The sequence below is a fragment of the Chionomys nivalis genome, chromosome 21, assembly GCF_950005125.1.
Source record: "Chionomys nivalis chromosome 21, mChiNiv1.1, whole genome shotgun sequence".
In the NCBI taxonomy this organism is placed as follows: Eukaryota; Metazoa; Chordata; class Mammalia; order Rodentia; family Cricetidae; genus Chionomys; species Chionomys nivalis.
Window position 1 is genome coordinate 50,347,980 of NC_080106.1, and position 72,089 is coordinate 50,420,068.

General features: G+C 37.9%; 1 pseudogene; it reads right to left on the reverse strand.

Annotated features, from left to right (window-relative positions):
- Nucleotides 1–2,338: 2,338 nt before the first annotated feature.
- LOC130863394 (intelectin-1a-like) lies at nucleotides 2,339–34,622 on the reverse strand (annotated as a pseudogene).
- Between the last annotated feature and the right edge of the window lie 37,467 nt (nucleotides 34,623–72,089).

Below are 72,089 nucleotides of genomic sequence, written 5' to 3' on the forward strand. Positions count from 1 at the left end.
TCTCATCTTCTTTGAAAACAAAAGAAGAACCTCTTTTCTGAAGCAACATATCCTTAAATTCAAAAACAATATATCAAAATTTACATTTGTAGAATGAGGGGCTGCTTGTTTGTCCTTGCTGCCCAGAACCAAAATAACCACATAGAAACTGTATTAATTAAAACCCAGCTTGGTCCATTAGCTCTAACTTCCCATTGGCTAACTCATATTAATTTGACCCATTTCTATTCATCTGTGCATCACCACGACGTCATGGCTTACCAGCAGTTTTAGCACATCTATCTCCAGTGGTGGATCATGGCTTCTCTCTCTGACTCTAACCTTCTTCCTCCCAGCATTCAGCCTAGCTTTCCCTGCCTACTTAAGTTCTGCCTTGTTATAGGTCCGAAGCAGTTTTTTATTCATTAATGGTAATCACAGCACACAGAGGGAACTCCCACATCAGGCCATTCATACCACTGCCATGATTCTACCTTAATTCCTTAGTGTTAGGCTATGAAATAATGTAAGATGACTAACGGTGCCTTTAGTCTTCCTCTATTTCCAAGGAAAGAGAAAATACAAGGTCATGACCTCTAGCTAAGGAATGGAGTTACCCCACAATTGCAAACACAAAGGCTCATGAAAATAATTCATAGATACTCTTTGCAGCGGGTTCTTACTGGAAGAAAGACTCTGGCTTTACCCATGCTGTCATTGGCATATAGCTCAAGCATTACAGTGGCTTAATGAATATTCTTTGAGTAAATGAAGATTATTGCCAGTATTAAACTTTTAACTCATCACAATAAACATGAATGAACTGAAACATTTAATTCTGCTTATTTGCTATTACTTACAAGATTATGAAGGCAAAGACTGGGCTTCATTTAAATGACAACTAGTCCTTTGTCCAGTATGGGATATCAACCATGAATGACTTAAAATTCACTATTAAGCTTTTTCATTCATGGATGTGTTGAAAACCCTTTCCTGTTCCTTATGAGTTTTTCTAAGGAAGCTTGTGTGAAGGAAAGGCATTATAATGTGAATTTTAAGATCCTAGGAAATGCAGGCTTCAGCTTAGCAACAAGTCCTGTGACATTAGGAACTAAGACCAAGAGGAGACCCTGGCTTTCTCCTTCTAGGGTGGTTCCAGATACTCTGAACCCATCCTGGGTTAAGGACTGAGAGTGTGTGTCCTGAGGATCTCAACTCGGCATGTGTCCATCAAGGCTCTCTATACAAGCTAGTGTGCATTTGACCAAGGGATTGGTGTTCATTGCAAAGCAAAAGCCAACTGATCCTCATAAGGCCATTTAAATCATTGAACTCAGCAAGTTCAGTTTTTAAGAATCATTGGATTTCTAAGAAGCCAATTCTAATGAATTTTTACCAATAAAACAAGTTTAAACACACAAAGCTGCATCTTTTCAGTTTGAAAATATAGATCCCATGAGGCAAAGTAGCTTCTAAATTTGGCAAAGCTCCATGTCCTGGTTCTCTATAAGTATCAATCATCCCAAACCAGGAGCCACATGAAAGAGTCTGTGTGAAAATACTTTAGTTTTTGTTTCAAGACAGGAAAAGCTTGGGGGGAAACATTCCCCTTTAGATTAAGTATCACAAATGAGAATTTTATTTAGCCAAATGCTTTCTGTTAATAAATTTGGAGAATATAAAAAGTTCAGAAATTTTATTAAGAATATGTAAGGTAATATGTAAAAAACATGATTTTTTTGTGAATTTACAACCTGGGCATATGTAAGCATCAATCACAGCAACAAATAGCAGTTAATATTTACAAACACATGTCCATCCTTGAAGAGAAAAAGGGAAATGCATAATTTGATAAACTCAAAACCCATCAATATGATCCACTTAATGTCTCTGATCAATGGCCCATGAATTGTGGTGCACTCTCACAAACAGAAAGAATAAGAATGCATGTTCAAGGGCAGCCCACACCACATAGCCAGAGACAATCTAAACCAAGTATCATATTGCTTCTTGGATAGAGGCCACTCTATCTATCTCAATATATTAGTAGCTAGATTAAAGTGGATTTGGAATTTATGTAGAAAATTCATGTTTACTTTTAGTAATTATTCTATAACTGAAATCTGCATGTTTTCTTTGAGTTTGAATGGAGAGAAGCAACCACATTAGCTTATAGGTGTGTTTATCACTTTTTTTCCAGTAGAAACCACAGTGATTAAAGCTTTTTTTTTTTTTTTTGCAATGAACATGATTTATTCTTTTTTCCCATGTCATTAGCATTTTAGTTAGTAGGTAATATTTTTTTCTGTGCATGTGAGTCCACAGACTGGAGAAGTCTGGGTCCCACACCCCAAAGTTCTCAACAGTAGAACAGAAACACGGCTGCTTCAGTTATCTCCCTGCTACTGCTGTACCCACTGTGAGTTCCATATCCATTCCAATCAAATGCAGAGAAGTCACCACACTGCATGGGGTCACCTTCTGGGAAGTATCCTCCTCCACCAATGCAGTGAAACTCAGTGTTACATCCAGTGACCTTCATCCCAGCACACAAAGCATTGGCTGCTCCCTCATTATTAAACACTCTGAATTGGATGTATCTTGCAGTGAATTCATTCTGGCCATAGGGGGAGTAATAAGAGGCTGTCTTCTGAGCATCACCAAAGTCATAGAGCACTGGTGTTGCTGGGCCATTGTCAGTCTAACACCTCCCTCTTCCATATTTCACAGGGTAAATCTGGTACAGGCCAAACAGATTATGGCCCATATGCTTCAGGAAGCCACTGTAGGTGTGGTATCTCAGCAGGGAGCTGTTCCTCCAATCTTCCAGGGGCCTATTGTTGGGCACATGCCAGATCCCCAGGTTCTCAGCCTGGATGTCAAAGTAGCCAGGGTTCTTGTAGTCATCACTTGTGGCCCCTCTGCACTCCCAAAGGTGTTGTAGTTGGCCCAGTTGCCATGCCCCTCTGGGTAGTCTGCTCTGTTGCCTTGCTGACTGGACCAGCGATCGCCCACGGTGCACTTCCCAGCCATGTTGTTCTCGTGCACACTGGCCACCAGGGTCCAGCCACCACCAACAGTGGTCATGTCACAGAAGGTCTGGTAGATGGCACCGTTCTCTGTGTAGAGGAAGTAGAGGCCATCTCGTGCCCCAGTGACCTCCTGCTTGATTTCCTTGCAGCTTCTGAACAGAGAGGAAGACACAGGATTGGCCCGGCTGTTGGTGTCCAGGTTTCCTTTAACTCAGTGATTAAAGCTTTTATTGGTAATGTCTGGAATAGCTTTTGGACCAAAAGTTAGATATTGTTTATTTCCAATATGTAACTTTCAGAAATTATTTACTTTCACAAATATTTTCTTAACTTTATGAAAGTCATTATAATTTGTTTTTTAACCATAAAATACTGTGTTAAAACATTATTTCAAGTCATCATCATTTGATTCTTACACTCTGTAAAAGGTCAGAATTTCCATGTTAAACTAACCCCTGGAGTCTGAGTAGAGCTATCAGTTTATTTCATACAAATTAATGATGAGTGTTTCCTTGGCAGGCAGTTTTGAGCATTTGCTCCTATTATTATGAAATTGCCATACTGTGAATTTGGTGGCCATGCATTGTTAAGGCTAGTGACCTGTTAACTAATTTTTTTCATTACCATTAACCAGATGTACAGTTTAAGCAATATGTACATTGCAGGTTTCATAATGAAGGAATAGATGTTTTATGTGCATTGCAGATTTTATAATAAAGGAATAGATGTTTTATGTGCATTTCAGGTTTTATAATAAAGAAATAGATCTTTCTGTGTGTATGTGTGTGTTTGTGTGTGTGTGTGAGAGAGAGGCATATATATATATATATATATATATATATATAGAGAGAGAGAGAGAGAGAGAGAGAAAGATTCAATATGCATCTGTGCACTCATGTATTTACAGCACATTATCCTAAAAAGCATCATTTCAAGACACTTTTGATATCTTGTGGTTTATTCTTCTTCCCCTCCTGTCTTTCACTGGCTATTTTCAGACCTGGTAGTAAAAGTGAAATCAAGAAACACAAGAGAAATGTGGTGAAATGATCTAAAAGTTATATGAATAGTCGCAGAGAGGAAAAAATACCACCAAAATTAGTTATTTTCCATTAGGTCACTTCTAAATCACAAAAGAAAACAATGTTCTTTTCTTTCTCCTTCCTTTCCTACTACCTTTTATCTTTCATTCCCTTCTTCCTTCCTTCCTTCCTTCTTCATTTTTCCCTGACTACTTTATTCTGCCTTTCATTTTTACTTTCATTACACTTTTCTTTTTTATGTTACTGCCAACTATTTTAGATTCTAGTGACAAAAAAAGTAGCAGAAAGCAAGAAGGAGAAGAAGACAGGGAAGAGGAGTAGAAAAGACGACAGACACACACACACACAGAGAGAGAGAGAGAGAGAGAGAGAGAGAGAGAGAGAGAGAGAGAGAGAGAGAGAATCTTCATTGTCAAGCTGACTTTTATTTCCTCTATTCTCACAGGGAGGCAGTAACCAAAGTATCTTGAAATTAGTAAATAAAGTTAAGAACAAAATAAATTAGACCATACAGAGCACTGAAAAGAAAATATGAAGGAAAGGCTGTGTGCAGTTCAGAGGATAACATCTGCTCACTATGCACAAAGCACTCAGATCATTCCTCAGCAGAGAAAATAAAAATCAGTAGGGTAAGAAACCATGGGTGAGTAGAAGAAATTAAAAATCTTTATAAGGGAAGGCCTCACTTATAATTTTATAACTTTTGCAATAATGCCTTGAAGAAAGGTGGGACTGGCTCCCAGCCTGTAGTCAGTAAGATATTACTTTCTAGGACAAGAAATATATTGCTAGTCCTTTAATCCAGTCATATTATAGAGGCACAATTTACATACAAAATTATACATGTTTAATGTATACAGCTTGATGAGTTCTGAGATGAGTGATGGCTGTCACCACAGCCAATGCCATAAACATAGCCAAAATTTCAGTGATAGTGATGAGAGGACTATGATGTCATGCATTTGTATATATGATACAGTCACCAATCAGGGAGGTCAACATGGCCAGAAGAATCAGAGAGAAGGAAAGCACAATCACATGAGTTTCTAAGAGTCTCAACTTGGCTTTGACAAAAGGAAAGACTACACAAGAGTGGCCTGCCTTTACTTCCATCTAAAACAATAACTAATTACTATGACGAGACAAGATAGGTTAGCTGTACTGGGGAAAGAAAATCGAAAAATCAGTTGGCTTTTGCTGATGCTGGTGAGAGAAGGTGGAACCTTAGATTTAGGGGGTAGCATATGTTAGTGGTTTCAGCCAAGTCCTGGATACAACTTTAGGTGAGCCAATGGAGTTAGTTGGTAGTTTGGTACAGGCTATAATAAAAAGAAAATATGTGCATATTAGCGGAAGACTTGGGGGTAAATGAAATTGTTATAATGAAGTCCGTAAGTTGTCATGAATTTGAGAGTGTTTGGGAGTTAATAATTTCAAATACTTGAGTTATTAAATGAGAGCTATGTCTTAACACATCAAGAAGAGTTGTCAGATAAGAAACTTGATATGTGACTACAAATTTTTATTTTGAGCCTTATAGAGAGAGCCTCACAAGGGATCTGACCCTAGGGGTCAACAGTATCTAAATGACAGCTGATAACACAGGTGTTTAGGGGCTGATCTAGGAAGTAGAGAACAATATAAAAGCTCATAATATATAATGACACAAGGTGTGGTCTTTGAGGGAGGTGGGAAAGGCAGCAGAAAACTGAGGGAAGCAGAAAGAGCACTCAGGCAAGGAGGGAAAACATGACAAGGATTCTTCCCAGTGCTTCCTACCCTTTGCAATGAGGCTGTAAGTGCTAGAATGGGTTACTTAGTCCTCAGAAAGTCTTTAGGGATGACATTACTTACTTCAAATATGTTCAAAGATGCTGAGAAGTGCACCATATGCAGCCCATTGATATTTTTCTCTTGAGTCTGGATTCAGACTCGCCGGATGCAGAAAGCTAAAAATACATCGTGCTGAGAAATGGACACACAGAACACTTTGTGTGTGTTTTTCACAGTTTTCTGTGACATTAAAGTAAGTGTGGAGGATACTGTTCTCCTTCTCCTTGCACTTGGTATGGCTAAAGCTGAATGTGTGGGGACCACAGCCATACCATGTGACAGACTGTGGTGTCACACACACAGAACTCTGCTTCCACTGCAGAGATGAACAGAAGGGAAGTATAGCTAGGATAAAAGCTATTTATTCAGCTGCAAGTAAGAAGGGTCATGGAGAGACACTGACATAAAGAGTTATCTATGGGGACAAAGCCTCCCTTAGGCTCCTCATTTCTATACCATGATCTCCACGGATACAATGTTTTGTTTTATATTTCAACTTGTCTCCACCAGAATGGCAATAGTCATCTGTATTTGCAAAAGAAACCTGTTTATTGTATTTTTAAAAAACATTCAACAAAGGTTAATGGTGTGGGACAATCATCTATATTCTGTCAATTATATTTTAAATAAAGGCTGATTGGCCAGTAGCCAGGCAGGAAGTATAGGTGGGACAACCAGACAGGATGTAGAGGCGAGTCTATGAGAACAGGAGAATTCTGGGAAGAAGGAAGCCCATTCCTCTACCATTCTGGCCCAACCACAGAAGAAGCAAGATGGGACTGTCTTGCTGAAAAAGGTAGTGAGCCATGTGGCTAACATAGACAAGAATAATGGGCTAATATAAGTTCTAAGAGTTAATAAGAAGCCTGAGCTAATGGGCCAATCAGTTTACAACTAATGTAGAGGTCTGTGTGATTTCTTTGGTACTTAACAATTGTGGGAACCAGGCAGGACAGAAACCCCACCAATAGGTTAACATTTAGATTCAGAATGTTTTGGGAGAAATTTCACGATGAGTTTTAAAATAACTGTGATGTAATAGGAATGGCGGGCTGCTTCCCGCCACCCATCTCCTGCACGGCTAGCTTTACCCGAAATAACAACACACAAATTGTATTCTTTTAAACACTGCTTGGCCCATTAGCTCTAGTCTCTTACTGGCTAGCTCTCACACCTAGATTAACCCATTTCTAATAATCTGTGTACCACCACGAGGTGGTAGCTTACCAGGGAGATCTTAACCTGCGTCTGTGTCGGGTGGGAGAATCATGGCAACTGCCTGAATCTGCTTCTTTCTCCCAGCATTCTGTTCTGTTTACTCCACCTATCTAAGGGTTGGCCTATAAAATGGGCCTAGGCAGTTTCTTTATTAATTAACCAATGAAAGCAACATATTAGAAAGAAATCACTCCCACATCATAACTGCAGTCAAGATAAGAAACAGAGTGTGCCTGTGTTAGCTGCCAAACCTGACGACCTGAGTTTAATCCCTAGAACTCATATCAAAGTGAAGGCGTCAGTCAACTCCAAAAGGCTGTCCTATAACTGTACATACATGCCATGGCACACATACGTACTTAAATACATATGAACACACATCCAAGGCATACATGCATACATACATACAAACATGCATGCATCCACATAGATACATCATTGATACATGCAAGTAAATAATACATACATGCATAAATGTGCAAATGCATAAAAATAGAGAAGATAGGGTCCTCATGTAAAACTGTGTTCAAAATCTGGAAGGCAGAAATATTTGGAGGGAAAGATCCAGCTTCACCATGAACTTCCATTATCTTTGAACGCAGGTTTTCAATTCCTTTCATGGTTTTAGTTCGGGTTCATTTGAAGCATTCCAGGTAGAACACACACAAGTCCTCTACCATAAGCTGCATCCCCAGACTTTTTATTTTCTGAGACAGTCTTGCTTTGTAGTCTGCCAGTTCTTGAACTTCCAGACAATTCCTTTCACCTCTCACCTGGCACAGAATCTGCAGCTGTTCTGCTGTGTCTCTTGGGGCACTGAGCCTCCTCTTCTGGGGACAAATGGAAGAGAGCAAGAGAGGCAGATATAATCATGTTACTTCTTCAAAGAATGCCATTTATTAGTCTTAAGGGAAAAAAAGCTTTGACAGAAGGTGTGCAAATTTTTCTCTAAAATGGGTTTTTGGCTGTTGTGAGAAGGTGTTCTCTCCACCTCCAACACTGTAGGTGTGTCCTGGGGAAACGTAGGAATGACAACCTGCTTGGATAGGCGTGTGCTTTTCACAACTCTCTTCCTGCCTCCTCACTGGCCCTGTGGCTGCCTGGCTCAGGCTCTTTCTGATTTTGCTGCATATTCCCCTCACCCTTTTCCTCGTGACACTTTTCGATATTTGAAATTGTTAGGTTCTCCTTTGATATCATTTTCATAAAACTTCACCACATTGAGAAAGCTGTCTTCTTCCTCAAGCTGAGTGAAGACATGGTTCTCAGGCCTTGTTTCATACTGATGCAAAGTCTAAAAATTTATATTCTTACTTATTTATGTTTGCTGTGGTGAACACTTGTTGTAAGTGGTTTGTGTGCTATGGCATTTGAATTCTAAGGTTTGGGTAACATCTGTGAGGTACAAGCTAATGACAAACATTTAAAAGTATATTTTCAAAGTGAATTTGTAAAGAACATCTCTCATTCTATTTTTGGAAATTACTCTTAATGAATATTAAATAAAATTCCCAGAAAATTGAGCTTTACTCCTTTTATGAAAACAATGACAATAAATAAAAGTTGAAACCTGTTCAATTTTTCAAGCTTTTTTTTCTGAGTTAAAAGTTGCTGTGCATGTATACACATACAAGTAACACTGTATGGATTGAGCAGGTTGTGTTTAGGAATATATATGTGTGTACATATATGCATACCATAGCAATTAGTGATGAAAGAAGTCAAGAATCTGAAAGAAAGGAGGGTATTTGGGAGGGTTTAGAGGGAGGAAATATAATGTATTTATATTATCATCTCAAAAGACAGATGCTGTGGGTAGCACCTGCTGAGAGAGGCAAAGGCAGTTTCTTCACCGGTGGATTGACCACCCTCCAGCAAAGCCCACAATCCAAGAAAAGTCTACTATATTTAATGCTGCTGCCATGATTGCTTCTCAACATTATAGTACAAGTATTAGCAAAGGTAATGATAGAAGAAAAGGAAACACAACATAAATTAAACAGACTAAGTATTAACCAATAAATAAATGTATAAAATCATACATTAATAGGAATACTATATACTAATAAATGAGTGTCCTAGGTAACATTCATTGAGATGGCATTTTCTAAGCATTTGCTTTATATATGCCAATTTTTTGTTTCAGAGCCATATTGGAGTGGGATATTTAAATTGTCAGAAATTCTGTTGTATTTTATTTGTATGACAGTGGCAAAAATGTGAAGCCCTAGTCAGAATTAGTGTACTTGTACACATATGTACTTACTGAACACAAACATGAATAAGTTTGAAATAGACCCAGAAGAGGCCCCGATAATGCATCACTGTGGGGATGGAACAAAGGTTCGTGTCTCTGATAGTAATTAGGGGATATTTGTGCAGATTCGTACCTAACAATGTCAAATTGCTGAGACCAGTGAAAACGCATAGCAATCAGTGGATCACTCAAGAACTTGACAATGCAGATGTAGAGATAGCCCTGTGTCAGGACCTGGAGAGATAAATCCCAGGGCCACTCTTGAGACACATCCTCAGCCCATCAGTGCTTTGAAATGCCAGCAGGAAGTGAGTTGGATGTGATGTGAAATGCAGTGTACTTCACAGAAGGCTTTGGTTGCTGATGAGAAAGCAACAATACAAATTTTAGGCGGAGAGAATGGAGTGTGTTCTATGGAAAAGTCGTCATCAGAGTTTTAGATTTGTGAAAATGTCCAGGAGATGAGAGATTTAATGCACTGGAAAAATGAGAAATAGGTTCAACATCTGGGAGGAGGCTGGAAAGCAGTGGTTCGGGAGCACAGGTGGAGAATTGTGCCTTGAACAGGAGAAGCGATACAAAGTTGAACAAGCCATCTCCCAGAAGGCATAGGAGACAGATGGAACAAAGAAAGAAAAGCAATGAGTTCTATCCTGCTGTGTTTCCAATAAGCCTTTCCCAGAAGTAATGCTTGGCCAGGAAGTCAGGGAGCAGACAGGTGGTCCAAGGTCTACTGGGTGAAGTGAATACATGGTTGTTTGATTATTCAGGTCTGAGTTTCAGGACAAATAAAAAATGAAGGAGTGTAGATTAAAAGCAATTATTGCAAATTTATGAGTTGCATCCAGTTGCCCAGACACCAGTCTTCTGACACATATTTCTCTGTCCCTTAGTGAGCAGAGTTGGAACACTGCCTCTATGGAGGTCATTCTAGCACCAACAAGCTGAAGCAAGAGCAGAGCTTCAGAGAAGTCCCCTGGGTGTTGTACTGAAGCTGAACTTGTGGTCATGTGCACAGCCTCTTGCACAGAGGAGTCCAACTCTCAGACACCCCTAAAACGGTCATAATTACTGATTTGTGTGATTCAACTCTCCACTTTCCTCTCCAAGATGTTATATGGTCTCCTTTGTAAATTATTGCACATTTCCTTCTCTTATAAAGATGTGCTCTTCTTCCAGGGACCTTGTCCCTTGATCACTGACGTCGCCTGAGTGCAGAAAGCAACTGATCTGATTCATTGGTTAGATGAATTGCAGCGAGTCCAGAAAGCTTTCGTTCTTTATTACACTTCCACAAAGAACATTTCAAGGTGAAGTTGACAGTTCTGACAATATTCTCCAAACTAGCAATGTCATAAAACCTGCTTCTTCACTGCTAGTAAAGACCCAGCGTAGCATTGAACTCTGGACAGTCTGGCCTCAGCTGTCAAATCAATGTGTTGAGTAGCTATCCATAAACAAAGTAAACAAACAAGCAGCCTAAATCGATTTTTATGACAGTAGCAAAACAATGATGGAAAAAGCAAGGCGAGCGAGCGAGAGAGAACAAACTATATAGAGTCAACAGACAGAGAACTTGGGATCTATTTTTGTGCATCGACATTCAGGTGGGTCTCTGGACCTTTGTCTATCTATATCCATTTTTATGCTACCCCAAACAAATCTTGGAAAGATTCACAAGGGTCTGCTGGGGAAATTCTGGAAACTACTTGAGACTTTTAGCTGCTCTTGGAAATCCTCTATTTTTTTGTTGTTGTTGTTTATTTGTTTGTTTTCTTTTCAGGTGAAAATAAATATAAGAATGAATGAAATACCATGGAATAGTTTGTTCTAGGGTGAGGAGAATTAAATTATCTCCAGTTTCCTCTGAAGTTAAATCCCTCTTTATTCTGAGAAACCTACACCCTGAGCATGTACACCTCAGAGGGCTCCCAGGAAAACACAGGCATAACCCCTGTGATGAAGGCTTGTTTGCCATGGGAAGATAGTGAATCAAGTCTTGTTTTGAGAGACTCAAGCAAGCATTTAAGAATGCCTATTGCCTTGGAATTACCAGTACCTCTTTTCCAAGTCAGACATCTGGTGGCAAATGTACTGATAAGAATGTTTTCAATGTATGTGCTAAGACATCAGACATCAGTTCAGTTATGCTACTTGTAGAATTTCATTCTGAGTCAAAGCCAAGTACAATTGTGCCTTGTGTTTTATATGCAGAGAACCCAGTGCCTTCTCAGCAAGAGTTAGGTGGAAGAAGCAGTCAGAAAATGTGTACCCACAGATCCCTCAGTCCTTGGTACAGTGAGTCAAGTAGAAACAGGTTGACAAGGCTTTGTCAGGGAGATGCCAAAGCATTGTTTGTGCTCTTCTAGTGAAAAACTTGACTACTGTAGGCATAGCAACAGGTTAGGCTGGGAAGCAAGATACTAGGTTTCTCTCTATGTCGTCACTTGTGCTGGGCAACCCTGAAAGTGAATTCTAGAAGGGCCCTGGCAATTTGAAATAGAGAGCCTAACCTTACCTCCATTACCCGAAACTTTTCTGGAAGTCTGGAGCTACACTTGAATCTTGAGTCCCGTCTTAAACTTACAATTGCAAAAAAACCATGCCACCAGCCATTAAAGGGACAGTACTGAGGGAGGACAGGGGTAGCTAGTTCCCTGATCCTCTTAAAGATAAAAGCAGTCTCCAATGGTTTCTCTGGTAGCATGGAAAGTGTCTGGGAAAAGAACAGAGAAAGAGAAAGGTGGGCTTTACAGCCGCCATGTGGCTGCTGGGCCAATCCCTGAAGGCTTAATTTAGAGAAAGGGTTGCCATGCCTAATCTGCTGTAAAAGGAAAGTTGCCCTATGGGGGTGTTTGTAACTACTTGGGTAAAGGCAAGTTAATAGCGTATCAGAGAAAATGTCGGGCCCCCCACATGTCACGAAGGGAAACATTCAATTTCTTTCCAAGCTCTAGTCAGCAACTAACCTAATTTTCTTGTTTTTTTTTTCTTTCATTTTGTCAATGTAAGAGAAGGAAAAGACTACATAGTGGGGAAATAAATAAAGAAATGAAGAACCCTGAAGACACAAGCAATACAGCAGAAGCTGCCTAATATACGGAAAGATAAGCAGATTTTCAAGGCCACCAAAAATAAATCAACAAATCTCAGATTATTAATAATTAATGAAAGAAATCCTGAACGACTTTGAAAAAATGAACTGCCCAAGGATCACTGTTGACTAACGTGTTGCTGTACAAGCAAAGACAGAGGATTTGCATAAATAGTGATGAGGATGCAGACAGAGGCAGAGGCAGCCCAGAGCCAGAGGCTGTGGGGAAAGAACGGTACACAGAGCACCAAAGAGGTTGTAAGAATTCACAGAACAGGAGAACAAAAGTGGGGGCCAAATGCATGGGAGAGTCTACTCTTCAAATAGTGGACAACACATCTAGTCTGCCTTCAAGCTTCATTTGCTAGGACATCAAGTCGGATTCTGTTTCTCCCCTTGGGCCCAGGAGAATCTTTTGATTGCCTCACTCAACAGAACATATCAAACATTATGCTGTATTCCTTCCCAGGCTAAGGGATAAAAGGGCCCCAATCTTCTATGTACTTTCCAGACTCTTCCTTTATAAACCCAAATATAATACAGATCTATGGAATAAGAGAAAAAAAATCCATAAAAGCACACAAGGCTTTTTATCTAAGCAGAAAGCAACTAGTTGTTATGCCCCAATCTGCAAAGTCCCCACTGAAGCCAACAAGGAAACCAAGCCCTGTATGTAAAAGCAAAGAACCTTCATTTTAATCAAGTTTGCTAACTCGGTCTCTCCACATGTCCAATGTATTGGAATAATTGGAGAGTGGAAAGACCGAGTTTGCTGAGATCTGGCTGCCAACCTTGACAGAAAGCTTCTTTCACGTGCAGAGCTATCTTACTTAAGTCTTAGTCTTAGTTCACTCTTTATAACAAACAACTTCAAGTAACATTGGGCAAGCGCCTGTTCTGATACACTGCCAGCGATTTTGTCAAAATTCTGATTGGTCTGGGCCACTTGCATGGTTCAGGTTGTGAACTGCGGCTGAAACAATTTCCTGCGGAGCAGAGAACTTTAGCAAGATGTTCAACCCAGGTTTTTGTGGTACTACAGTTAGTATTCAGATGGCGTGAGTATGGACATGTGTATGTATGTGTATGTTTATGTGTTTGTTTGTATTTGTGACTATGTGTACATGGACACATGTAGATGCATGCATGCGTGTATGTATGTGTGTATATGTGTTTGTCAGTGTGTATACATGTATGCATGTGAACGCATGCATGTGTGTGTTTGTGTAGCATATGTAGTACATAATTTATTTTGCAACAGTCTAGAGAAGATCTCTTCAGTGCTACTGTATGCTAATACAGGTGTGAACATTAAGGAGAAGGTAGGGAAAAGAATGACAAGCAAAAGCCGGGCGGTGGTGGTGCACGCCTTTAATCCCAGCACTCGGGAGGCAGAGGCAGGCGGATCGCTGGGAGTTCGAGGCCAGCCTGGTCTACAAGAGCTAGTTCCGGGACGGGCACCAAAGCTACAGAGAAACCCTGTCTCAAAAAAACAAAAAAATAAAAATAAAAAAGAATGACAAGCAATATATACATTTCAAAGTGTTGGTAAGTACAGAGAAAAATAGAACAAACAGGTGAAAGAGACAGTATGCCATCAGATGCTCAAGAGAAATTCCTCTTGGCATAATAGTATCTGAACAGAGATCTTGAGGAAGTGAGAGTAACTCCAGTGGGTACCTAGAAGAGCATTTCAGAGAGGCACGGGACATTCAGTGTGAGATCGCTGTGACTGAAGGAGAGCATATAATCTATACTAAGGATGGGGTATTGGGAGGCTGGGACAGAGGGTGTAAAAATATATTTTAGGGGCCATTGAGAAGATTCCAACTTTTTTGAGCACAGAAATTGGAAATATAATTAGTCATCATATAATAGTGCCTTGGTAAGCGACACTCTGCATATAACATCAAGGTTCTAAAAGACTACTGAGGGGTGTTGGAGCCATCTGTGTTCTTGGAAATATATCCACAAAGCTAACACAATGAGAGTCAACCTAATGACCCATTTCTCAGACTAGCCCCATTAACTGTATAAGGTGTGACAAGTTTATATGCTGTTGAGATGAATGCTTGTGCCCCTGTCTCCTCCACTGGTATATCTGAAAAGGAAGGCTCTGGAAAGCAATTAGCATTAGATTACCAAAGTGGCCCCATCATGGTGAGGTTGGAGACCAGAGCTTGCTCTCTCCTCACAAACACTGAGAGACAACCATGAGAGGACAGCAAGAATTCAAACATCTCTAAGTTGGTAACCAGATACCAACCATGCTGACTTCTTCATAAACACCCAACACCTAAGAACAAGCATCTGCTGTCTAGGCCACTCCGTTTGTGGCATTTTGTTATAGTGGAGTGAGAGAGCCAAGGCAATACAGTGATAGCTCTGGTGGTGTCTAGGATAACCACAGGGTTAGTTAGTTAGCTGTAATACTGAAATACAACTTTTTCCCAAGCATTTCCTCTTAAATCCACTTCTGCTTCCACCTTGGGGGAGAAAGGTGCTAACTGCATAGTTCACTGCCTGAAAGAGCTTACTGGTTGGTTTCAATCACTACTACTTCTCCAGTTGTGTTTCCAATGCTCTATTTTTATGCAAATCCAAGTAACAGCTCAGACATTGAGAGGTGTGCCTACCTTTACTAATTGGAACATCTTCTCTACTGGACATATGACAAATTTTATTGGTTGCTATTCTACAAATTGCCCAGGCCTGAAGGAAACAGTAGTATTGTCTAATTCCTATGGTTCTTAACCTGTTCTGAAGAAACACTTCTATCTGTTTGTTTATTTAGTTAAAGCTTTTATAGTTTGTTTTCTTTTTTTCTCATCATTAGATATTTTCCTTCTGTATCTTCTTTTCATGGTTTAGTTATTTCATGATTTCACACATAAGCAATTATATGCACAGATTTTGCTGACTGTCAGTGAAGGCTCATATGATTCAATGGTAGTTGTCCGTGTCTTCCACACACGCCTTTCACTCATCTGGTTCTCTTAGCTCTTGGTGAGGCTCTGTCACCTTTATGATCCCTGATGGGCTCATTTTGCATCTGTGTTTTATAGGGTGATCCCCTACTGCAGAATGGTAGAAAGTTCAAAAATACTGAGTCTCCCTTTCCCTTTTACTGTGATTTGCATCTTGAGCATCCCTGAAAGGCTCATATGATGAAGGGATGGACCGCAGGCCAATACTGGGGGTGGTTGGAATCATTAAGAGCTGGAACCTAATGAGAAGTTTTTTTGGGTCATTCTGTGTGTACATTTGAAAAGGATGTGGGTCTCTGTTTCTTCTTTCTTTCTTTTGCATGCCTGATTGGTGAAAAGAGCAGCATTACTTTCCCCAACCCCTTCCATAATGGGCCTTAACAAAGACCTGAAACATTTTTGTGACTCAAATACTTCTTTAGATTCTTGAGCCCTATACCAGATTCTTGCCTAAACAAAGAGGTCACTTGCCATTTCTAGCTCAAAACTGTTTTTCAGAAGGGAAAATAATTGTCTTGTTGGCAGCATCTCCAGAAGACAGCAAGACACCATCAGATCCTTCCTCACCATCTTGCGGCTCACAGCCCCAGACTCAAACAGGGTAAAGCTAGGGAAGAAAGATTGCCAGGAAGCTTGCTTCCCTTTGACTTTGATCTATTGAACCAGCTCTCTAAGAAGTTTCTAGTATCTTCAAATAGAAAGACCAGTGAGATGATAGGTCCTCATCTGGCTCCACAGCGGGATCCTAACAATGAAATAGTTTATCATTTGGAAGATTAACACCTCCCAGAAAACAGAACTAAGAAGTGGATATCACAGGAAAATTAGGTCCATAAAACTAATGTGAATTCACAGAACTATTATTGAGGCTCCAGAAGTGGATTTTCAACTACTTTTTTCTTTTAATCATACACGAAGCTTCAATTTTATATTTATGAGCTTTAGAAAGAAAAGTCTGAAGCAAGGTTGACAGATTTATGAAAATTTCATCATTTTTTAAATAAATACTTTTGTTGAGAGAAGGAAAGCACTTGTCCCTCCCTCTTTGTCTCTGGCTCAGTTGTCTGAATCCTAAAACAGAAATGCTAGCTTCATATACAAAGAGGCAAATGATCCCAAGATGTTTATTTGAGATAATTTTGACAAAGAGTGTAATGCTGAACTTCTGAGTTATATAGATACGGTATTTCTTTATTCCTTGCATAGTCCTGAATAATTTATTTGACCTCTTTTAACCTGAGTTTTTCTATTTGAGGAATGAAAATAACAAAAGCACCTACCTCTTAGGATATTGATAAAATTAAATAAGGAAATTAAACATAAAGCATTCAGCAACAACCACGCACTAAATAGTTGTCCAGAAATGCTATATAATATTATTATAACTATTATTATTAGGATTATCACGTATTTCCATATTATCTTTGAGATTATGAATAGCAATATAATAAAACATTTTTTCCATTTGCAAGTATAAACTACAGTCAAGTTACCTAGCCTTTCTTATATTCCATATTTATCATTGATGATATTTCTTAGACACACAGTGGATTTCAGCATCTACTTCCAAAAGCTATTTCTAGATCATCTTTTGCTATTAAAATGACAACATTTTATAGAAGTGGTCTTCTGCCTTTCTGCTTCTGCAGACTAAAGTCTGAAGTAACAAAGGTCTTTGCATTCCAAGGCTCTGATTCTCTTTATCATCATGTAACCATGCTCTCCACTTAACTTCTCCATCAGAAATGGAATTAAATATCTATATTAAGAGTGTACCTAGCAACAGTAGCTCATTACAATACACAGCTTTCAAGCACCAGTCATGTAATAGCAATTTCTACGATTTCCAAGATAAACAGTTCCTCTAGATCTGCACCCCTCTCTAGCTAATGATATCCTTTATTTATGTGAACTGCAAATGAAGCACACAGGTATCCTTTTCTTTACTCCTCAGATGTTGAAACTTTGAGATAATTTAAATGGGCTTTAAAGATGCTTTAGCAAAAAGGAAACAAAGTAGTACATAGTAAATGGTGATAACAAATTAAACTTTCAGGCATAAAGGGCATGGCCCTGACCATAGAGGCAGGCCCTTGCAGTATATAGACCATTGGGAAGGCAGAGTTTTCAAGAAGCTGTTATGGTTACAGTCATTGCCTTAAATTTGCAATGCCAAACTTCAGTGTGTAGGCTGTTGCTGTCCATTTCCTATGCATAATTCAGGTGCCTGTTGACCTACAGGGGCTATGGCTCATTCCTCTCAGACAGCTTATACATCTTGCAGTTTAAATAATAGAAAAATTTGATGGAGTCTCAAGAACGTACACCCTATGAAACTTCCAGAAGCCTAGCTATAATCATTTCTGTGTTAGTTGACACAGGGTGGGTTATTTACACTACTGATTTTCTAGAGAAATATAAGAGCTGTGAAATGTTAATGGGCCATTTAAGTGATCTAATGGGCTGATCCTAGACTTAAATACTAAATGTGTTAGATGCATTCTTAAGAGATAATCTTTACAAGAACCCAACCGTACTGCTTATTATATCAAGAAGCAACAAGAAGTGGCTCATGTTTAAGTGGCCACAGGCATTTGTTAGCTTCTTTATTGTTTTTGTTTGTTTTGTTGTGTTGTGTTAGGGATAGTATATCTTTCAAATTTTATTACACAGGTGCTCAAGAGATGGTTCAATGATTAAGAGAGCATACTGCTCTTCCAGATGACCTGTTTGGTTCCCAACATCTATTTAGAGTGGCTCACAATCACAGGATCTGGCATCTCCAGGGCACTCCCACTCATGCACACCCAGATAAACACACACACACACATAATTATAAATAAATGCATAGAAAAATAATAAATAAAAATCTTCCAAAATTTATTATATAGGTCTTTGAAAATGTGGTCCATAACATGAACTGAGCTATATCATGTTTTATGTTTCAGAGTTAGAATTTAGACAGAGAAATTAGTTTGGAAAATTCACTGTACTTTCTTTAAAATAACTGTTTTGTTCAAAGAGTTCTGGGCTCACACAAAAAAAAATAGTGTCTTTCACAAATTTTCAGCTTTTTATTATCTTCAGTTTTTACTTCTCAGCCCTATTTTCAAGGGTTTGTCTAGACATAAACATGAATACATGTATTATGCTCATTGGCAAGGTTGGAGCAGGCAGTGGTTAAGAAACAGTCATGATTTATTCTCACAGCAGAGCTTCTCTAGGTACTAAGTAGCTCTTGTCAATCTCTTCATCGGTAGTATGGCTTTCTGGGCAAAAAATCCCAAGTGAGATGATGAGAATGAAATAGCCAAAGCCTGCAAATATCAATTACTGAAAATACCATCGAGGAGAGTCTGTGTCTAGGAAGATTGGAATCACCATAAAGTTGTGTGTGAAGATGAAGAGCTATGAGCAGGTGTTAGCAGCCTGGAGGGGCCATCATTCTTGCTGTAGGAGAAGTCATGTAATGAACTCCTCAGACCCACTTTTACTTGCTTAACAACTGCCTGAACATCTGGACTATCTTCACTGTTGTCTGAGTCATAGGAACAGTATGCCTCTCCAACTGTACCATGTTATAAACTGTGGCCCAATTAATTATCACGAGAAAAGAAACTTAACAGGACTACATTACAGTGACCAACAGGAGTTAAAGTCAACAACAACATTGTTTGTCAAGTGAACATCTTCAAAACAAAGTTGCTTACTAAAAAAGCCACATGATAAAAGCAATAGTGCTATCTGATCCATTATATATGCAAATCATATCACAGAAGCATAAGAAATATAAAAAATTGAAGTGATAAAACGCTTTCAGTATTCACAACTCTACAGCAACAGATTTCTAAGAAAACTAAAAGGATGAAACGACTGCTAAGAAATTTGAAATAATGTACCTGGGACCTCCAAGGGAACAGGCAGGAACCAGAGATCTTGGGGGGTCAGGCATGGGTCTGGGACCTCTGAGGGATTAAGCAGATCTTCTGCGGGTCCAGGCACATCCAAGCCTGAGACCTTCAAGGCAGTAGACTAGAGCGAGAAACCTTTCTAGGTCCAACTCCAAGCCAGGAATTTCTGCAGCAGGGAATCCAGATCAGGATTTACAGAAACAGAACAAAGCTGACAACTTAGGCCAAACTATGCCTGAGACAGCAAACTCCAAGGGAGCAGAGCAAAGCACAGGAGCACTGAGCTATCTCCAAGAACAGGAGTAACCAATGGGGTAACTAGGTCTGTAACATTGACTGTACCACAAGGAACAACCATCTGAGCTTTGGATTTACTTCCACCTAGAAAATTATTCAACAGAATTTCAGACAGCCCCAACCACACCTATTAGAGGAAAAGATGAATAGAAAAGAAAGATAAGAACACATGCAACACTGCAAAGAGCAACACAACACCAGTAAAACCTAAAGACCCTACAACAGAAAGACCTGGACAACAAAACATGGATGAAGCAGAAGAGAATGACATAAAAATAACTTCAAGAGAATGTTTGAAACTCTTAAAGAAGAAATGAGAAATTCCTTTAAAGAAAATGGAGGAAAAAAACAAACAAAAAATTAGAAGACATCAGCAAATCACTTTACAAAAAAAAAAAAAAACAAGAAAAAAAATCAAACATACGAAAGAAACTACTTGGGACTTGAAAATGGAAATAGAAACAGTAAAGAAAACACAAGCTGATGGAATTATAGAAACAGAAATTATGAGAAAATGATCAGGAACCATAAATGCAAGCATGAATAGCAGAATACAAGAGATGGAAGATACAATAGAGGAAATAGACTCATCAGTTAAAGAAAACATTACATCTAACAAAAGCTTAACCCAAAATATCCATGAAATATGGGACACCATAAAAAGGCCAAATCTAAGAAGGAGAAGAAGCTCAACTCAAAAGCACAGAAAGTATATTTAACAAAATCATAAAAGAAAACTTTTCGAACCTAAAGAAACATATGCCTATGAAGATACAAGAAGTTAACAGAATATCAAATAGACTGGATATAAATAAAAAGTCCTCTCACCACATAATAATCAAAACACTAAACATACAAAGTAAATAAAAAATATTAAGAGCTGCAAAGGAAAAAGGCAAAGTAAGATATAAAGGTAGACCTATCAGAACTAAACCTGACTTCTCATTGGAAACAATGAAAGCAAGAAGGCTGTGGTCAAGGGTTATGCAGACATTAAGCGACCATGGATGCCAGCTCAGACTACTATACCTAGCAAAACTGTCAATCATCATAGAAAGACTTAAGAAGATATTCCATGACAAATCTAGACTCACCAATACCTAACCACAAACACAGCCCTACACAAAATACTAGAAGGAAAACTCCAACCCAAAAAAGTTGGCTACATCAACAAAAACACAATTGGTGGTCTAATAGCAGCAAATCCCAAAGAAAGAAAAAAAAACGCACAAATTAACATCACCAACAATGAAAATTAAATTAACAGGAGATAGCAATCACTGGTCATTAATATCCCTTAATGTAAATGAACTCAACTCACCTATAAAAAGGCATAGGCTAACAGATTGGATACAAAAACAGAATCCATCCTTCTTCTGCATACTAGAAACATATCTCAACCTCAAAGATAGACATTGTCTCAGAATTAAGGGTTGAGAAAAAAATATACCAATCAAATGGACCTAAGAAACAAGTGGGTGTAGTGGGGAGCTGCTGGCTGTGTTCATGCCGCCCCACTCCCGGTCGCATGGCTAGCTTATGCCCCAAACTAACAACACACCAACTCTATTCATTTAAACACTGCTTGGCTCATTTCTGTTCATGTGTGTAGCACCCCAAGGTGTGCTTACCAGGAAGATTCTAGCCTACGTACATCCTGGGTCAGAGCTTCATCGCATCTGCTCTGGAGAGGAGAGCATGGCGTCTGTCTCTCAGAGGAGCTGCCCTGCATCTGAGCTCACTTCCTCTTCCTCGCAGCATTCTATTCTGTCTACTCCACCCACCTAAGGGATGGCCTATCAAATGGGCCAAGGCAGTTTGTTTATTGACAAATGACCTTCCTCCATCATTTCCTCTCCTCTCTGGGGCAGACGCCATGCCAGTGTGCTCCAGAGCAGATGCAATAAAGCTCTGACCTAGGATGGACATAGGCTAGAATCTTCCTGGTAAGTGCACTTGGGGTGCTACACACATGAACAGAAACGGGCCAAGAAGTGTTTAAAAGAATACAGTTTCTGTGTAATTATTTCGGGTATAAAGCTAGCCGGGCAGGTGGCCAGGAGCCGGGCAGGACGAAAAGCAGGCCCGCAGCTCCCCACTACAAGTGGGTGTAGCTATCCTAATATTGAACACAATAGACTTCCAAGTAAAGTCAGTCAAAAGAGACAAAGAAGATCATTTCATATTAGTCACAGGAAAAAATCCATCAAGAGGAAATTTCAATACTGAACATCCATGCCACAAATACAAGGGCACTCTCATATGTAAAAGAAACACTTTAAAAGATTGAATCATATATTAAACCCCACACTCTAATAGTGGGAGACTTCAGTACTCCCCTCTCACCACTGGACAGGTCAGTCAGACAAAAAATGAACAGAGAACTAGCAGATATTATGACTCAAATGGACTTAACTGACATCCATAAAATATCCCATCCAAACAGAAAAGAATATCCTTTTTTCTCAGCACCTCATGGAGCCTTCTCAAAAATTGACCACATACTCAGTGACAAAACAAACCTCAACAAATACAAAAAAAAAATGGAATAACCCAATGTACCTTATCAGATCACCATGGCTTAAAACTAGAAGTCAATAGCAATACTAATTCCAGAAAACCCACAAACACATGGAAATTAAGCAGTGCTCACCTGAATCATCAATGGGTCTACAATGACATAAAGAGAGAAATTAAAGACTTCCAAAATTCAACGAAAATGACCATACAACATACCCAAATTTATGGGACACAATGAAAGCAGTGTTAAGAGGAAAGTGCATAGAACTAAATGCCTACATAAAGAAGCTGGAAAAATCCCACACTACTGAATTAAGAGAACATGTGAAAACTTTAGAACAAAAAGAAGCAAACTCACCTAAGGGAACTAGATGGCAGGAAATAATCAAATTGAGAGCTGAAATCAACAAAATAGAAACAAAGAAAGCAATACAAAGAATCAATGAGACAAAGAGTTGGTTCTTTGAGAGAATCAACAAAATAGAAAAACATTTATCCAAACTAACCAAAAGGCAGAGAGAGAATATCCAACTTAACAAAATCAGAAATGAAGAGGGGGACATAACAACAGACACAGAGAAAATATTGAGAATCATCAGGTCATATTTCAAAAACCTGTACTCCAAAAATTTGGAAAACTTAAAGGAAATGAACAACTTTCTGGATAAATATCACTTACCAAAATTAAATCAAGACCAGATAAGCAAATTAAACAGATCTATAACTGCTAAAGAAATAAAAACATTCATCAAAAGTTTGCCAACCAAAAAAAAAAAAAAAAAAAGCCCAGGACCAGAAAGTTTCAGCTCAGAATTCTACAAGATTTTCAAAGAATTCCTTGCTCGTGCTCTGTCTCCTGCTCTTGATTTGGACCTTTAGATTTCAGTCCGGTGCTCCATTGTGGGTCTTTGTCTCTGTCTCCTTTCATCGCCTAAATGTTTTTCTTTGGGTTCACCTTCTTAATTAGCTTCTCTAGGATCACGCATAATAGGCTCAACATCCCCTATTCATGGCTAGAAACCAAATATGAGTGAGTAGACCCCATGTTCCTCTTTTTGGGTCTGGCTCACCTCACTCAGGATAGTGTTTTCTATTTCCGTCCATTTGTCTGCAACTTCCCACAGGGCAGGGAACCCGGATTACTCTTAGGGATGATGAGGGAGGGGGACTTGATGGGGGAGGGGGAGGGAAATGGAAGGTGGTGGCGGGGAGAAGGCAGAAATCTTTAATAAATAAATAAATAAATAAAAAAGGTTTTCAAAGAAGAACTAATAACAATACTCCTCAAATTATTCCACACAATAGAAACAGAAGGAACATTCCCAAACTCTTTTTATGAGGCTTCAATTACCCTGATACATAAACCACAGAAAGACATTACTAAGAAAGAGAATTACAGAACAATCTCACTCATGAACATTGATGCAAAAGTGCTAAATAAAATACTGGCAAATCAAATCCAAGAACACATCATCCACCATGATCAAGTCAGCTTCATCCCAGAGATGCAGGGATGGTTCAACATATGAAAATCTATCAATGTAATTTACCATATAAATAAGCTGAAAAAAAAACACATGATCATCCCATTAGATGCTGAAAAAGCTTTTGAGAAAATAGGACATCCCTTCATGATAAAGACCTTGGAGAGAGCAGGGATACAAGGAACATACCAAGACGTAATTAAGGCAATATACAGCAAGCCAACAGCCAACATCAAACTAAATGAAGAGAAACTCCCAGTGATTCCACTGAAATCAGGAATGAGACAAAGTTGTCCACTCTCTCCATATCTATTCAGTGTAGTTCTTGAGGTCCTAGCTAGAGCAATAAGACACCAAAAGGAACTCAAGGGGATATAAATTTGAAAAGAAGAAGTCAAACTTTCACTGTTTGCTGATGATATGATAGTTTACATAAGCAATCCCAAAAATTCTACTAAGGAACTTCTACAACTCATAAACACTTTCAGTAATGTACCAGGATTTAAGATTAACTCAAAAATTCAGTAACCCTCCTGTACACAGATGATAAAAGAGCTAGGCAAGCAATCAGAGAATCAACACCCTTCACAATAGCCACAAATAGCATAGACTATCTCGGAGTAACTCTAACCAAACAAATGGAAAACTTATATGACAAGAGCTTTAAATCTTTGAAGAAAGAAATTGAAGAAGATACCAGAAAGTGAAAGATCTCCCATGCTCTTGGATAGGCAGAATTAATATAGTAAATATGGCAATCTTACAAAAAACAGTCTACAAATTCAATGCAATGCCCATCAAAATCCCAGCAAACTTCTTCATAGACCTTGAAAGAACAGTACTCAACTTCATATGTAAAAGCAAAAACAAACAAACAAACAACAAAACCCCAGGGTAGCCATAACAATCCTGTACAATAAAAGAACTTTTGGAAGCATCACAATCTCTGACTTTAAACTCTACTACAGAGTTACAGTGCTGTAACAGCCTGGCATTTGCATAAGAACAGACAGGAGGACAAATGGAGCTGAATAACAGATCCAGATATCAATCCACACACCTTTGAACACCTGATTTTTGACAAAGAAGCAAAAAATATCAAATGAAAAAAAGAAAGCATTTTTAACATGTGGTGCTGGCATAACTGGATATCAACACGTAGAAGAATGAAAATAGACCCATATCTATCACCATGCACAAAACTCAAGTCCAAATGGATCAAAGACCTCAACATAAAGCCAGCCACACTGAACCTTACAGACGAGAAAGTGAGAAATACACTTGAACTCATTGGCACAGGAGAACACTTCCTAAATATAACCCCAACAACACAGACACTGAGAGAAACAATTAATAAATGGAACCTCCTGAAACTGAGGAGCTTCTGTAAAGCAAAGGATACTATCAACAATGCAAAATGACAGCCTACAGAATGTGAAAAGATCTTTACTAACCCCACATCAGACAGAGGTCTGGTCTCCAAAATATACAAAGAACTCAAGAAATCGGTCACCAAAAGAACACATAATCCAATAAAAAAAAATGGAGTACAGACCTAAACAGAGAACTCTCAACAGAGGAATCTAAAATGGCTGAAAGACACTTAAGAAAATGTTCAACATCCTTAGTCATCAGAGAAATGCAAATCAAAACAACTCTGAGATTCCATCTTACACCTGTAAGAATGGCCAAAATAAAAAACACTGATGACAACTTATGCTGGAGAGGCAGTGGAAAAAAGGGAACACTTCTGCATTGCTGGTGGGAATGCAAGTTGGTACAACCCCTTTGGATGTCAGTGTGGCAATGTCACTCAGAAAATTGGGAAATAACCTTTCTCAAGACCCAGTAATACCACTTTTGGGTATATATCTGTGGCAGCGCAAATGAATGCAGACAGATTATATAGATATATACAGCTTTAATAAGGAAATAAACTTACAGAACCACAGGTTCCCGCGGAGCACTGGAAAAGCGGAGCAAAAGAAAAGGGCTGCTGGGCTCACGCCCGGCAGATTTATCCGTAAACATTAGCCCGAGGCGAACACGCCCCCAATGGGTGGGGCTATGTCCCTACATCTCCCCCTTTTGTCTAAATAAGATAGAACCAAAGCAAATACAACTATATACAATAATAACAAATAATAAATATAACAAACAATATTGAGAACAAAACTTTTGCTAAATATTCTATCTCAAGGAGTCTAAATAACATAGAGAGTAACTACAATTATATAATCTTCAACTCCGTCAAAGATCTGAGAAGGGAATAAATATTACTTAACAATCGAGAGATATCCAAAATGTGCAACAATTGACAGAGACAACTGACTACCTGGGCAATCACCCAAAGTCTCGTTTGCAATGTTGAGTCAACCAACTTTGGCTAAGGCCTAACATAACTGGCATACCATTATTAAAGGCAAGGAACTTTCTTAGGACTATCCTACCCTGTCTTGGCAAGATAAGACAATCCTGTTTCATCCACTTAGGGATATTCTGTATCTTTGTCAGAAGTTGAGGTATGGGCTTTTCTTAACCCAAAGGCCAGTTCTGCCAAGAAGACAAGCTCCCAGTGGAGTGTCTTTGGTGCTCAACGTTCTCTCGGGAGTAGAGTGGTGTTGCCAGGAGTAATTGTGTCTCTTTGGCATAGAAATTTTAGGTTAGATTAAAGGCCATTTTCTACAGCTCTTCGAAGAGGCTGAAGATCATACTATCTATACTAAATATAATCTCTATGTAACTAAAAGACCTGATAAACTTAAAAATAAATATGACAAACATATAATTCTCAATACCTATCTAACTTTGAAGACTAAAAGAATAAACAACTGTGCAATATATGAAGACAATGATCTTCAACTGTAAACAATGTCATAGTATCAGAGGTAGAAATGTACAATGTAATATGGTAGATGTATCAATACAATATGGACAAAGTTATAAGCATACTCATACAAAAATAGAGGTAGGAACACTCATATTCAATATTCAACATATCAATATACAAGAAACAGTACCAGTACAATTTTCTATAGACAGTAATTCACAAATACCAATCATCCCAAAAAACCAGTTACCCCCTTCTTCTTCCTCTTCCTCTTCTTCTTCTTCTTCTTCTTCTTCTTCTTCTTCTTCTTCTTCTTCTTCTTCTTCTTCTTCTTCTTCTTCTTCTTCTTCTTCTTCTTCTTCTTCTTCTTCTTCTTTTTCCAAAAAAAAAATATCACCCCATCCCCTCAACCCTAAACCAACCATTAAAAGATGTCCCCAACCCTGAGGGCAAACTCTGTTGGGAGAGGGGATGCCGTCCTCTAAGATTGCTTCTAGCTGACATGGGGGCGACGTTCTTCTTAGGGGGTCCTGTGAAAGCAAATGATGGTAAAATTTCCAAATTAACCTTTGACCTAAGAAAATTGTAACTAGTCTCAGAGCGTTTTGAGAAGGTCCGACCAGAGTGTTGTCAAAAATGTGCACCATTCGAAATTGTCTCTTGTAGTTGGTACCAAAAAACAGGTCTAATATTAGCGCTTTAAAAAAAAAATCATGACGTCATAAAAACCAGATGGAGTTGATGTTGTGGGGCCCCATCTTCATCCTGGAAACTTCAAAGATTACTGTAGGAAAATTTGTTGCTTGTTATGGGAAATTTAAACATTAACAACAAGGACATATACTGACATATAAAGAAAGACACAGATATGAGGAAAAGCAAAGAAAGTTTAAGACATATATATATATATATATATATATATATATATATATATATAAATTAATACTTACAGAACAAGTCCCTCCATCAGTAATTAAATATTAGGGGTACCTTAAATTCTTTGAAGATGGGTATTTTCCTGTGGAGATAAGAAGAGAACCCTGCCCCCAACCTATTTGTATTACTTACCATCAGTATGATTGCCATCCATGTGATTGAATTGTTATTTATCTTTCCCAACTGGCTTCTCTTCATCAAAACGAACCTTTATCAATTTTGATGGAATCCACAATTTTTCCTCACCTGTGGAGACAAGAGCAAATCCCCTTCCCCAACGCAGCACATCTCCTGCCTTCCATTGTGAGGTCAGCACATCCTTGAAATAAACTGGTTGATTTAGTTCAGTAGACTTTTCCATTATCCAATGTCTTTCTGCAGCCGATGTTCCCTTCTCATTAGCGTTGAGGAAATTCAAGGTTAACAAAGCATTATGTAACCTATTTCTGGGGGTGTTTTCCACCCCTTTCTGTTTGTTCAACATATCCTTTATAGTTCGATTTGATCTTTCTATGACTGCTTGACCTGTAGGATTGTATGGTATACCTGTAACATGCTTGATATTGTAATAATCAAAAAACCGTTTCATTTTCCTAGAGACATAAGCAGGACCATTATCTGTCTTTATTTGTGTAGGTATACCCATGATAGCCATGACTTCTAATAAATGAGTGATAACTGAATCAGCTTTTTCTGAACTTAAAGCCGTTGCCCACTGAAAGCCTGAATACGTGTCAATGGTGTGATGAACATATTTTAATTTGCCAAATTCTGCAAAGTGGAACACATCCATCTGCCAGATTTCATTCCTTTGGGTGCCCTTTGGATTAGCCCCTGCAGGCAGTGGCGTTTGGTTATAGAAAGAGCAAGTAGGGCATTTCTTTACAATCTCCCTAGCTTGTTGCCATGTAATAGAAAACTCTTTCTTCAAACCTTTGCTATTAACATGATGTTTTTTATGAAATTCAGAGGCTTGTAGCACACTACCAATCAATAATTGATCAATTTCTGCATTACCTTGTGCTAGAGGACCTGGCAGACCCGTATGGGATCGGATGTGTGTTATGTACATAGGGCAAAGCCTGTTCCTAATCAAATCATGCACCTGGATAAACAAAGAGGTTAGTTCTGTATCATCAGGTATAAATTCAGCAGTTTCAATATGTAAAATAACTCTTTCTGCATATTGTGAATCAGTAACTATATTAATAGGTTCTTTAAAATCCCTTAGCACCATAAGAATGGCATATAATTCTGCCTTCTGGACAGAATCATAAGGACTTTGTTCCACCTTACCCAAGTCTTCTGATTTGTAACCTGCCTTCCCTGATTTATTGGCATCAGTATAGAACGTACAGGCTCCAGTTATTGGAGTATCACGGACGATTCGAGGAAGGATCCAAGAAGTTCTCTTTATGAAGTTAAGCCTCTTGCTTTTTGGATAGTTGTTATTAATGTCTCCCAAGAAATTAGCACAAGCTCTTTGCCATGGTTCATTATCTTCCCATAATTTCTTTAGTTCATCAGCAGTGAAAGGCACTATAATTTCTGCTGGGTCTATGCCTGCTAGTTGACGAAGTCTCAACTTGCCTTTTATAATTAACTCAGAGACTTTTTCTACATAAGTTTTCAGTTTCTTACTTGGTTTATGTGGTAAAAAGATCCATTCCAAGATAATATCATCTCTCTGCATTAAAATTCCTGTAGGGGAAATTTTTGATGGTAGTATGACGAGAATACAGTCGAGCTCTGGATTTACCCTATCCACATGTGCCTGTTGTAATTTTTCCTCAATCATCGTCAGTTCCTTTTCTGCTTCAGCTGTTAATTCTCTGGGACTGTTTAAATCTTTGTCACCATCCAAGGTTTTGTTCAAATGAATTATTAGATCAGGTGTTATCCCAATAGCTGGCCGTAGACTGGAAATGTCCCCTAATAGTCTTTGAAAGTCATTAAGAGTCCGTAGGCGATCTCTCCGAATTTGTGCCTTTTGTGTCTTAATTTTTTGTAAACCTATTTTATAACCTAAATAATTAACAGAATCTCCCTTCTGAATCTTTTCAGGAGCAATTTGCAATCCCCATTTTGGTAAAAGTATTTTCATTTCTTCAAACAGTCTGTTCAAGGTATCCATGTTTGAATCGGATAACAAAATGTCGTCCATGTAATGATATACTATCGATTTGGGAAATTTCTTGCGTATTATTTGCAATGGTTGATTCACAAAATATTGGCACAGGGAGGGGCTATTTAACATACCCTGGGGGAGGACGGTGTAGTGGTACCTCCTCGAAGGTTGAGAATTATTATAAGTAGGCACTGTGAAGGCAAATTTTTCTCTATCTTCTTTTTGTAAAGGTATAGTGAAAAAACAATCCTTTAAATCAATAACTATGAGAGGCCATCCTTTTGGCAATAAAGAGGGCAAAGGAATTCCAGATTGCAGAGGGCCCATAGGTTGAATAACCTTGTTGATAGCCCTGAGATCTGTCACCATTCTCCATTTACCTGATTTTTTCTTAACCACAAATACAGGAGAATTCCAAGGGCTGGTAGATTCTTCTATATGTCCAGCATCTAATTGCTCTTGTACCAACTGTTCTAAAGCCTGTAACTTTTCCTCAGCTAAAGGCCATTGCTTTGTCCATATTGGTTTCTCAGTCAACCATTTTAAAGGCAAGGCTGTTGGTATCTCTGAAGGGACATCAATTGCTTGTTCTTGTACAGCCCGAATGGCCAGTTTTCTCCGTTTGTAATATCTTTTAATATTATCCCCAGAAATATAGGCTCTAGAAGTAGCAGGAATGTTAATTTGGGTATTCCATTGTTGTAATAGGTCACGACCCCATAAATTCATTGCAATATTGGCTACATATGGCCTTAATTTTCCTATTTGTCCCTCTGGTCCTATACATTCAACCCATCTCGTGCTCTGCCTTACTCGAGATAGGGTTCCAATTCCCAGGAGCTGAACATTTACATTCTGAAGAGGCCAATATGGATGCCACGATTCTGGGGTAATGATACTTACATCCGCACCTGTGTCCAGCAGGCCAGTAATAAAAATGCCATTTACACACACTCTCAGCTTTGGTCTTTGGTCATTTATAGAAGTTTGCCAAAACACACGGAACTCATCTTTCTGATTGTTATTGCTTGTAACAGTAGGCATGGGGCTTTCTAATTGTCCTGACGAGTCATGTTCTCTGTAGTAACTGGAAATGACTGAACCATGTTTGCCATGGGGGCCTGTGAGGCCCCCCCTCTCACGTTTCCCGTCTGTATCAGGTTGCCTTGTCTATCTCTTGTAGACCTGCACTCATTCGTCCTGTGTCTGCCCTTTCCACATCTTCTACATAAACCTGAAGGCTGAGTCCTCCTATTTCTGTTATTTCTAGAAGATGCATTATTATTATTTCTGAAAATCCGTTGTCTACAATTCCTTTTCATATGACCCATTTTGCCACAATTAAAACATTTGGTATTCTGATGTCTCCTTTTACCATTGGAAATTGCTTCTACCCATGCTTCAGTGCCATAGTCAAATGTATCAACATCTAGTGTATGCAAGACCCATTCTTCTAATGGCGCTGATCTGAGCTTTAAAGGTCCCAAAATCCTTTTGCATTCCACATTTGCATTTTCATAAGCCAAAGTCTCGATCATTATACGTCTTGCTTCTGGGTCAGATATCCCTATTTGTACAGCTTTAGTTATTCTTTGTAAAAAGTCACTAAAGGGTTCTCTTTGACCCTGTTTAACTCTAACAAATGATTCCATCCTCTGTCCTGGGTCTTGCACCCTGTCCCAAGCCCTTAAGGCTGCTGTAGTACACACAGAGAGTATGTTTTCATCCAAATTAGCTTGTTCCTGAGGCTCAGAAAATAGCCCCTCTCCCAAAATTTGATCTATGGAAATCTCAATTCCCTTTGCTCTTTCTTGCTGTTCTAAAAGTCTAGCCTCTTGCCTGAATAAGCATTTCCATTTCAATTGTGTTCCACTCTCAAGGACAGCAGAGCTCAGTTGAAACCAGTCATTGGGCGTGACCTTATTCGTCGTGGCCCAAGATCTTAGCATCTCTTTAACAAAAGAGGCATTCATTCCAAAAGTCATTACAGCCTGTTTAATTTCTTTGAGATCATTCATATGGACAGGTTCCCATGTATCTTCCTTGATGACCCTAGGGTTTCTGGAACCAACTACTTTCTCAGTTGTTACAACTGGAAAGGCAGGTAGAACTGTAGGTAGAGCTTTGTGGGAATTGTCCCGGAGGGATTTACCCACAGATTTAGTTAAAATATGCCTTTCTACCTCTTGCTCTTCTTCCTCAGAATTTAGAAATTCCTCAATCTTTTCAATTCTATTCACCATTGCCTTCTTTAATGTCTGAATCTCCTGTCCAGAATTATGTTCTAAAGCCTTCATTGAGGATTCTAAAGTATGAAGTTTGTCCATTAGAGATAATGTCTCATCTTTGGACATAATTTTTATAGCATATACCGTGCCTTCTTGTATAGATAATCTTTCTGTCAATCTGTCATAAGCTTTAGACAAAATCCGATTGTCACATTCAGCAGTTTTGATTCTCTCAGTTAATGTTTCTGTTCCTACTGAAAGGGACTGAAGCTTACGATCCAAATCAGCTGTTCCTTCTTCCACAGTAATGAATTTCTCCTTAATATCCGCCGTTAATGTTTCAGAAAGGGACTGAAGCTTACGATCCAAATCAGCTGTTCCCTCTTCCATAGTAATGAATTTCTCCTTAACATCAGCCTGTACCTCTTCTAAATTTTTTTCAGTTTGTCGAGTTGTGTTAAACAAAGATCTGTTCTCTGCCTGGAGAACTTCAAACTGATTTTTGAGAAGATTGTTGTCATTCTCAATTGTTTTTAAGCGTTCAACCTCGTCTCGTAAAGACTTTATCATATTTCTATTATCAAACCATACAGTACCAAGGAAAACTACGAATCCCAGAAAGATCCATATCTGTGGGCTGACAGACACTTCTTGTAAAATCTCCCACATGGTACAACTGAAAAGGCTGTTAAAGTCTTGAATGGTAATGTTTTCAGACATTTTTCTTATTTATAAAAGAAAATTATGTACCTGTAATGAAGTTTTCCTGCCAGTGGTGGCTAAAGAAATGCACCTGATTCCACGTGGTCTAAGCCAGAGCCGGTCTGAAACAGTTAACTCAAAACAAAAATTATTGTACTGCCTGTTAAGGGAAGGGGTTGGTGGCTTTTACTTCAAAACCGTAGGTGCTTCCCTTAAATCAGGCAGTGAGGGTTTGGAAGAAGCAGGGAGCTATTAACTACTCTGTGGGGGGTCGCTCCTCTGTGACTGTAGTGGCCTGGAGTTGGGGAAGGGAAAGCGAGCAGGGAGCGCGCTGTAAATCGCCTTCCTGAGCTCAGGCAACTAGCCTGGAAAGGTGGAGCTTGCGCCCCCCCTGTGCCGGGTCGGGGGCAAAATAGCCCGACGTTGGGACGCCAAATGTGGCGGCGCAAATGAATGCAGACAGATTATATAGATATATACAGCTTTAATAAGGAAATAAACTTACAGGACCACAGGTTAAGCGGAGCAAAAGAAAAGGGCTGCTGGACTCACGCCCGGCAGATTTATCCGTAAACATTAGCCCGAGGCGAACACGCCCCCAATGGGTGGGGCTATGTCCCTACATATATCCAAAGGATGCTCAATGGTGTCACAAGGGCATGTGCTCAACTATGTTCATAGCAGCTTTGTTTGTTATAGCCAGATCCTGAAAACAACTTAAATGCTCCTCGACCAAAATATGGATAAGGAACATGTGGTACATCTATACAATGGAGTACTACAAAGCAGAAAAAAAATGACATCTTGAATTTTGCAGGAAAATGGATGGAACTAGAAAACATTATTTTGAGTCAGGTAATCCAGACTCAGAAAGACAATTATCACAAGTACTCACTCATAAGTAGTTTTTAAACATAAAGCAAAGAAAACCCGCCTACAAACCACAATCCCAAAGAACTTAGACAACAATGAGCACACTAAGAGAGACTTACATAGATCTAATCTACATGGGAAATAGAAAAAGACAAGATCTCTGAGTAAATTGGGAGCATGGCGATCTAGGGGGAGGGTTCAAGGGGGAGGGGAAAGGCAGGGAAGGGAGCAGAGAAAAATGTAGAGCTCAATAAAAATCAGTAAAAAAAGAAAGTGACAAAAAAGAAATTTGAAATAATCATTATGAGAACTACAATGTAATACAGAGATGACAAACAAATGGTTACACAAAATTAAGATCTAAGTGAGAAATCCATCAATGCAATAGAGATTTTCAAAAGGTTCTAACAGAAACTGTGTAACTGAAGAGCTGATAGTCAAACAACCATGCAGTTCAAAGTCTCAACAGCAACCTCCATGAAACAGGAGAGGATCTGCGCTGGAGATCATGTCTTAAGGAAGATTCCTGTCAAGAGAGAAAGATGGTGAAGGAAGGTAAGGTGCGAAGAAGGGGAAGATACATAGGAATGAGAAAGACAAAGAAGAAGAAATAAAGGGTATTCAAGACCTACAGGACTTCAGCAATCAGACAAGTGTGTGCATTGTTTAAATATCTGAAGATGAGAAAAATAAAGTCAAAGGCATAGAAAACTTACTGAAATGTTATCAGAAACACAGCAATCAGGCCAAAGAGCTGAACATCAATAGAATTAAAAGAAAGTGAGTATTCCAAACAACCAAAGACAATTCATCAAAGTGACAGGAATAATTCTTTAATGTCAGTAATAACCTTGGATGTAAACAGATATTCACTAATTAAAAGATGGGGGTTGGTGAAATGGTTCATTAGGTAAATGCCCTTGTTATCAAGTTTCATGATCCTCGATTGATCCCTAGGACCCCCATAGTTTAAGGAGAGAATTGCCTCCTACAATATGTTCTATGACCACCAAGTGCATTTGTGATATAAGAGTACACACACGCGCACACACACTCAAGATAAAGAATAAATAAATAAAACATTTTTAAACACATACAGAGTATTAAATCAAAGCAAAAATAAGAATCAGCATTATGTTGTATATAAAAATCTCACTTTACCAAAAAAGACATTCACAGCAAAGAGTGGGAAGGTGAGAAGATGGAGGGAAATCCCAAGGGAAGGTGGCTTAAGGTGAACCCTCTCGGCTTTACCCTCGTCCCATGCCATCGGCGTAAGACAAAAATTGAAAAGTGACTAAGATCATGAAAAATGTTGAAGCAATAGGTTTGTAAGATATGTAAGCAATGGGTTTCCATCCTCTCACTCTCTTTTGTAGTAAAGTGAGATTGTTATAGGTAATATAATGTTGAATCTCAATTTTGTTTCTGTTTAATACATTTAAACACTGTATCTTTAAAACTATTATATTTGATTATTTATTTATTTGTCTGTTCATTTGTTTGCGTGTGTGTGCTGCAGATTTCTCATATCAGAAATGCACTCGAGGTCAGAGAAGACATTATAGGAGTCAATTCTCTGTATTTTAATGCTGTGTGCACCTAACAAGAACATTGGCTTTTGTGAAAGAAAACTGTACAATCTCATGGGCTTATTCAACCTTTTGACATTATGACATGATGTTGTCATCTATAAAGTTCATGCTTTAAAAACACAAAGTCTTGTTGCAAAGAAAATCACATAATGTTTTAAGAAAGCTCACAGTTTATGTTGGGCCAAATTCCTAGCTCTCTTGGAATGCATGTGTCCCATGGGCTATAACCTGGACACATTTGAAAGGAGAGGGATAATCTCCAACACAATTATAAGAAGAAACTTCAACACTTCACAAACAACATTAGCACAGAAGCATCAAAGCTGAAGTATATGGTCTTGGCAGACATTTACAGTTCATTTCACATAAGCGCTATGTAACACGGTTTCTTCTCATCAGTGTGGTAACCCTCTTGAGAAAAAGCATATATAGACCACAAAATCAACCCCAAGAACTTTTCATAAATGAAATCCCATACTGTATCTTTTCTGATCACTTTGGTAAAAAAAAAAGATACATAAGATTCTAGAAAATATATAAATACATACAAACTGAACCACATATTTAAATTAGCAGTGGGTCAATGAAAGAGTCTGAAGGGAATTTGTGGGAACATATATATGTCTGTGATTATGTGGGTGTGCTTACCCATAGAGGTGCATATTTATGATAGAAGTTGACATTGAAATGTTTTGTTCAATATCTTCTCTGTGGTGGTGGCAAGAGAAACACATGTATACATACCTATATGCATACATACATATAATTTTAACATTACACACACAAAACATACACACACACAAACACACACACACACACATATATATATATAAAATTTTGAGACCGGGTCTCTCACTGAGCCACAATCTTCCCTTTTGATTCAGACAGGATGTCCAGTCACCTCCTGGAATTCACTTGTCTCCAACCCACCTCTTCCCAGTACTATCATTAAGGATGCATGGTGCCATACATGATTTTTACTTGGGTTCAGAAGGAAGGCTCCAAAAGGACATTTAAAAAATGAATAAAAAGGAAACTCATGCCACGTGGAAACTTTGCTGCACAAAACACAGGAGATAAACAGCTTGAAAGAAAGAAAGATTTTCTTTTACTCATGGTTCCAGGGCTTCCAGTCCATGTCTATTTGGCCTTGTTTCTTTGGGACTAAAGCAGGGCTGAAAACTGTGGCAAGAAAATTCATCTTATGGAGGATAGGACAGAGAGGAAGACAAGCAAAGAGGGAGGGAGGGTCGAAAGATCTCACCATTCCAAGCAGGTGCTTCTTGCTTTGAAACACACGTATGCACACAGTAGATTTCAGATATGGTATTGTCAACTGGATTTTTCGTTTATGGAATCTATTTATTATAATCATAGACATTAAAACAAAGTGTTTCTTGAAAATTGAACTTTTCTTATTTCTTTTTTTTCCTTCCTCCTTTTTCTTCTTTCTTTTTTTCTTTTTTGAGACAGGGTTTCAGAGTTTCTCTATGTAATAACCCTGGGTGCCCTGGAACTCTCTTTATAGACCAGGCTGTCCTCAAACTCATAGAGATACACCTGTCTCTGTCTCCCAGTAATGGGATTAAATGCATGTACCACCCTGCCTGGTTAATGTGCTTGCTATTTGTATAGAGATTTCTACAGATTTAATAAAAGGCTTTGGTCTTTGAACTTTTATTATACCTGTTCTCCAAAGCTACCCTCTTTGAGCTTTACCTCTGCCATGATAGGAATGTGTGTTCTGCTCTCTGCCAGCTGTCTTCTTGGGTGATATAATGCTTGTTTTGGATCTATGAAATCATGTTGATTTCTTGTCTTTCTAGAGACTGAGTTCAAGGTTAAAGGACTCTCAGCATGTCCTCAGGCCTTATTCTTCTCTTTGTTTTAAGACTTGTATAATCCAGCCATCTTAAACATATGTGTAGCCAAGTGGTTTACTAAAATATTAATGCTGAATCAACTATTCATCTTACACAGCTACTTTATTTGGTTTGTCAGAAATGAGGCTGCTTTGGAGAGAAGAATTTTGTTCAACTTCATTTTGCCCAGAGGATTAGCTTCAACACTTTCTGTGCCTCAAAATGAAAGACATAAATGCAAACCCAATAAATTTCTTAAATGAAAAAGTCCTTAAATTTCCAGGACAAAACTCTCCAGAATTTACTCAAGAACCATTTGAAATGGCTTTCCAGAAAATGGAACATGTAGAGCTAACTCAGCCTGGCAGCCAACTTTGACAGTAGAAGCCCCAAGTTCCTACACAAAACAGAATTCCATCTACAGAGTCATGCAACTTGGGAAGGAGACCGATAACAGTCTATGCATGTACAAAATCACCTCTGCAGCTCCCATCTGGCCATCCAGACACAGCAGCTTTGTCCCTCCCTCTCCCATCCTACGAGTTCGGCTTTCAGTAGTCCACCAAACGGATAGATCTGAGCCCTCAACTGCCTTGCCCATTGACAACGCCATAGTGATTTCTCAGTATTGGTAATGGAAAAAAAGACACCAGTATAATTAATTTGTCTAGAAAAAGACTATTTCTGAGGAGAACAAAACAGTCCATTTAGATTAATTGCAACATCTATAATAATAGTAGCCTGCCATTGTACTTCAGACTTAATTTTAAGGCCCCGGTTTCAATTTTGTAAGAGTAAGAATCCTATAGAAATATTACTGGAGAAAGGAGGGGGGAGAAGGTGGAAGAGGGCAGAGAGACTTTGAGACTTTTCTACTTAGGATCCTTCTCTGTACACCTTCCCAAATATGACGCGATCGCTGCCTCTTGCCAATATTATTCCTACTTAATCATTTTATGGGAATTAAGTTGCCAAACTTTTCATCAAACATCCTCTAAATATTGGAAAAATACAGACTTTGTGGTCACATTTAATTTTCTGTTCTAGAAAAAAAGATTATGTAAAGAGTATCTGCACTCATACATTCAAAGCAAATGGAAAGAGGGGGGCTGCTTTCCTGGTAGCTTACAGTGCCAGCACGTTTAACCTTGGGAAACCTGGAATACAACATCTTTTGATGGGAAATTGTGGAGAAATTTGCCCAATTTCAGTAAAAATTTAAACAAAAGTATATGTTTTGATACTTTCCTAAACAAATTACTGTAAAAGAAAACTAAACACACTGGAGTTTGAATAACCAAGGGGCTAACCCTTAATGTGCTAGCTTTGGTTACCATTTATGGTGTAAGAGATATTTTGATAGCAGGATTACTCCTCATCATTATTTTACTTAGGATAACCAGAGAGTTTAACTGTGGTGAAGAGATCTCTTTTGCTCTGTTGTGTGGTGCTAACTAGCTGCTTTTAGACATAGAAATTGGGCTGTGTTCACATCTGTACATCTCTCATCTCACTGAGAGGTGAGAGGTTAGCAACCTTCAAAACAGAGCCACAGGCTTTGATCCCGTTTGTTAGTCACGTCTTGTCAACCTGGATAGATTTCCTGAGAGACACTAATAGAGTACAGAAGGGCAACTCCAACAAGAGATTGTCAATGTGGTTTTTGAGAGGTAAGTAGACTTTTCACCTTCTATTACAAAGAATCAGAGACCTGTGAGATTAGAAGTATAAGAAATATTTTTCTTAAACTGATAAAGCACAAGATGCCCATGCAATTACCCAAGGTTACAGAAAATGGAAAATGTACCACAGACATTTCTGTTGCCTTTATGTTTTTAATTATGTCTCCATCTCTTACAGGGTTCTTGTTTTGTTTTCTTTTTACAGTTGCTTATGTTGCCTGCTCTTTGCCATGTTCTTTGAGGCTGCCTCTGGCACCTCCATAAAATATCCTAATAACCCCATGCAGAGCTGCAGTAGAGAAAGGTCTGCTAATGTTCCCATTATGACCCTGTCTTCCCAGATCCTTGGAGCACAGTGGTCTTAATTTGCATTAGACCATAGAGAACATGTCACAGGATCTTGGGAGTAATATTTTTAGTGCATTTGAAAAAATACATAACTTAACTTCCTTCACAGTTGTATTGCCAAATTCAATGGATCTGTTACAGTAGCATTTGCTGGAGTGTTAGCTGGGTAACTTCCATAAAAGTTAATTGAAATTACCTGAATGAAGCCTCAAGCAAGGCTTTGAAAATAGAGACTAACCTTGTAATTGCCTTGTTCTCCTTTTACCGTCTTCTCTTTTCTTAAATAACAGAGTTATGGCTGATGAGATAGAATGTCATCATATGGATGAAGGAAGAATGACACAGTAATTAAAAACCAACTCTACTTTGTTTTAATAAAATACTCCAATAGAAGCCCAAAACAAAAGCAAGAGGAAGACATAGATGTCTGTGGCCGGGTGACCCTGGGAGCAGATATTGTCCCAGAAAGGGGAGGATCCTCACACTTGGTTTGGAATCAAGAGCAATTAAACACTACTTTTAAACTATGTACAGTTCCTTTTCGGCCATGAAAGGAGATGGCTATTTTGAAAGTTCCATTAAAGCCTGACCCAAGAAGAAAACAAAGAAATTTTGGGAACAAGATGCAGTAGTTGCCCAATTTTTTATTTTTTTCTATATATTTTTGTATTAATTATCTTTGAGTCAATGTAACAGTCTCATCAATCCTAAAGAAAACTCCATTGGTGAGAAAGTAGAGGGGATGCTTGGCTGTCAATGTGAGTAGATAGGACTGGATTTGTCCTTTGCTCACTATGTACTAGGGGAACCAATTTCTAGTACTATCACTGATAAACCTTCAAGTAAAGAAGATCAGGTCTACGCTTACAAGCCTCTAATATAGAAAAAGTGACATTGATCCAGTCCAGCAAAGAACTTAGACTATACTCCTCCTACCTAGTTTCTTCAATAATGTCATATACAATGCCTCAAGTGGTTAATTGTTAAGATAAAATTAAAATACAAGTGTTTTGTGAAATACATGTAGTTCATAAGCAAAACCCTCCCCCAGTCTTAGGTTTGCCTCTCAACACTATTCAAAGAAAAAAAAATAATCAATTTAAAATAAAGAAATATGTTCTACCTCTTGCCCTAACATTTAATATTCTTATTGCTCCTAGCTAAAGATAAATCATAAAATACTCATGTAATTTTGCTGTAATTCATCTACTTTCTAATGAAACTAGACAGCATTGTGATAAAGAATGGGGATCTATGAAAAAACTTTATATAAAGAACAGAAGAATGGTTATCTCAAGAACAGGGATTGCTTTTTTTGTAAAGGAATTTAGGAAAATGTGGGGAAAACAAGGGAAATTAGAATATATTCCAGAAAATATGGCAATAGTGTATGAAATCTTCTGCAGCTCTTAGAAAAACCAAAACCTACAGCATGAAATGCAGAGTGGGAAGATACAGATAACATGAAAAGGTGAACTCCTCCTCACAAACAGAACATCTCACAAGATATGTCCAGGTTATGGTTGAGTTAAATGCCTAGTATAGTCTCTGTTTTAATGTTATTGTTATTACCTCTACACTTTTATTTGAGTGACAATTCATTTTGTCTTCTGTGGTGGTTTTTGTGAGAACGTCCTACTTGAACACTTGATCGCCAGGTGTCATGGGGTATTATTTTAACTGGTCAAAGAGTGTTACAATGTGTTTATGTTATAGAATCTTACTGTAGCTGTGTAGAGGTGTGTTACAATTTGTTTATGCTATAGAATCTTACTGTAGCTGTGTAAAAATGTGTTACATTTGTTTCTGCTGCATCATTTAATTATGTAAAGATGGGCTGCATCTGTTTCATCTTGTCTGTCTACGGCACCTGATTGGTCTAGTAAAGAAATAAATAGTTAATAGTTAGGCAGAGGCAGTATGGGTGAGGCTAACAGGCAAAGAGAATAAACAGAAGGAACAATCTAGGCTCAGAAAAAACAAGGAGAAAGAGGGAGACACCAGGGGCCAGCCAGCTGCCAGCCAGCAAACAGGAGAAGCAGTGGAAGTAAGATATACATATTCAAAAGTGAAAAGTGACAGGGCAAAAGGTAGATAGAGAGAAACAGGTTAATTTTAAAAAGTTATCCAGAAATAAGCCTAAGCTAGGCCAAGCAATCATAACTAATAATTAGTCTCCGTGTCATGATCTGGAAGTTGGTTGGTGGCCCAAAAGAAAAGGCCTGGTGCTGTTTGAGGAGATTATGGAGTCTTTAGCAGGTGCAGCTTTGTTGGAGGAACCACTGAGAGTGGGCTTTGAGTATTTACCATTTCACCTCACTTCCAGTTCTCTCTCTGCTTTCCTAGTATGTCAAAAAAAATGTGATTAGCCAGCTCCCTGTTCTGGCTGCATTCTCTCAAGCCAGTCCCACAATTATGGACTCTCGCTTTAGAACTGCAACCCTAAATAAACTTGTTCTTCACTGAGTTTCCTTCAATCATAGTATTTTATCACAGTAACTAAAGGTAAGTAGCACACTAATTTTAACAGTTACCATCCTCTGGCATAATTTTTATCACATAATTTTTAGTAAGGCATCCTAGTCACTGAAGTTCATTGCTCTATATCACAATCCAATGCTCTGCAGAAACTGAAGCTGTATATGAAATTGATGGGAAACTGAAATGCACTGTCATGTTGGTAGAAAAGGATGAGTGATCTGGGAAGAAGAAAGAGAATCATACTGGGCACAACCGCATCACAATGATAGCTTTAAGGCAATAACATTTGTGAAGACTTTCCCATCAGAAAGGATGGATCTTGGGAAGCAGAACAAGCACACTGGAGGTCTGTGTGATGAAAGCCAGGGTCTAAGGCTAGTAACCTTGAAGTAAGGTCAGAAATGCTAATAAAGCTGACACCAAGTTAAATTAATAGCCACATCTTGAGTCTTTTAATGACAGGGGCTTGATATATAGCTCCAGGCTAGCCTCAAACTTGCAGTAATCCTCCTGTTCCAGCCCCCAGAGTGCTGGGACAAATAATGTTGATAAAAAAAACTGAGAAACCTTGTCAGATTTTGCCTAAGAAAATTAACCACACATGGTGCCAGTTCAATATAATTGTTATTTCCTTAGTTCTTTATAGTATGCAGATTAGCTCTTGCATACATTTCTTATCAGCAAGAAATAAACAAAGTTGCTGCTTTTCAACCATTTTACTTGAAAGCTGAGCTCCATCTGGTTTGGTCTAATATCACTTTATTGAGGTAGAAAGAGAAAGAAAGTCAGAAAAAATTAGCATAATAAATAATCTTGATGCAGAACAAGAAGTGATGGTAGGCAGGAAACAGATTGAAGTCACTAGGCAAGAGTTTATTGAGTGCCTATTCTTATATGTTAAGGAATTGCTCTTAATCCATTTACACCCAACATAGGAAACCAGCAACCCCTAATACTATTAGGGGAAGGGATGAATGAAGTAGCAATAATTATAATTCAATAAACCATAAGAACAATCAAAGAAGGAAAGAGCAAAATACTCTCAATAATATTAAAAGCAAATGGTAACAACAAATATTTAAATAATTCTAAAGGGGATGTCTGTACCAAATTCTTCCCCTCAGGGTTCAAGGAATCCTGCAGAAGGAAGAACAGTTTTCAGAGCTAGAGGAGAAGGAGGATATGAAAGAAATGAGTCTTCTAAACACAACAAGGCCAATGTACATATGACTGTTGCTAAGATCCACAGGTCTGTAGGTGTCTGCTCCATGCAGGGTCCCAGCACTAAGAAGAGAAGAAGACACAAACCCTCATTTCTTATCCAGAAGCTATCTCCAATTGAAAAGAACTGCAAACAAAAAATGTTTTTTCTCCAAGTGAGTCTCACTTGGGATCAAGCCACTAGGGTAGACTGCGTGTCGAGCACTATAAGGGCAACACTAAAGGAACTTGATGGAACCTTTGGGATTTTTTGTTTTATAACATTGAATAAGAGTATTTTTAAAGGTTATTTTTATTGTTTTGTACCTCTGAAATTTATTTATTTATTTATTTTTAGTTATTCATTTTTAATTTTACAGGTTCTTTCTGTATATATTGTGGCTTCAGGTTTTGTGTTTTTATGTGATTCATATGTGTGAAAAGGTGTGTATCTACGACTATATGTGTTAATTCTGCTTTTTCTTTGGTTCTTTCTTATATTTGTTTGTTTTGTTATAATCTGATTTGTATGGTTTCATTTTACCTTATCTTGTTTTACTATTATTATATAGAACACTGTTTCTTTTCTAAGGAGAAATAAAAGGGTATGGATTGGGATGGGAGGGGAGAGGGGGAGAACCTCAGAGGAGATGAGAGAATGAAAACCACAGGCAATATATTGTATGAAAACATCTATTTTCAATAAAAGAGAAATTAAAAAAGACACTAAGTAGCTGGAAGGATATAATACATGTCTGTCACTTCCAAGAGTTATACTGTGCTAGACAGACAGCTCAAAGCTGAAAGTCAAAGGACAGAAATCAAGCCACCAAGCCCAAGGAAGCTAAAAACAGATGGTATAGTTATTCTAACAGTTTATAAACTAGGCTTAAAATCTAGTCAGAAGTGCCAAGGAACATTACATGTTGAGAAAAGACACAGTCATTCAAGATGATTTAACAAATACAGATATTTATGGAGGAATGTTGGAACACCAAATTTCATAACACAAAACTAAAGGCACAAAAGTCAGATATGTTTTATACCATAATAGTTGCAGATTTCAGCACCCCACTTTCATCATATGTCACATAGACTTAAACTCAATAAGGAAACTTGAGAGTTAAGCTTTACTATAGATCATTTCTATTTAATAGATAACCACAGTGCATTTCAATCAACAATTACATAATTACATATGTAATAGTTACATAATTACAGCTTATACATTACACGCAGTTTCTCTAAAAGTGGTGACAATGCCACAAAGCAATCTTCAAGAGATTAAAAAAATAATATAATTACTTTTATCTCAATAGATCAAGTTGGAATGAACTTAGAAATAATCAATAGGAAGATAAACCATAGAAGCTACATGTATACTTGGAGACTAAACAGCACAATGTAAATAAACAGTGAGTCACTGAAGAAATCCACAACATTCAAAGAATTAAAAAATTGAAAGGTTGACTCATTAGAACTTGTAGAATGCAATGAAGTTATATCAAAGAAACACTTATAGCTCTAAGTCTTTACATTAAATATCATGGCAGTATCAAATAAACAACCTAAAATGCATCTCAAGGTCCTTGAATAAGAAGACAAATCTAATTGAAGTAAATGTCAAAGTATAATAGATTAGAGCAGAAATTAATAAACTATAGACTGAGAGAACAAGAAAGATTAAAATAGCCTTTGCAAACAAAAATGGAATTGACAGATTTCTAGACAAACCAAAAGAAATAGAAGAAAAGAGCAAAACTGACAAAAATAGTTATGAAAAGAGAAAGACGGGAATGGACTTCATTTGGAGAATAACTTGAAGGTTTATCTTACTAATAAACTGGAAAATTGAAATAAAGAAATAAGTTCTCAAACACATTCTCTACCAATGAAGATTTAAACAACTTAAGACTGCCCACAGATACCAAGAGTTTGAAACACTAATTAAAATCTCTCCACAGTGAAACTTTAGGACTTGAAAGTGCCACAGCTGAATTATACCAAATATTTAGAATGGTATTAACATCCATAACTCTCAAAATTATCCAAAATTCCAAAATTGAAATAAATAGAAACAAAATGGAAAGGGAAAGAATATGCCAAGTACAACACTCACATTAAATAAGGAGATTATAGGAAAGTCAATAGACCAAGTTCCCTGATGAGCAATTGTGGAAAGTTCTCTCTTAAGTGCAAACTGTGATGATAATCTTTAATCATCAAATTGACATAAACATGAGCCACCTGGGAAGAAAATCTCAGTAAGATTGTCAAATTTGGGCTGGTCTGTGGGCATGTCTATGTAGGGCTGTCCTAATCAAATTAATCAACGTGATAAGACTTGGTATATTGTGAGTGGTACATTCCTTAGCCAGGGTTACTGAACTATATAGAGGCAGGGAAATTAAACTGAACCCCAAAAAAGGAAACATGGATTCATTCACTCCCTTTCTGTTTTCTGTTGTTTCATGCTGCTGCCAATGTGCTTTCCTGATATGATAGACTATAAGATCCAAACAGCTGATTTTCTCTTAAACAGAACAACAATTTGTTAGTGTTTAAGTACTTAGCCTCAGATTACTACAAAGCCATAGTGGCAAAGGCATCATATCAAGATAGTGGCATAAAACACAGGCACACAAACAAAAATAAAATATCACAGGAGATCCCAAAATGAACCTGCTTAGTTACAGTCACCTAATTCTTGACAAAGGTACCAAAAACTAGAAAAGGACCCATAAGAGAGGAAGAAATCTTAAGGTATGAAAGAACAAAAGAGACATACTTGTGACATGAGGACAGAAGCAGGGGCTGTTGGCATGGAAGAAAGGGACGAGAAAGATCAGGCCAGGGAAATGGAAATGTGAGCAGGAAATGATTAAGAACAAAGTGTGGGCTCAGAGAGCTGGCTGACAAGGTCAGATAACTCAAGTTTTATTTCTAGAACCCACTTAAAAGGCCAGAAGTTCTGGAACACCATTGTATGCCTGGCACTCCAATCCCCTATAAGGAGACTGTCCCGTATGACAAACTGTAACCCAAATTGTAAGCTAAAATAAAGCCTCCCCTAGGTTGCCTTTTGTCAGGGTATTTTATCATAGTGACAGAAGTGAGACTGGAGCAGAAACCAGATTCAAAAACACATTAAGATCACACATCACAATTGAGTTGCTTTAATCTAGGGATGTAAGTGCTCACAGAATTGCCTAGAACGTTGCAGTACAGCAAACCTGGAGTATGCCCAGAAACAGGAGAGACCCTGCCTCAAGAAGAGGGAAGGCAAGAACCAATTCCCAAAGATTGATGTCTGGCCACTGGACAAGTACATCTGTATATGCATGCTTGCACACACACACACACACACACACACAGAGAGAGAGAGAGAGAGAGAGAGAGAGAGAGAGAGAGAGAGAGAGGAGAGAGAGAGGAGAGAGAGAAAGAGAAATGTGTGTGGTAATGGTATAATGAATTTCATTGTTTATCAGGCTAACTTTAATAATGAGTAGAAATATTAAGTTCCAGTAAGAATCCTTGCCTATTCTAAAAGTCTTCATACTGTTTTGAAGAATTCTGTCCTGTTTGGGATGCCTGTTCTAAATTCTCTGCCTCTTTTACCTCAAGTCAACAGACTATATACTCTTTAGACTTACAGTATACAGCTTCTTAGTCTTAATTAACACATCCTGTTCTTGCAATATCCCTGACATTAGTTGTTGCTCTATAAATTCTCATTAAAGCAAAGGAACCTAACATACAATGGTGCTGATAACTAGGCTCGTTCCTGGGTTTCAAGAAATCTGATGATGATGATAATATGGATATTATCATTACTATATGTTAAAGTGAAATTTAATATTGTCCTTGATCATTGCAGTTGGGATAAATAATTTGTTTTTCTCGTGTATTTTGTGACCTCAGTATTTTACATCAATGTGAATAATTTTTTCTCAGAATATAACTAAAAAAATCCAATTGTATAAGTTGACTCTTGATGTTTGTCACTGATTTTTTAAGAGACACATTTTTATTAAATTATACTAAGTGTTATTCAGCTTTTTCTGTAAAAAGAAATCCATAGTAATTTTTCCATTAAATCATGAACAACATTCAGAAACTGTTTCCCCTTGCTTCTTTTACTGACAGGAAACCTTGAATCTGAACCCCGAAGGTCACTCTTAACTGTGAAAATGTCATAAAAGATAGTCAAGCTGGAAGGTCACCAAGACACTTGTTTATGTGTGATTTTTCTGGCTTCCTGAGTTTTGCAATATCTTTATAGCATTACATTTACTTGATAACAGGTGATACAAAGAAACTCACTATTCAAATGAGTGGAAAATAATCCTACATGTCTCTACATGGAGTAATTACTTACTATGCATAGTACATGTTTCACTGTATTTTGCTTTTGATTTAAGAAAATATTGATATATTCAATTATGACTTTTATATTTAATTTACAATTGTATATACTATGTATACAACTATAAACTAACTTATAGAAGCCACAAGGAAAAGAAAAAAGTGATTAAAACTGTTTACAAATTTTGAAACTTTATTATTTACACAAAATGATAGTGGGTGTAGAGTTTGACAGCTGAAAGTCTGCATTGAAAGACTTTTTACAGGTGTTAAATAAGAAGAACAAATTCAACACCATGGGCAAACCCTCCACAAGCTAATTTTTGACAAGAGTACATTCACTCAATATAGTCAATATTCAAATATATTCATTCATTCAACAATAAAAAGCATTGAACAGCTACCATGCACAAAGCAATCTACCAATGACAGTGACATGGCAGAGCCAAAGATTTCAAACTTTTGGATCTGAGAAATACAGTATGGTACGTTTAGTGAGACTTGTTCTGACAACATTGACTTTGGAAAGGAAAAAGTGTTCCACAGTACTCTGGGTGTGTAGTGGTGTAGAACAATTGTCTGTATTCTGTCAATTATGTTTCAAATAAATACTGATTGGCCAGTAGCCATGCAGGAAGTATAGGCGGGACAACCGTACAAGAAGTAGAAGTGGGTCAATGAGAACAGGAAAACTCTGGGAAGAGAAAAGACCATTCCCTCGAAGTACTATCCCAGACACAGAAGAAGCAAGATGTGATTGCCCCACCAGATAAGGTACTGAGCCATATGACTAACATAGATAAGAGTAATGGACTAATATACATTGGAAGAGTTAATAAGAAGCCTCAGCTAATGGGCCAATCAGTTTATAACTAACATAGACCCCTGTGTGACTTCTTTGGGACTTAAAAATTGCAGGAACCAGGCAGGACAGAAACCTCAGACAACAAATGGTGCCCAACATGGGGCTTGACTGCATCCACATAAAACCTGAGAGAGCTTGGGAAGTTATTCTCAACAGAAAAGAATAGAGTTAAGCACAACTTATCAATAACAGCATTTTCTCAGGTGGGCTCTGCTTGCTAGAGGCAAGCGCTCTCATTTAAGAGAAGCTTCCTGACTCAGCTTTAGCTGAAAAACCTTGCAGCTCTTTAAAGAGGTCCGGCCACATTGTTGATGAAAGGCTGACTGCATGCTTTCTGTTGGTGGCAGGGACCTTGAAACACCATAGAGTTGTAGCAATAAAAATGGCTACAATTGGTACCTCTGCCGTGAGACTGGAATCTCAGAAAGCTAAGAAATGGGCTGGATCAAGCTGTAAAAGCCACAGCTTTAATTCTACCCATATTCCTTAGCAAATTAAAGACTCATATAGTCACAAAAAGAAAGAGATATACAGTAAAAAGAGATTCAAAGATGAAGAAAACCTCTAAATGGTTTATATTGTGTTAAAAATATATTCAAGTTTGGCAGAGTAATTAAAAAGGTCAAAGTCCTTAAATAAAAAAGAAAGAGAGTAGTTGGGTGTGATGGTACACACCTTAAATCTCAAAACTTGGGAGACAAAGGCAGGCAGACATCTGCGGGTTCAAGTTGTGGGGATACACACCTTTAATCCCAATGCTTGGGATGCAGAGGCAGACAGATCTCTGTGAATTCAAGGTGTGGTGCACACACCTTTAATACCAGCGCTTGGGAGGCAGAGGAAGGTAGATCTCTGTAAGTTCAAGGATAGCCTGGTCTACAGAAGGAGTTCCAGGACATCCAAAGATACACAGAGAACCTGTCTCAAAAAGCCAAAAATTAAAAGTTAAAATAAAAGAAATAGTTTAAAATAAAGCAACATAAAGATGAAAAATACACAGAGAATCTTTATACTATATGTTATTGTGCTCTCTTTGAATTGTTTGAATGCTGAGGAAGGATATTTGCTTATAAATGCTGCTGAATTAATCCAAGATAGGTATTTTGAAAATACCGTGACTTCAAAAATGAAATCAAAAGGTATGTTACTTTTGAGAAGAGATTTTGCTTTTGGTTGCACAGGAAATGAGAGGCTGTGGATTCATTCTGAGTTAAGAAAAATTAGGTTTGATCAAGGAAGACCACCTGAGAAATCTCTGGTAGGAACAGATGGCCCAGATGTCTGAGTTCTATATCCAGAACAGATTCAAGACTGCTACCTGAGATGATCAAGACTCACAGGATACTCCAGTCAGGGCTTGATCATAATTTTAAATTTTCTTTAGGTTCCCATAAGATTATCAGTGCCCCCAACCAGCAGGAAATATCCCTGGAAAGCTACACCCATATTCCCCAAAAATGGACTATGGATGTTCTTGGTTTTTTTTTTTATTTAAAAAATGAGGGGGAAGTGGTGCCAGACAATTGTCTATATTCTGTCAATTATGTTTTAAATAAGCACTGATTGGCCAGTAGCCAGGCAGGAAGTATAGGTGGGACAACCAGACAGAAAATAGAGGTAGGTCAATGAGAACAGGAGGATTCTGGGAAGAGGAAAGCCCATTCCCCTGGAGTCCTCTCCCAGACACAGAAGAAGCAAGATGTGATTGCCCCACCAGATAAGGTACCATGTGGCTAATATAGATAAGAATAATGGGTAATATACATTATAAGAGTTAAAAAGAAGCCTGAACTAATGGGCCAATCAGTTTATAACTAATGTAGACCTCTGTGTGATTTCTTTGGGACTTAACAATTTCAGGAAACAGGCAGGACAGAAACCCCAACAACAGTGTAGAGAATAGAAAGACCCTCACCGCAATGATACAAGAAATGGTCAAGGAAAATGAAGAACCTATCATGGTATAGTAGAAAGATCTGGAATTTTGGTATGAGATCAACCAAATCCAGGATGTAGATGTAGGGCCATTTTCACTTCTAAGATCCTAGAAACAAGAAATGTTTCTGTTAGTTCCAGGCTCCAAAACCACAGAGAAACCCTGTCTCAAAAAAACCAAAAAAAAAAGAGAAATGTTTCTGTTATCCCCAGCTTTTAATTTGTTTTTCTTTAAAATTAAGACAATACTCAGCCACAGAATTATTACAAGAGCTAATCACAAATCAAAACACAAGCTTTGCCTTCAATATTATTGCTGACTAAAAATTGTTTAATTAACATTATGAATATCACCATTCAGTCACAGAGTTTTGCTAATAATTCCCAAGCAAGGAGGCATCACTATAGATACTAAATTTTGGTTCTAACTTCTGTGTGGAGCAAAAGGGGGTGCCCTATTTTCTTTTAGTGTGATGAAATAATTCACCAGTGGCTAGTAATAGGTATTATTTAATACTCTGGTCTATTGGTCCTGAAAATGAATAAGAAGAGGAAGAAGAAGAGAACGAGGAAGAGGAAGAAGAAGATGAAGAGGAGGAAGAGGAAGAAGAGGAAGAAAGGTGTCACAGTTTCAAGTCACATGCTAAGCATCCAGAATTTGTGAATTCAACCTGAGTTCATGGGCATGGGTAAGCATAGTCAGGGGGTGCTAATCTAGTGAGTGTTGAAAGCATACGTGCCATCTCTAAATTATTGTTCTGTCATTCAACTAGTGTTTTCTACATGTTTTGTGATTTTATTAGCAAAGATGCCCATAAAACCTGAAAAGTAACAGGCTCATTAGGTGCAGAAGGCTGGCTTACAAAATTTTCTGTAAGAAAAAATGTTTTTTTCCTGCTTTTTAAAAATTATTTTAATCGAATATTTCCCCTCTCAGGACTTAAATGTCCACAACATATTCTAGTACACCTCACCAGAGCAGATAGAAGAGAATTTCAACATTATGAAATTATTCTATGTGAAGCAGTCCGGAGGAAAAATGGGAGGCTGCAAAGCAATAACATGAGAACCTTATAGCAGAGTCAGAAATGTCCAGGCTCTTGTTAAAATTTCCATATACTCAATATCCAATTGATTACTCCATGTGTGTGCTCACATAAATCTGTGTATGTATGCATATGTATATGTTTGTACATATATAACTTCTAAGCATAATTAAGAGCTATACCTCAATATTTTTCTTTCAGAGCTCATTTCTAGGGAATTTAGGGACATATATTCCTATTTTTCTTATGATTTAAGTTCCTGAAAGTTTTCGTTCTGAACTGAACTGTATAAGCCACTTCTCACACCTAACTCTAACTCTAACCTTGTCCAAGTAGTGTAAATTCTCCTTTCTGACTGACCCTCCAAACCCCAACTTCTGCTATATCAGCAGATTTTATTGTTATAATGCCTGTACCCTACTTAGGGTCACTGATGTAGAAAATAGACAAAAATCTGCCTTAATATTTATCCCCATAGCCAGCCATTAGTTAACCCTGATCAGTTACCATTCTTGGTTATTTTTATATCAGTTATTCAAGCTAATTTTCTCCTCATTCCAGTATTTAATTCCTCACTCTGTAGTTGCTGACCTTATAAATCAGATTTTCTGTAGCCTAGTTTAAAAAAAAATTCTTAACTTCTAAGTAAAGGATGTGTTTCTTGTTCCCAAACACTCTAAATAAATGCTCTGTGACCCTGTTCAAGAAATATTTTATCAGGCTTATTTGCTCTTAATTAATAATATTTCTCCATTTAAATACACTCTCTTTCATGCTTTCAATCACACTTTTCTAGTTTTGTTTCTAGAAATGAACATTCTGATTTGCATGTTTTATTTATCATATTTGCTGCTAGAAAGTTTAGAATTCAAAACTTCAGTTTGTATTTTAAATTTCTTTAGTATACTTATTTTATGTTTGAGATAAAAGAATGTATTTGTCATGGTAATAATATTTGCCTAAACTGATTGATATACATGAAAGTTATATTGATTTCTAAAAATTAAATATTAACTAGTTTCCTTTCTCTTTTTCTTCGATGTTCTACAGCTTACAATTTCTCTTGCTACTAATATATATCAATTAACAGGAAAAATGCATATTCCATCATACTTATGATAAAGAAATATAAACTGAAAAATTTTAAACTATCAAATTGTCAAAAAATAAAGGAAAAATAACATTTAGTGTCCATATGTATATTGTGAAAATGTCCCTTAGTTGCTCTAAGTAACTATTTAACCTGGCAGAGTTTTATGGAGTAAATCCTTAAAATATCTATCAAGACTTTAAAAAATATTTACACCATATTATTACCAACAAATGTACAGGAATTTAATCCTAATTATATGAGATATATTTATGGTTATATATATATGTGTATATATTATATTATATATTATAATGCTTGGACATAATTATATTAACCCCCTAGAAACAATCAAGATTCCTCCAAGTTCATACATTTTTCTTGCAAGTGTTTACTGTAATGAGTCATTGGTCTGGTTTGAGGCCTCTGACTTCTGTTGGGCCCTCACTGAAACTCCTCTTGGACATCCTGCTGTTTCCCTATAGGCAGAGACTGCTTATTTATTTCTCAGCCTCCTAGACCCGAAATAACATAGAAAATATTAATTGAAATACTGCTTGGCCAATAGCTTAAGTATATATTTAACTACCACTGGCCGAAACAGCTTCTATATTAACCAATGACAATAAACTATACTCACAGCATACAGAGGGGAATCCCATATCACCTCCATTTTTCTGTCTAAGTAAAAAGGAAGGTTTTAACTTGAACATAGTATAATTACATATAACAATACAGGTATCAAGCGAGAATTGCAGTTACAATATTTATATCTACTTTCTATCTATTCTTCAACTTCATCAAAGATCCCAGAACGATATATTACCTAAGTAAACAGGAAATGCATTATAAGCAACTTTTAAAACTCTAGAATTGACAGAGACATCTTGCTGTTCGGACAGTCACCCAAAGTTCAGCAGTCATTTTTCTATGGGTCTTGCACGCCTAGTTCATTAACCCTTTTTATCTGAGCAAAAGCCAAATCTGTCATGCAGCATACTGTGCAGCCTAAAAATATCTCCTTGTATGGCAGTGGGAATCAGCCATGCTCTACTTCATGTGCACTCCTGGCAGACCTGATCCTGCTGCCTTCCCAGGCAGGGAAGGCTGAACCATGGGCATAGTCTCACCTACTTTCCTCCCAACCCCACATAAACTACCAAGAAGTCGAGCTTAACTGTTCTTTTTTGTCTAGAATTCCTTACCAACCTCTTTCAGGTTTTACATGGATGAACTCAACCCAAGTTGCCCTGCCAATCTGTTGGCAGAGGTTGCTTGTTCATTTCCCAGCTGCCCAGACCCAAAATAATAACACAGAAAATAAATTAATTGCAATACTGTTTGTTCAATAGCTTAAGCATATTTCTCGCTAGCTCCAGATAACTCTTACATCTTAAATCAACCCATTTCTTTTCTTTTTTTTTTTTTTAATTTTTGAGACAGGGTTTCTCTATAGCTTTGGAGCCTATCCTGGAACTAGCTCTTGTAGACCAGTCTGGCCTTGAACTCACAGAGATCCACCTGCCTCTACCCCTCAAGTGCTGGGATTAAAGGCATGCGCCATCACTGCCCAGCTTCTATTATTTTATATTTTACCATGAGGCATTCTCTCTCTTGCTTCCATCTTAGAATTTCTTTGTGATAACACAGAGGTACCATTGCTGTGATGAAACACCATGACCAAAAGCAACTTGAAGAGGAAAAGGTTTATTTCACTCACAGTTTCATCAGTAAGAACAGTGAGAGCAGGAACTCACACAGAACAGAAACCTGGAGCCTGGAGCTGATGCAGAGGCAAAGGATTGAAAGTGTAAGTCACGAAACAATCCCATACCAGTTTGGAATTATGACTAATAAAAGGGTTATTTATTTAAGGGGAAAAACTTACAGATCACCATCCAAAACAACAGCCCTCTATGCAACCAGGAACGAAGTCTAACAGCTGGTAGCTGGAAGCAAGAGAGCACACAGCTACCACTGCTTTTTAAAGCAAAAATGACCACTCCCAAGTGGGCTGGTATTTTAAAGGCTATTGGCTGAAGGAGCATAAGGAACTCCCGCAGCACCTCCCCCTTTTGTTTAAGTAAGAGAGTTCCAAACCCAATACAAAACTATATACATTAGGAACAGATATCAATTATAAGATTAGAATTACAATCAGCATAAGCAATATTAAGCAAGGAACATATGCAAATTTTTTTAATAAACATTCTATCCTAAAGAGTCTAAGTCTTGTATTAGAAATGTCTTGGCTAGATCATAAGAGGACAGTAACTATGACTATCTATCTTCAACCCTATCAAAGGCCTGAGAAGGGAGACAATATTACTTGAATAGGCAGGAAGTACAATCAAGTAGCTCCCAAAGAGAGCAATATATGACAGGCACATTTAGCTACCTGAGCAATCACCCAAAGTTTTATTTTGCAACGTTGAAGCAACTAACTTTGGCTAAGCCTAGCATACTTGACAGACCATTTTCAGAGGCAGGATATTTCAAAACCATCTTATCCTGTCTTGGTAAGATTTGACAGTCCTGCTTACCCATTTCTGGATATCATGTAACTTGTCAGTGGTTAAGGCATTGTCAGTTCCTTGCTCAAAGGCCAGTTTTGTCAAGAAGAAAACAAGGTACAAGTGGAGTGTCTATGGTTCTCAACATTCTCTCGGGAATAGATTGGTGCTGTCAGAAGCAGTCATGCTTCATGTAAACAGAACCCTAAGTTATTTAAATGCCATGTTCCACAGATCCTTGAAGTGTTTGAAGATTACTTATCTAGACAGACTACAATCACTATGTATCTGAAGAACCTAATTGGTCTAACTGTCTGTACAGCAAGCATGAAAATTCATTGACCTATAATAATTAATACTTGTATAACTTAAAGACTAAAACTCTAAAACTCCATGTTATAGTATTAAATAACCTATAAATAAATGTGCAACAAATGAGGACAGTGACCTCAAAATGTAAATCAATAACTATGAGAGGCCATCCCTTTGGTAACAGAGAAAGCAGAGGAATTCCAGATTGTAGAGGGCCCATAAATTGAGTAACCTTGTTGCTAGTCCTTAGATCTGTCACCATTCTCCATTTTCCAGATTTCTTTTTGACAACAAATACAGGAGAATTCCATGGGCTGGTATATTCTTCTATATGTTGAGCATCTAGTTGCTCTTGTACCAGCTGTTCTAAAGCCTGCAACTTTTCCTCAGCTAGAGGCCACTGCTTAACCCATATTGGTTTCTCAGTTAACCATTTTAAAGGTAGGGCTGTTGATGCCTCTGAATGTTTATCAGTTGCTTTGTGTTCTTGTACAGCCCAAATGGATAGTGCCTGTCATTTGTAATATCTTCTAATATTTTTCTCAGAAACATAAGTTTTTCAGGCTGTTCGAATGTTAATCTGGGTATTCCATTGCTGTAATAGGTCATGATCCCACAAATTCACTGCAATATTGGCTGTATAAGACCTTAGTCTTCCTATTTGCCCTTCTGGTCTTATGCATTCAACCCATCTTATGCTTTGTTTGACCCAAGATAGTGTTTCAATTCCCATAAACTGAATATATACCTATTGAAGAGGCCAATTTTAATTCCAAGATTCTGGAGTAATGATACTTACATCCGCACCTATGTCTAATAAGCCTTCAATAAAAATGCCATTTATACAAACTCTTAGCTTTAGTCTTTGATCACTTATAGAAGTCTGCCAAAATATACGTTTCCCCTGTCCTACTGGAGTTTTTGACTCATCCTCTACATTTAACCCATCATTCAGACCAGTATTGCTTTTGAGAACAGGCATTGGAATTTTTAATTTTCCTGGACAGACACTTTCTCCACAGTAACTGGGAATGATTGGACCATATTTGTCATGGTGGTCTGTGAGAGCTCCCCACTCCCATGGCATTTCCCAATGATATCTGGTTGCCTTGTCTATTTGTTATTGGCCTACATTCATTGGTCCAATATTGAGCTTTGCCACACCTCCTACGTATACCTGAAGTCTGAGTCCTCCTATTTCTGGCATTCCCAGAGGAGTCATTATTCCTAGAAATCCATTATCTACAATCACTTTTCAGATGTCCCATTCTACCACAATTTAAACATCTTGTATTCTGATGTTTCTCTTACCATTGGAAATTGGTTCTCCTACCCATGCTTCAGTACCATAGTCAAGTGTCTCCACATTCATTGTCTGCAAGATCCATTCATCCATGGGTTATGATCTGATCTTTAAAGGCCCAAGGATCTGTTTGCACTCAATGTTGGCATTCTCATAAGCCAAAGATTCAATTATTATACATCTAGCTTCTGGGTCAGTTAACTCTATTTGTACATCCCTAATTAGTCTTTGCAAAAAGTCACTAAAAGGTTCTCTCTGACCCTGTTTAACCCTAAGATATGATTTAATTATCTTTCCTATTTCCTGAATCCTGTCCCAAGCCTTTAAAGCTGCTGTGGTACATAGGGACAAGGTGAGTTCATCATAAAGAGCTTGATCATGAGGATCAGAGTAAAGTCTTTCACCTAGAATTCAATCTAGCGAAATATCAAGTCCTTTTGCTTTTTCTTGTTGCTCTAAAATTCTCGCTTTCTCTTTTAAAAAGCATCTCCAAAGCAATTACAATCCACTTTCTAGGACTGCTGAGATTAACTGAGCTTAATCTCTAATGCCTTCATTGAGGATTCCAAGGCATGAAATCTGTCCAATAGAGATAATGTTTCATCCTTGGACATAATCTTTATAGCATGCATAATACCTTCCTGGAGAGACATTTTATCAATCAACCCCTTTGAAAGATTCTGATTAAGACATTCAACAGTATGAATTATCTCAAATAATGTTTCAGCACCCACAGTCATCAATTGGGTTTTATGTGCCAAATTAGCAGTTTCCTTTTCCAGAGTGCTTAATCTTCCTTTAAACAAATTACTATCAGTCTATACCATTTCCAAAAGTATCTCAGTTGACCAACTTTTGTTAGTTAAATTTGTCATATCCTTCTTCAGATTTCCAACCTCTTTCCTGAGAAGTGTGGTTTCGGTCTGAAAAGACTGTGCCATTTCTAAAAATGCTTCATTCCTAGCTCCATTGTCAAGTCATATTTTTTGTTTGTTTGTTTGTTTGTTTTTGTTTTTGTTTTTCGAGACAGGGTTTCTCTGTGGTTTTGGAGCCTGTCCTGGAACTAGCTCTTGTAGACCAGGCTGGCCTCGAACTCCCAGAGATCCGCCTGCCTCTGCCTCCCGAGTGCTGGGATTAAAGGCGTGCGCCACCACCGCCCGGCTCAAGTCATATTTTTATTAAAAAATAGAGCATGAGACTAATCCCCAGAAACAAAAATAGTGATGTTGAAGGGACACCATATAACTCTTGTAAAAACTCACACATGGTGTAAGTAAAGAGGCTATTGAAACCTTGAATGGTTAAATTGTCTGACATATTGCCCTTTTAAATGAACAACTTATGCTCTATATTTAGGATATTAAATCTTACCTGTGGTTCAATTAGCTGGGTTAGGTGCAAGAACCATAACCTGCCAGTAGGTATTGTGGGCAACCTACAAAACTATGCAGCAGGGCATAGCAGTGCACGTGAATTCATGTAGCTGGTCTGAAGTCTGAGTTTAGAGTGAAATGCTGAAAGAGAAACCACAGACTGTGTGCTCTGACAATGACTTTAGAGCAATGGAATAGGCAAATGCAAACAAATTGTTAGAATGCTGCAGAACAGCTGGCTCAGAAGGGGGAAACCTGTGTTTCACCCAAATGTCTGTGGTGTGCCCTGGTGGGAGGCAAATGGTAGGGTGCTTAGGTACTTGAAGCCAATCCAAGGCATGTAAAGAGAAAAGAACTGTGGAAAAGCCAGCTGATGGTGAGCTTACACCAAGCCAGGCACACTCCAAGCTGGCAGCAGGCAGTAGAACCAGGGGTTCTAAAACCAAATGTTGGGCACCAGATGATGCTGTAAAAAGATCTCATACCAGTTCAAAATTCTTGATTATAAAAAGGGTTATTTATTTAAGGGGAAAAACTTACGGATCACCTCCTAAACAACAGTCCTCTGAGTGCAAACAGGAAACAGAGTCTAGCAACTGAATGAGAGCTGGAAGCAAGAGAGCAGGTGCACAATTTCCACTGCTTTTTAAACTATAAGACACCATGCCCAAGTGGGCTGGTATCTTAAAGGCTATTGGCTGAAGGAGAAGAATGTACTCCCACAGCAATTAACCTCCATTTTTTTTCCTCTGGCCCTCTGCCATTCATCTCTGTTCTCCAGAACTCTTCGCACCTTCAGATAGGACTAAAACTTTAATCAATGGACCACCGATGACAATTCAAACTATAGCATCACCCCTAAAGAATGGAGCAGGTTGTTTGTCAGGTTTCAGTTAATAAAATACAGTCTTTACTCACTGCATAAAGCATAAGCATGAGGACCTGAGTTCAAGCCTATGTACCCACCTGGAAAACTGGGCATAGCTGTCATTTCAGAAATGAGAAAGAGGAGACATGTGGGGACTTAAGGTTCACTAGTCTGTCAGCCTGATCTAAATGGTGAGTTGCAGACCAGTGAGAGAACCTGTCACAGAAAACAAGTTTCCTCAGAATCTGAGGAATAACACCTGTGACTGATGTCTGTTCACACATTCTTTTTCCTGCTTTTTCTCATGGATATACACATGCACAAAAGAACATTATTTTTAAAAGCATAAATGAGATGATGCATTTCCCATACTTATTCTATTAGTTTTCACTTAGAATGAAATCTGAATTTTTGGCATGGTCAAAAATAACCTTTCCTTCTTGACTCATGAAAAAAAAAAACATTCCCTTTGATAACTGCTCTCCAAACAGGCTCACCTCTTTGAAATCCGTGATTAGACCATAGAAGTGTCATAATGCAAGTTTTTTGCAATTATGACTCCTCCATGTTTTCTTAAAATACACAGGCCTGACTGTCTCTCATCCTTCACATATCTGTTCAAGCTCCAGCTCTCAGTGATTTCAACCTCAAGAATGTTCTCTCTGTTCATTCTGTAATCATTTGTCTCTAAATATTTGAATTATTATCAAACAGTTAGTATTTTCTTCCTTATCCCCACTTGAGAATATAAATTTATGGGGTCAAGTATCTCAAAGGATGAATTGAAACACATCCATATATCTAAAACAATGAAACATGGAACTTTCATTTTTTAAAAATTTGCTTAAATAATGAAAAAAAAGAGAATTTGTGTGTTTCTTTGTCAGTTTTAAATTCTAGTAGCAATGTAAATTCTCAGATTTTATGTCTGTTTAATAAAATGATAAAAATGATAAGGGGAAATATTAGGGTATAGTCATAATAGGTTGAATACTGTCCCACTTTCTGGAACCAGTGAATATAATGTCATTTGGAAATAGGCTTTTGCAAGCTAAGTATTACAATGGTTTAACATTCTTCTCTGAGATTGTTGCTTATTTATAATCCTTAAGTGAATATAATAGAAAAAAATTAATGTAAAATAATTTAGCTCCTAGTATTCATTGACCACAAAAATTGGTGTGCAACCTTCAGAAAAATCCCCAAAGCATTGCAGTCCCTGTTCTAATTTATCCTGTCCTCAAGTTAAGATCCTCTTAATCATGGGGCTGTGGCAGTGGATTGGTTACTAAGATTGATTGCTGCTCTTGCAGAGAAAGCAAGTTTGGTCCTCAATACCCACATTGGACAATCCACAGCTAGCTGTTGCTCCAGTTCCAGGGGATCCAAGACAAAGAAGCTTTCTTCTTGTCTTCATGAACACTTGTTGGATATTTGTCTTGTTATGTGGCTTATGAGAATAAAGCTCTGGTCCTCATGGTTGCACAGCCATTGCTCTTGAGAATTGATCCATCTGAACATTCTCTTTAAAAAGTTTGTTTGTTCAGGTGGGAGAGCTGAACCTGGCCCTCATCAACTGCAGCATTGAACTGTAGGCCCTGCACCTTGCCCTGAAAGTCAGAAGATTGGGAGAGGGAGACACGTGACTCCTGGTCTGGCCCCCAATTGCCATGCCAGGGAGAGCTGTTCTCCTACCACCACCACACCCACCCCTCAGCTCACTGAGGCCAGGAGAGCAGGCTGGATAGTTCACCTGAACAGCACAGGAGAGCTGATCCTGTTAAGAGATCAGGAGAACCAGCCTGGAGGATGTGAGAGTATTAGAAGTGGACCTGCCACTTGCGTAGGATAAGCTAGCCAGGGCAGCACTGGAGAGCTTGCCCAGGTATGAGGATAAGAGAAATGTCAGACTGACTAACATAGCTACCACCCAGGCCCAGAACCAGTGTTACAAGTTGGCCCACCCCAAAATCCACCCCATCTACCATTTGCTAGAAAAAGTGAAAAACCTACAGATAGAGGGTATTGTACCAGGGTTACCCTCTGATACCCTAAGGGTACTCAAAAAAATGAAATATGCCAGATGGATGTTGTAATATGAACGGCAGGGCTGCGTCCCCGGCACCCAGCCGCCCACATGGCTAGCTTATGCCCCGAAATAATTACACGGAAACTGTATTCTTTTAATCACTGCCTGGCCCATTAGTTCCAGTCTCTTATTGGCTAGCTCTTACATATTGATCTAACCCATTTCTAATATTCTGTGTAGCACAACGAGTTGGCTTACCAGGAAAGATCTTAACCTGCGTCTGTCTGGAGTGGGAGAATCATGGCGACTCCTCACTTGGCTTCTTTCTCCCAGCATTCTGTCTGTTTACTCCACCCACCTAAGGGCTGGCCTATAAATGGGCCAAGGCAGTTTCTTTATTAAATGAAAATAACTCCTCCATCATTTCCCCTTTTTTTGTTTAAACAAAAAGAAAGGCTTTAACTTTAACATAGTAAAATTACATATAACAAAATGGTTATCAAGTAAAAATTACAGTTACAATATTTATATCTATTTTATCTCTTATCATAACTAAGGAAAACTATAACTATCTATCCATTCTTCAACTCCATCAAAGACTCCAGAAGGATATAATATTACCTAAGTAAACAAGAAATCCAAAACTCTAGAAATGACAGAGACATCTCACTGCCTGGACAGTCACCCAAAGTTCTTTTGTACCGTTGGGGCATCCATCTTCAGCCTTCAGGCCCATAGTATCCAGCAGCCATTTTCATCAAGCAGGAAATTCCAAAGACAGTTCAGTCACTTTTTGCTGTGTCCTGCAGAATGTCTCGCAGACTCTTTCATGAGTCAGGAACCCCGAAAGACCATCTCACCTTTAGGCAAGTTCAGCAGTTCTTTTTCTGTGGGTTCCTTGTGTCCAGTTTATGCAACAGTCCAGGCATGAGCAGTTTCATGCCCAAATGGCTATCAAACTCCATAAGGTGCCTCTTCGATGCCCATCTTCTTCTTGAAGTAGATTGGTACTGCCAGGAGCAGACGTGTCTCATTGTCATGAAAAGCCCTAAATTATTAAAACATTTAAAATGCCATATTCTGTAGTCTTTGAAAGATATGAAGAATGCCTAACTGAAATATATCTCTATATATCTAGAAAATCTAACTAACATGACTAAAAGCTTGACAATTATTGATGATTATCCATTAACAACCTATATTCATTACATTTTTAAATGAACTATACAATCACAATACCTTAATCAAGATTAGAAATACATATACATATAACAAAATTGACCTTAAAATCCATACCAATGTAAATTATTCATATCTATATCATTTCCCCTTTAAATGTAAAAGAACATTTATAAACAATATTTGGGAATATGGGCGCAGTTATTTCTCTCCAAACTGCTTCCTGCTGAATGGGGGCGTTGTTAACTAGGTCTTTCATGGTATAACCTGTGTGCCAGGGTCATCTCAGTTGGCAGTTGAGTGAAGTAATTTTTTGAAGGTGTTCACAGCAACCTTTCAGGAGGGCGTGGTCTATCATACCATATTGGTATAGACGCAATCCACAGAGTCTCATCCTCTGTGAAAACAAAAGAAGACCCTCTCCAAAGCATCATATCCTTAGACCCATATTCTGAAATCATAATACCCTTATGTCCATTCTGGTTTAGCTTGGCAGCCCATATAATGAAATGTCTCTCTGTACTTAGCTCCTTAACAGTCAAAAATTTTAAAGAAAACACAATAATATAAAGAATCCAGACTCTCTGTGAATTTTCCATTTTTACGTGGCTTATTTTTCTTTATTTCTTTTAATCTATAATTATCTGTACTCTGTCTCTTTAAAGACTTTACCCTTTTTTTAAACCATTAACTTTATTCTTTATATATATTTTTTTCTCTCTCTCAAGCCTACGTACATTCATCCAACAGTGTCTGAATCAGTTCTATTGTGAATCTGTAATTTTTTTACTATCCAGGAGCATTTCTTAAAATGTTAAGCACTTCTTAAAAACTTAAGTTGCACCATGTACAGGTAATACGGTACCGCCTGTGTCCTGCTCAGTCTAAACCTTAACTGCGCTGTTATTATGGTAATTACGGTAGTTCCTGCCTGAGACCACCACAGTTCAGCATGGTGGAGTTGAGCTGCTCCTGCATCAGAACCATTTGGTGCCCCTGAGTCACACACAGTTCCAGGCACACAGCAGTCCACATTGCCATCAAGCAAGCCGTAGCACTTTACTCCAAATGATCCATTCAAAGACTCTGTCTCCAGCAGGAGCCAGACAGAGATTGCGATGGCGGCGCAGCCCAGAAAGCCGGCATTTTAAAACAGCCAGTTTTTTCCTGCTGCTGAGTCAGGACAATTTCTTTGAGGCACGCAACCCACAAACAGCAAAAAGCTGTCTTAAATTCTCTCTGTGTCTTTTTAAAGCCCTCTCAGGTTTTACGTGGAGTTCATTAGCACGTTGGGTGCCACTCTGTTGTAATAAGAGCGGCAGAGCTGCGTCCCCGGCTGCGTCCCCGGCACCCAGCCGCCCACATGGCTAGCTTATGCCCCGAAATAATTACACGGAAACTGTATTCTTTTAATCACTGCCTGGCCCATTAGTTCCAGTCTCTTATTGGCTAGCTCTTACATATTGATCTAACCCATTTCTAATATTCTGTGTAGCACAACGAGTTGGCTTACCAGGAAAGATCTTAACCTGCGTCTGTCTGGAGTGGGAGAATCATGGCGACTCCTCACTTGGCTTCTTTCTCCCAGCATTCTGTCTGTTTACTCCACCCACCTAAGGGCTGGCCTATAAATGGGCCAAGGCAGTTTCTTTATTAAATGAAAATAACTCCTCCATCAGATGGATGTGTTTCACTTTAAGGAATTTGGTAAATTAAAATATGTACACCACATCATAGACATGTATTTAGGTTTTCAATGGGCAACTGCCCTAAGTTCAGAAAAAACTGATTCACACATTTATTAGAAGTTATGGATATCATGGACATTCCTGCACAAATAAAGACAGACAATGGTCCAGCATATGTATCTAGGAAAATGAAACGGTATTTATAAATGAAATTGTATTTATAATACAAAGCACATTACAGGTATATCAAATAATCCTACAAGTCGGGAAGTTATAGATAGGCCAAATCGTACTATAAAGGATATTCTGAACAAACAGAAAGGGATGAAAAATACCCCCAGAAATAGGTTGCATAATGCTTTATTAACCTTGAATTTTCTTAATGCTAGTGATAAAGGAACAACAACAGCAGAGAGGCATTTGATAATGGAAAAAAAACTTCTGAATTGAATCAACCAGTATATTTCATGGATGTGTTGACCTTACAATGGAAACCTGGAGATGTAATACATTGGGGAAGGGGTTTCACTCTTGTTTCCAGAGAAGAAAAGTTATGGATACCATCAAAATTAATAAAGATTCATTTGGAAAAGGAGAAACCTATTGAAACAGAGAAATGACAGCTCATCCACAATGGTGACAACCATGCAGGTGATAAAGAAAGCCATATAAGATTGGGGCAGGGTTCTGCTCTTAGCTTTGAAGGAAAATTACAGGTCATCAAAAATTTAAGAGACCCTGGATGTTTGAATGCTGACAGAATAAAAAATAACTATTCACTAAGGATCATCTAGAAAACGGAATATGGATTATATATAAAGGTATTAGTTACACTTACATTTACACACACACACACACACACACACACACACATATATATATATATATTCAGCTGGTTTTGGAGTTGGACAATGGCTCTGTGCTTCTCTAAATCCAAGTGTATTGTTAAAAGAACATTCAGAGTTTCTGTCTCATATCGGGAACCATCTGGTATGGGACAGAAGGAAGACTTCAGGAAAAAAAATACCTTCTCCATGACTATTTTGTCCATATCATATTCTTCATTGTATGTATGTTTATATGAAAAATGTTTAATTTTTCCATGATGAACAATAGATTTTCCTACAGATCCTTTTCCTGCAGTAATCCTTGTAGTTTCCAGGAAGAAGATGGGCCCCACAGCAACCTCTCCACCTAATTGAGATGACATCATGATGTAGACAGTGCTACTATAAGAGTGTTTTGGGTACCAGCTGCTGAAATTGTGCACCTTCTAATATTCTGTCCAGAACTCCAAATGAGAACTTTGAAAACAAAAAAATTTATTGACTCTTCAGAAATTGTTTGCAACTATACTAGACAGTAATTTTGGAACTTCACCACTTAATTTTTGCAGGATCCCATTAAGAGAACATTGCCCCCATGACAGTGGGAAGCAATTCTAGAAGATGATGCTCCCTATCCCAAAAAGGTTTGTCCATAGGGTTGGGAACACTGTTTGGGGGTTGTTGATTATTACTTGAACTAGATAGAGGGTTAGGGAGAAAGCTATGTTTGTTCTAAAAAGGGGGGAGATAGTAATAGTGGGTAATAGAGTGAATACTTGTGAGTTTTTATTTATGGGTAATTTACATTGGTATAGTTTTTATATATTGATAGAAGTTCAAATTTTATTTGTTACTTTTGTTTACATTATTTGTACATATATGCAAAGTTATTTTTTCAGATTGTATATATGCATGTTTCTACCTCAGTTTAGGACATTTTGTATATTGATACAACTTGTAGGATATATTTTCATATTGCATTACATATTACTCCTACCTCTGATTAAGATACAGGTATTTATTATTATAGGTCAATAGTTGTTCATGTTTGTTGTATATACAGTCAGATCAATTAGATTCTTTAGATACATAGAGATTGTATTCTGTCTAGATAGATATTCTTCAACTGCTTCAAAGATCTGTGGGATATGCATTTAATTAATTAAGGGTTCTATTGACATGAGACATGATTACTTCTGACAGCACCAATCTATTCCTGAGAAAATGTTGAGAACCAAAGACATTCCACTTGGACCTTGTTTTCTTCTTCGCAAAGCTGGCCTTTGGGCAAGGAACTGACAATGCCTCAACCACTGACAATTTACATGATATCCAGAAATGGGTGAGCAATACTGTCAAATCTTGCCAAGACAGGGTAAAGATGGTCTTTAAAAAATTTCCTGCTCTGAAAATGGTCTGTCAGTTACACTAGGCTTTAGCCAAAGTTGGTTGCTTCAACGTTGCAAAATGAGACTTTGGGTGATTGCTCAGGTAACTAATTGTCTCCATCATACATTGCTCTCTTTGGAAGCTACTTGATTGAACTTCTTGCATGCTCAAGTAATATTATCTCCCTTTTCAGCCCTTCAATGGGGTTGAAGATTAGATAGTAGTAGTTACTGTACTCATATGATCTAGCCAAGCCATTTCCTATAGAACACTCAGACTCCATAGAATGGAATGTTTATTAAAACATTTAGCATATGTTTCTTGCTTAATATTGATTATGCAAGTTGTAATTCTAATCTTATACTTGATATCTGTTCCTAGTGTATATAGTTTTGTATTGGGTTTGGAACGCTCTTATTTAAACAAAAATGGGAGGTGCTGTGGGAGTACATTCTGCTCTTTCAGCCAATAGCCTTTAAGATACCAGCCCACTTGGGCATTGTCTCTTATAGTTTAAAAAGCAGTGGGAACTGTGTGCCTGCTCTCTTGCTTCCAGCTCCCATTCTGGCTGCTAGACTCTGTTTCCTGTTTGCACTCAGAGGACTGTTGTTTAGGATGGTGATTCTGTAAGATTTTCCCCTTAAATAAATAACCCTTTTAATAATCAAGAATTCTGAACTGGTGTGGAATTGTTTTACAGCATTAGCTAATGCTAGATGCACGTGGATCTCTGTGGGTATGAGGTCAGCCTGGTCTACAAGAGCTAGTTACAGAACAGGCTCCAAAAGCTACAGAGAAACCTTGTCTTGAAAAACCAAATAATTAAATAAGAAAGAAAAAGGAGGAGGAGAAGAAGGGAGGGAAGGTGGGAAGGAGGGAGGGAATGAATAAAGGAAAGAAGGAAGGGAGGGAGGGGGAGGAAGAGAGAGAGAGAGAGAGAGAGAGAGAGAGAGACAGAGAGAGAGAGAGAGAGAGAGAGAGAGAGAGGTTGGTCTCTAGCTTGGTTCTTTCTGGTGAGAAGTTATGGAAAATTTTAAGAATTCAGGACTAGTGGGAAGTTATCACGTCCCTTTGGACATGCTTTTGGAAAGAAATAATGGTGACTGGAGAGATAGCTCAGAGGTTAAGAGCACTGGCTGCTCTTCCAGAGGTCCTGAGTTCAATTTTCAGCAACTATGTCGTGGCTCATAACTATCTATAATGAGATATGGTGCTACATTCTAGCCTGCATGGATAAATGGAGACAGAACACTGCATACATAATAAAATAATAAATAAATAAATAAATCTTAAAGAAAGAAAAAAATAATGGGACTTCAGTACCTCCTCTCCCTTTTTTGGATGGTCTTCCTATGGGTTTGTTCCATCTGACACAGCAGAGATTGAAAGCAAAAGATTAAGTCAGCCATGCAACTTAAACCTTCCAAACTCATGTGTCAAAATATTCATCTCTTTAGAAGTTCATTATTTCATGTATTTGTTACATAGAGAAAGCTCACTAATGTGGATGGTGAAGTGAGGTCTTTAGGGCTTGATCTCAACTAGCAAACAAGAACCCATTGATGATCTATGATCCTGAGCTCCTGACTCCCTGAACTTATGCTGTCATGATGATGTGTTTGTTAGCATTTCGAGACTAGGCTTATCTTGCTGGAGTAAAGTAGCTTCTCTCAAAAAGCTTTCTCTAGCACTACAGCCCAGAATGGTCTCATACAGCACAGTGTAGGCCTGTGGCAGATACTACATTGAATGCAAGTAGGTCAAGCCTCACCTCTACCAGGTATGCTGGAGCAGGGAGGGACACTTCTTCCAGGCATTTTCATGAATCTGCTTTGGCATGGAAGAAATACCACTACTTCCTCAATCTCTCTTTGTGTGGCTTGCTTTTCTCTTTTATTAATGAGAAACTCTTTCTGGACCACAAAACGATAACTACAATAATGACTACTTAGAAGGAACTTGACTGCAAGCTAGCAAATATACAGATATTAGTGATGCTAGTAACAATTAGTCCATTGCAAGAATTGTGGGAAATTACTTGAAATCATTTCTTTAACACCTTCCACAAATTTACACAGCAGAAACTGCTGAAAATTTGTTGAAACCAAAGGACATAAAGATGAAATAAGCTTCCCAGACACAGACATAGTAAGCAATGATTTCACACTCAGACTGGAGGGTACTAATGAATCCCAAAGACACTCTGGAGGGTAAGCAATGATCCCAGAATCCTACTGGAAGGTCAAGAGATTCCCACAGTTCTACTGAAAAGCACTCAATAATTTTAATCCCATCCTTTTAACTGCAAGAAAACAATAAAACCTCATGTATTTCAACTTTTGACTAAATAAATAACTAAAAATCATAGTTTTTGATTAAACTGCTAATACCTCAGGAGTCTAGAATTTTGTGACAAGTAAATACATGTATTAACTTTTTAAATCATTTAACACAAATGATCTAGAAAAATTCTAAATTCAAAGGGATAAAGAGGTGTTACTTCTATATGGCCTGTATGTCTTCTCTGATGCTAGTATTTAGTCTTGCTGCACAGACTGATGCTGTCTGATTTAGTTTTCCCAGATCATGTTCATTGTTATTGAATATGTCAGGTTGTTTTGCAAATAACCTGCTTTCAATGAATTTACTTTTTAAAACTGTAACCTTTGTACAAATACAGAGAAATAGCAAGTATTATTTTTCTGAAGTACATGTATTCAGATTATCTTTTGGCTTTATATTCTTTTTGAATTTACTGGACATGATTATTGTTTTAAAAAGGAGGAGACTCTTGATGCATATTTTACAGCATCTGTTTGTATATACTCACCTATAAATCAGCTTATACACGAGTAGTGTTTATAATCTTTTGTTATTTTTCTAGCAGAGATTATTCACCTAAAAATGTAGAATAGTCCTCCTAAATAATATCAAATATTAAATGGCTAGTTTTACAATTTTTTTTAGTTTAACAGTTTTTACTCCCTTAATTGTTGTGGGAGTGGCGGCGGGGCTGTGTCCCACCACCTGGCTAGCTTTACCCGAAATAATAACACAGAAACTGTACTCTTTTAAACACTGCTTGGCTCATTAGTTTTAACCTCTTATTGGCTAATTCTCACATATTGATCTAACCCATTTCTAATATTCTGTGTAGCACTACGAGCTGGCTTACCAAGGGAGATCTTATCCTGTGTCTGTCTGGAGTGAGAGAATCATGGCGACTGTCTGACTTGACTACTTTCTTCCAGCATTCTGTTCTGTCTACTCCGCCCACCTAAGGGTTGGCCTATCAAATGGGCCAAAGCAGTTTCTTTATTAATTAATCAATGAAAGCAACAGATTAGAAAGAGATCACTCCCACATCACTTAATGCTGTAGAAAACTCTATAAAATAGATTAATGAGTTTTACTAAATTATTATATATAATTATAAATTATTCTCTCCTCACAAACCAAAGTATCCAAAAAGTGATTTGTTCTTCCTATGTAGACTATGTTACACAGAATGCTTACTGATTGATAAATAACCAAACAAAAAGAAGTACCTTCATTGTTAATGTAGGCAAATGTAGAAAAGTAATTAAACAACCATTTAAAACCCATAAACACAGAATGTACACATTTATAAACACATAGTCTCATTAAATTTAAACCATAGAAATTAATTACAGATTCACTGCTAATGAACATATGGGCTGAGTTCTGACACTCCACTGGTTTCAGTTCAGCGATCCTAGAAACAAAGAAAGACTCACAGACGCTGGGAAAAATGTTAGTGAGTGGGGGCCAAGAAGCAAAATTCCTTCATAACTGTGAAAAACAGCTCCAAAATATTCAATTAGGAAGAAAAGAACTCTCAAATTCATCCAGTTTTGAATATGAACAGCCCTGCTCCATTATCACCACCTGTTGCCACTAGAAGAAATTGTTGATGTCCGAGGAAGATCAAGTTGAGAGGACAGAGCATAGGCAAAGAGGCATGGACAGAAATATAATTTTAGATAGAAAAAGACCTCTCTTCCCAAACATCCAGAAAGAATATTGAATTATGGAAAAGATATATAGAAATTTGGAGCCTACTGTCACATGTACAGTATTCATGAGTTAAGCTATAGTCATGGAGTAATTGCAGAGAAGTTAGCAGTGCTACTGTAATGCCAAGCATCCTTGTGTCTGAATATGCTGACAGTTCAAAGCATCCTCATTCAATATGCAGATCAGGAGAACACGTATATTTTAATGGATTGAGTTACAATGCCAAACTCTGAGGATCACAGCAGCAACATCAGCGTTGCTTTATCTTCGGGACTCAGACTTCACTGACAACAAAAGGTGACTGTGTTGGGCTTCCTAATGACTAAGAGGATGCCATTGCAGGTAATGCCACTTGGAACTAAAACACTGGGTACTGCCTGCTATATTCCTTTAGATGAACACATTCGTCTTTTAATCTACTCATGTCTCAAATCATAGGTTTGCTAGTCATTACCTGGGGGAGTTGCTTTTCTCACAGTTACATACTAGTTCACATTGGTGGTTTTTTTCTGCTGAGGCATTGTCCTGTTCCTCCTCATCTGTGTGAACATGCCTTGACAACACATCTTAATTTGTCTATGAATAGCACTACCTTAAATATATTGTACTTACTTATGTCTATAGTTTTCAATCTTCTCCTCTTTGTCTCTTCTTACTTGCAGTTACTTAAAACAACAACAACAACCATTTGTGTTCTTCGGATTATGAGCTTGTTTTAGAATTAGGCTTCTTTGATGGTTTTCTTCTTAGTCTGAAATCAGTTCCTGCCAACTTACATGACCTTTACTCTGCAGCAATGACAATTTTCAGTTTAATGTGAATATTAATAAATTAATTTAGCTTCTGATGATGATTTTCATTTTTTCCATCTGTCAGAACTTTACCAATCTCAAAAACAAATCTGACACTTTCAATTAGAAACAAAGTAATGCAATGATGGGAATGAGAGAATTTTACACAAAGCATGTCCAAGAAACAATAATTTAAGTAAAATAATTGGGACTTCAAAAAGATGGCATGATGAATTGCATACTTATGTGGAAACTTGGAAACTTTTTAAAGAGTTTTGACTTGTCATTAATCACCTTATTTTTTAAACATTTCAAATGTATTTATAGGTACAATTTGAGTTTTTATTGCATGAATGCATAATGTAATGAATAAACCACATTGGTTAGAATTTCTATCTTTTAGCAAACTTATCATTTCTTTGTAGTGAGAATACATAGACTCTACTCTTTTAGCAGTTTTGAGATATATAAATCATTAGTGCTAACTACAGTCACATAGCCTCCCATATAAATATAGCTGGAAAGTTTTTAGTCTCTTCAGTATATGAACAAAACCTCAACCAAGTTGTTTCCACGGGAATTCCCCTAGAGTCCCAATGAGCATACAATTACAAATAAATCCCTACTTCACAGAATAGGTGTACCTTTAATTTTTTTCAATGACAAATTTAAACGGAGAGATGTTGAATCATCATGTAGATGGTGCTGAGAAGTGCAGTGTGATGACTGAGAGACTAGCAAGACCTCAGGTCTTCTAACTCATGAATTGTTCTCCAAATAATTACGTAATAATTACAACTGTTTATCTCTCAATGTTGTTTTCTGTTCCACAATTCAAGACATATATTCCTTATTCTCATCATTCTCCTGCTTAAGATATTTATTTATACTTTCTATTAGCGAGAATTTATTGGCTCAGACTTGCCATTAGTGACTATAGCCACTGTGCCTTTCTACACACACACACACACACACACACACACACACATATGCATACATATATATACACATATATTCACATAATTATTATAAAAACAAATATTATATAAACACAAATTTATATTCGTGTGTTTGTATATATTAGACATACCAGAATATACAATTACCAATGATTTGATTACAATTTGGAGATGCATTAAGAACATCTATCTTGCCTATGTATTAATTCATTTATCCACTTAACAAGTATTCTTTGGTGTCTCCTTTAATAATAAATATTTTCATGATCTTGTCTCTGTTGTAATATGAGCGGCGGGGCTGCGTCCCCGGCACCCGGCCGCCCGCATGGCTAGCTTAGGCTAGCTTATGCCCCGAAATAATTACACGGAAACTGTATTCTTTTGAACACTGCCTGGCCCATTAGTTCCAGCCTCTTATTGGCTAGCTCTTACATATCGATCTAACCCATTTCTAATATTCTGTGTAGCCCCACGAGCTGGCTTACCAGGGAGGATCTTAACCTGAGTCTGTCTGGAGTGGGAGAATCATGGCAACTCCCTCGGCTTCTTTCTCCCAGCATTCTGTCTGTTTACTCCACCCACCTAAGGGCTGGCCTATAAATGGGCCTAGGCAGTTTCTTTATTAAATGAAAGTAATTCCTCCATCATTTCCCCTTTTTTTGTTTAAACAAAAAGAAAGGCTTTAACTTTAACATAGTAAAATTACATATAACAAAATGATTATCAAGCAAGAATTACAGTTACAATATTTATATCTATTTTATCTCTTATCATAACTAAGGAAAACTATAACTATTTATCCATTCTTCAACTCCATCAAAGACTCCAGAAGGATATAATATTACCTAAGTAAACAAGAAATCCAAAACTCTAGAAATGACAGAGACATTTCGCTGCCTGGACAGTCACTCAAAGTTCCTCTGTACCGTTGTGGCATCCATCTTCAGCCTACAGGCCCATAGTATCCAGCAGACTCTTCCATGAAGCAGGAAATTCCAA